The 70,010-nt window shown below is 47.2% G+C and overlaps 2 protein-coding genes across 9 annotated transcripts; one reads left to right on the forward strand and one right to left on the reverse strand.

The window, feature by feature from the left end:
• The first annotated feature begins 7,826 nt into the window (after positions 1 to 7,826).
• Positions 7,827 to 33,311, forward strand: DHX8 (DEAH-box helicase 8). Its single transcript, XM_006174233.3, has 23 exons — positions 7,827 to 8,060; positions 11,699 to 11,784; positions 12,258 to 12,330; positions 12,756 to 12,841; positions 13,800 to 13,909; positions 14,274 to 14,612; positions 15,022 to 15,166; positions 15,260 to 15,463; positions 16,149 to 16,236; positions 17,744 to 17,841; positions 18,800 to 18,947; positions 19,975 to 20,156; positions 21,320 to 21,514; positions 21,789 to 21,974; positions 22,102 to 22,312; positions 22,423 to 22,604; positions 25,051 to 25,191; positions 27,557 to 27,712; positions 30,125 to 30,262; positions 30,737 to 30,865; positions 31,032 to 31,228; positions 31,697 to 31,876; positions 32,603 to 33,311. Exons 1-23 carry the CDS (start codon positions 7,913 to 7,915, stop codon positions 32,820 to 32,822), a joined length of 3,642 nt encoding a protein of 1,213 aa, XP_006174295.2. The 5' UTR covers positions 7,827 to 7,912; the 3' UTR covers positions 32,823 to 33,311.
• A 3,191-nt stretch (positions 33,312 to 36,502) lies between these two features.
• Positions 36,503 to 51,193, reverse strand: ETV4 (ETS variant transcription factor 4). 8 transcript variants are annotated; one of them, XM_032457275.1, is made up of 14 exons: positions 50,962 to 51,091; positions 50,307 to 50,418; positions 50,036 to 50,129; positions 49,770 to 49,817; positions 43,064 to 43,117; positions 41,707 to 41,833; positions 41,061 to 41,222; positions 40,568 to 40,836; positions 38,859 to 39,005; positions 38,653 to 38,727; positions 38,429 to 38,497; positions 38,074 to 38,246; positions 37,702 to 37,803; positions 36,503 to 37,389 (listed from the first exon to the last, which is right to left on the reverse strand). In XM_032457275.1, the coding sequence occupies exons 2-14, from the start codon at positions 50,364 to 50,366 to the stop codon at positions 37,165 to 37,167; spliced, it is 1,605 nt and encodes a 534-aa protein (XP_032313166.1). In that variant the 5' UTR covers positions 50,367 to 50,418; positions 50,962 to 51,091; the 3' UTR covers positions 36,503 to 37,164. The 8 variants fall into 8 exon arrangements, with proteins under 8 accessions (XP_032313166.1, XP_032313172.1, XP_032313167.1 ...); XM_032457281.1 differs by having other exon boundaries at positions 37,165 to 37,389; positions 50,307 to 50,450; positions 50,962 to 51,193; XM_032457276.1 differs by having other exon boundaries at positions 37,165 to 37,389; positions 41,707 to 41,830.
• Positions 51,194 to 70,010: the final 18,817 nt, after the last annotated feature.

The raw sequence follows: 70,010 nt of genomic DNA on the forward strand, positions 1-70,010 counted from the left end.
CATGGTCTAAGATGACTCAACACTATTGCATGTGTACTTCCAGCAGGGAAGAGGGGAAAATGGGAAAAAGACATGACCTGAAACTACTATAGGACTAGAATCCCTGTCTTTGGCTAGACACGTGACTGCCCACAAGGAAGCTTACATTTCTCATCTGCCTTGTAGATAAGTAGCCAATAAGAGGTGAGCAAAAGACATGGAGCAACTTCTAGGTCCAGTGTACAAACATGTTTTGAATGTCACTATGTCCTTGCATAATGAATCAGAGAGTGCGTTGTCATGAAAGTCAAATTAAAGAGAGTCTTCTGAAGGAACGGTTTCACCATGCTACCAACATGTCAAGGAGGATGAGAACTGAAGCCATTAGGGCAGTGGCCTTCAAATGGGGCTGATTTTGCTCCTCAGAGGACATCTGGCAATCTCTGGAGACATTTTGGGCTGTCCTGACAGGGGGACGAGGATGCTATTGGCATCTAGTAGGTAGAGGCCACGGATGTTGCTAAAACAACTTGCCCTACATAGGAACCGCCCCTTCCTCCAGCAAAGAATGATCCCTGCCAAAAAGGTCAATAGTCCTGAGTTTGAGAAACCTTGCATTAGGGGATTAGAGAAGTGATTCTCAAAGTTTGCTACCCATTAGAGTCACCTGGGGAAGCGTCACAAAATCCTGATGCCCAGGTCACACCCAGGCCAGTTAACTCAGAATATGCGGACTGAGACCCAGAGATCAGTATTTTAAAAAGATCCCCTGAATAAAAAAAAAAAAAGAAAGAAAGATTAAAAGTTGGGATGAGTATAGCTTAGCAGTAGAGAGCATACTTGGCATGTACGAGGTCCTGGGTTCAATCCCCAGAACCTCCTCTAAAATTAAATAAATAAATAAACCTAATTACCTATCCCCCGCCCCAAAAAGAAAAAAAGATCCTAGATGATTCCAATGTGCAGCAAAATTGGATAATCACTGGATTAGCATGTAACTGGTAAACCTTGAGAGAGGATACTGGCACATAGTGCGTTCTCCATAAATATCTGTTGAAGGGATGAATACATAAATGAGTAACATCATGAGGGTAGAAGCAAATGGCCGGGGGTTGAGGGGATAAGTTGGAGAAGGAGACAGGCAGGAGGATGGGGTGGGTGGAGAGCTCTGAGTAGAGTTTACTTGCCGCAGAACTCTGGCTGCATCGCTGTATCAGGAGCCAAGGGAGAGGAAAAGCAGACAGAGAAAAGATTTCCTATTTTGCGGTTGGTGGGGACTTGAACATGTTTGTAGGAAGAGGATAAGAAGCAAGGAGAGAGAAAAGGGACGAGAATGCAAGAGATAAGAGGGGTTGTCAATGGAGAGAATGAGACGAAGAAATGGTGGAGCCATGAGCATTCAAGAGGAGAAGGGATATGTTCCTGGAGACAGAAAGAAACATCAGGTAAAGGTATGGAATAATTCTGAGATGGAGGTGAGGGTGGGGATGGGATGGAAGTCTTGAATGGTCTCCATCTTGTAAGTAGGAGATGAAGTCTTAATGTGAATGATTGTGGTAGGGGTACGGTTGGGACTCCAGGAGAGTTGAGACATCTTGAGTCACATTGTATGGAAAACTACCACCAAGAAGAGTCTAAGGGGCGCCCAGGTGAGGTTCAAGATTGTGAATTTATGCGGGGTTGAACCAATGTGACCTTGGAACTTTCTCCAGCAATACCCAGCAGTGTGGGAGGGGAGAAACGGGGCCACAGGAGCCACTCGGGGCTGGCAAAATAGGGACAATAAAAAACCAATGGAGCGATGGATTCCTTGACATTTGTAAGCCTGTTTCCAAATGGTTAAGGGATTCTGAGTGAAATTAAAAGAATGCTGACAGATTGGAAGAAAGGACAGGTGAAAGATTTATAGACACCATGAAAATTAAGAGGAGGTCCAGTGGTAGAAAGGATACACTGGGTTAGAGAGAGGAATTTCAGACATTGAGGTCGGGGGAGGAGAACCATTTCAAATAATATGAAATCTAAGGCATGGATTTGATTAAATTATCCCTTAAATCCCTTCCAACTCCCAAACTTCGTAAGTCCAAGAGGGTGAAGACTGCATTTATTTATTTATTCTTTCTAATTATTTTCAAACTTCTTAGTACCATTAGTTATAATGTGTCAATTTCTGGTGTACAGCACAAAGTCCCAGTCATGCATATACATACATATATTTGTTTTCATAAAAGGTTATTATAAGATATTGAACATAGTTCCCTGTGCTATACAGCAGAAACTTTTTTAAAATCGGTTTTTATGTATAGTGGCTAACATTTGTAAATCTCAAACTCCTAAATTTATCCCTTCCTACCCCTTTTCCTCGTAACCGTAAGATTGTTTACTATGTCTGCAAGTTTGTTTCTGTTTTGTATGTGTCCTTTTTCCTTTTTTTCTTTAGATTCCACATATGAATGATATTATATGGTATTTTTCTTTCTCTTTCTGGCTTACTTCACTTAGAATGATGATCTCTAGGTAAGACTGCATTTAAATCCAAACGTGCTTGTAGTTGACAGCGTGACCCCAATCAATCCTTGTCACACAGGAAGTCCCATTAGGTCTAAGTCCACAGGGGATAAAACAGGACCGGGATATCTGCATGTGCTCAGTAGTGAGGATGATCAATCAATGCTGGATCTCCAGTATATGTATAACTGAATCTCTTTGCTATACACATGAAACTAACACTATAAATCGATTACACTTTTGATAAAAAATAAGAATAAAAAAAGTACTGAATCTTGGTGCCTTTAAAAAATTTGGGGGTAAATTCCACTCATGCTGCCATTTGAGGGGGAGCTGTGAGAGGGAAGATCAGAGTCTTTCTGGGTCACGTAAAAGCAAATAGATGACAAAGAAGAAAAAAATATCTTTGCCACACGCATACTCGTGTGATAAAGGTTTATCCTCATTTCCCCCTGTCATCTCCCTCAGCCAATTTGCAATAAAAGAGGGTAAAGTGTCGCTGTGTGGAACAAACGACTTTGTCTGAAGGGTGAGACCACATGCTGGTGTCAGTGGGAGGACACAGACTATGGGGCCCTCTGGAGAGGCAAGCGGATGCTTGTTGGACTTGCCATCATTACTGAACCAGGCAGGGGAACCCGGGCCCCTGACCTCTGTCTCTTTCTGCTGGGCCTTGAAAGCAGGAGCGCAGCTCTTTAATTGCCCCATATGCTGGTTTTATTTGGTGGCTCAGCTGGGTGGAGTGAACTCTAGGAAGAGATGCATTCATTTATCGTTACCTCACCAGATTGCTAATTTTCACTATGGAGGCATAAATCACCATAATGACTATAATCCCTAGACGGACAGGCAGCTATTTCGGCACCAGGGCAGCAGCTATTGCTACCACCAAAGCTCTTTTGAGGCTCAGGGGCTGGAGAGCCCCGGAGAGGTCCCACGTGGCTCGCTCGGCCGGGTGCTCTCAGATTTGCAATGGAGGGCACGCTGGAAACTCATCCTTTTCTTGGGTAAAGAAATGGAACTTCTGGAGGAGCAGTTTCTTTGGAGTTAGTGGCAAGCGTGCAGATGAACACAGATCTTTGGCTCCAAGTTAACGGGACAGCTGTTTATGTGCTTGGTTTGCAAACAGAACACCAGCTCCTCCTTCTCTCCTCTTTTCCTATCAACACACTTTAGTTCGCCTTGTTTTTTTGCATCTGTTGACCTCAAACAGAAACCAGAGGCTACAAAAATACCCTGTTCCCAGAGGTCGGGGCTAAATATCACTAGAGAAAAAAAGCAGCTCCGTGTAGCTTGTTACTTTGTCACCTAGACTTGTAATATTGATTTACAAAAATGTCTTTTTAAGGAAAACCAGCCTAAACCAACTCTACAAAATATCAGCTGGATCCAGAAGCAGGGTCACTTAAAGGATGATTAACTCATAAATAAATATGTGAAAATTTCTTACCATTCCCACAGAGGGTGAGGAGGTAGTGATGGGGGAATAAATTTTCTTGGCAAGTTCTGATTTTTCCTCTTTTCACTGACATTTAAAAAAATTTTTTTTAATGGAGGTACTGGGGATTGAACCCAGGACCTCGCACAAGCTAAGCATGCACTCTACCACTGAGCTATACCCACGCTTCTCCCTGACATTTTTAAAGCCTTTAAAGTGAGAAAGAAAGGAGGAACCTTGACTGTGATGAAAAAGAAAAAGCCTGTTGAGAAGGAATGCTTTTTGCCTAATACTATAAAACTTTAGGGAATTTAGAGCTCAAGCATCCATTATTAATGATGGCAGGTTGATGGCCTAAGAAGAGAGGGAATTTTCGGTCAGGGACATTTGGGGCAAAATTGAGGTTGTGCTTGGGCACTGGAAGATAAGGCAGGTAAATAATGGATTGCAACAGGAGGAAATGCCCAGTGAGATGGCCCTGGCTCCGCTCTGCCCCCTCTCCTCCCCTCAGCCGCCCTCAGCTGACAGGGAGCAGACCTGCTTTGTTTTTTGTCTTTCAATCACCTGCCCTCCTGTTTAGGCAGCAGACAGACCAGAGTAATAAACACAGCTCTGCCACCAGCCATGAGGGCGTCATTAAGAGTATTCCAGTTCTCTCTTAGATGGTTTTCCACTACCTTTCTGACCCCCACTGATCCTTTCTGGAACCTACCACAGTGCCTGGGCCCAATGTAGATATTCAATACTTGTTTGATGAATTAACTCAAATCTGGAGAAAAATTTAGGGGGGAAAGTCAAAGAGTGAATGATAAGGGATGTTTCACTACTTCAGTCACTCTGAGGTCCTGTCCCTCTCAGCGAGGGCCTCAGGTGAATGGGCTCAGGCCATTGTCATCGATGTATTTAGGTTGGTTCCTAGGCTCTCTTGTTGGGTCAGGGCCCCAGGGGAACAGTGAAATAGCTGCCATTTTTGCCCCCTGAAGTCTCCCTGCATTGATAACAATAGCACTTGAGTGGCAGTTACATGCTTAGAAGCAAATCATTCCGATTTTGCTTTCTAGAACAGAGGTATTTCCCCTAAGGGCCCGGTTTTACCCAAAAAGAAAAAGCCAGGGCTGTCTTAGCTACAGGAACACCATTTTGTTCTGGTGACAAGCAGACCCAGTTTCCTGAGGATGCCACCTTTCAGCTACACACACTTAGATTATTTCTGCCCTCCTCCATCCAATCTGGGGTTGCCGAGACATTCAGTGCTTTCTTTTCTGCCTCCTACTTTCCCCCAACCCCCAGGTTCTTCCCCAAAGGCCAGCAGCTGAGACCAGTCTCTGGGACAGAGCAGAAATAATGTGGGAATTGTGGTTAGGGTTGAACATAAACATCAGTCTACAAATAAGCATAAAAGCAAAGACCTTCTTACTACAGGAGGGTGGTGGGAAATCATTTCTTTTCCATCATGGAAGGTGGTAGCAACTAAGCACAGGCTATTTGTTTTAATATTTTAAATATTGTTTTGTGACACTAGATTATTTACTGGAAACTATCAATAGCTGTGTTAAAGGGGTTATGTGGAGGTTGTCCAAGAATAGCAATAATAATGAGCAATTCATTATATATGCTATAATATTAAAAATATTTTTTAAAGGGCAATCAGAATGAATTCACTTAAAAATTTTATTTTAGTTTAGTTTTTATTGATAGACATTACTATATAAGTTTCAGGTGTACAACATAGGGGTTCACAATTTTTAAGGGTTATACTCCATTTATAGTTATTGTAAAATATTGGCTATAATCCCTGTGCTGTACAATAGATCCTTGTAAGAATAAATACTCTTTTGAACTGTATTTGGGTCAGTGTCTTTCATTGGGGGAGAGAAGGGAAGAATTCCGTGTGCATCTGTGTTTGGACTATCCATTTATCAGTAGCTACGGATTTATTTGTTTCCCTTTGTCTTCAAAAATATTCCTTGGAATTACAGGAAATATATGTATCACATAAAAAACTCTCACTTCTGAAAATGTGCACTCGGGGGAGGGTATAGCTCAAGTGGTAGAACACATGCTTAGCATGAACAGGGGCCTGGGTTCAATCCCCAGTACTTCCTCTAAATAGAAATAAATAAATAAACCTAATCACCTTCCCCTCATAAAACAAACAAAAAAGTAAAATGAGTGAAAATGTGCACTCCTGGCATATGTAAATAAAATTTAGTAAGTTTTGCTGTTAATATTTATTATTGAGATGTGTACTCAGTAATTCCCAAATAATTCAGAAAGTTCTTATAGTACTGCTACCACTACTACATGTTATGGTTCTATAGCCCTTTTTCCCAAAGAGCTTTTAAAACAAAACACACGCCATGCTTTTTCCCCCTTCCAGTTAAATATCGAAGGAGAGCGCTTTAGATATAAATATTTTAAAGACAAAGAAGCAAAATAAAGGAAGTCAAAGGGAATAAGCCCTTCTTATCCTAACTCCAAGCTGGCAAGTTGAGCTCCCTGAATCCAGTGCAGGATTTTCCATTCCGTTCACGGGGAGGGGAGAGTGGAAGGAGGAAGAGAAAGAGGAGGAGTGGAAAGAGCGCAGGAGGCGCGGTAGATTCCTTAGGAACCTGGAACCATAGAGAGCTCGGAAACAGTGAGGACTACTGCTCTGGGTTTTCTGCCATTTAGTCCATGGTGAGTTGTTGGAGGAACAGAGTCCAAAGGTGCAGCAGTGTAATGTAGGCTGAAGCTAAAAATAAAGGGATTGGATTTCCTCCCTTTTGATTGGAGGGCCACTCACTTTGGGGTGCCTCCTCCTTATGCATCACACAGAGTAGTGTGCTGTGGGAAAATCCTCACCTCAGCATAGGGTTGCCACAAAGGAAAAGGCAACCTGAAGCAGAAGCTGGGAGGCCTGAGCTATTGACTTTGTGTTCACAGCACAGCCAACCTTTGGGGGAACAAGTTCTTTTTTTTTTTTTTTTTTTAAACATTTTTTATTGATTTATAATCATTTTACAATGTTGTGTCAAATTCCAGTGTTCAGCACAATTTTTCAGTTATTCATGGACATATACACACTCATTGTCACATCAAGTTCTGAGGACTGAGGGTATTGGCATTGGGAAAATCGGGAGTTGGGGTGGAGGTGAGAAGTGGTTTTCACTAAAGAGGAGCCAGGTGGCTCTCTGGGGTCTCAGACTGTGAGGATCTATGCTTGACAGACGAACTTTACGGTGACTATTTTCTCGGCTTTGGGATTATGGTAACTGCCATTTGTAGTGTTTTTACTATGCGTCAGGCTCTTTGCATAGTTGTCTCATTTGGTCATCACCTAAACCCAGTTAGAGCAACATTACCCTAGTTTACAGATGAGAAAACTAAGGCCCAAGAGATTAATTTGCTCAAAGTCACTCAGCTAGATAGTGGAAGTATCACTTCCTTCATCTGAAAAATAAGTTAATGACAGAACTAGACTCCATTGCCGGCTGGTTTGTAACAGAGTCGCTTGAGACAGTCATGACCCAAGGAGAAGCAAAGCCCCAGGGATATAGGGATCTGCTGTAAAACAAATCTTGCCTTTTCCAGACTTGAATTCGGGTTCCTTTTTCAAGGCTTCTAAAGCGCAGGCGCAGCAAGAGGAGGGACTAGGGGGAGGTCGCGACCTCGCCCGGCGCCCCTTGCTCAAGCCACGGTCGCCCTCTGCCGACCTAGGGCGGGAGGGCGCGGAGAGTGAAAGTTTCTGGGCCTGAGAGCGGGCCAAGAAGCTCGCTGGCCTCTAGAGGGCGCCTGCCGGCGTGCAGAGTAACCCACTCAGCCGTCCCTTCCCTAAGCACTTCCTGTCTGATCTCTATGGTCCATCCGGTTACGACAAGAGAAGTTCCCGGAGGGTTCACTTTACCGTAAACAAAAGAGATGTGCGCCGACCCGGAAGTGGAAACTGGAGCGGGGAAGAACTAGCTCCGAAGGCCCGCCGTGAAGGGGCCGGGGGAAGCCGTAGCCATGGCGGTGGCTGTGGCCATGGCGGGAGCCGTAACCGGGGCAGAGCTGGGCCCCGCGGAAGAACTCGCCAAACTCGAGTATCTATCTTTAGTGTCGAAGGTTTGCACCGAGCTGGACAATCACTTGGGGATCAACGACAAGGATCTGGGTGAGCCGGGGGAGGTCCCTGCGGCCTCCGGTTTTGGGGTGGAGGGAAGTGGAAGGAGAAGGGGATTGATGGGCCGAATGTGCGGGTCGGTGTGAACCTGTCTCTCTGTCACAGCTACTTGGGCCAGGGAACCTGCGGCCGTGGCCTACTCTAGAGAACCCTCCAGGCCGACCTGTTGGGAACCATTTCCTAGAGCTGTCAGTGAGACCTCAAGCGGCCAGCACCGCCTGCTTCTTTTGTTTTCTTCCAGCCCCAGATAATTAAACAGCGTTAACAGCAACAGCAGCCACTTGAGGAGGAGGGTGGGGAGGAGGAGGAGGAGGAGGAGGAGGATGTTAATGTTAATGGCAGACACTGGGTTCTCACTACATGCCAGATATGCTCAGTGTTTTACTTACTTTGTCGTATTTGGTCTTCATCCTATCCTGTGAGATAGTGTTATCTGTTTCTAAATTAAGAAAACAAGGCTCAGGATCACATATCAGATGTCAGTGAGCCTGGTCTGGAATTCAAGTATTTTGTAGTCCATTCCTTTAACTGTGCTCTTAACCATTCATGTTTAATACTGTCTCTCAAACACCAGTTATTAGATGTTTTGGGACAAACTGTACACGAAGAGAACCCACACCTAGGAAATGGAAAAGACTAGGGTCCTACAGCTAAGGCCACAGGCAGGTGGGGTGGGTCCTTATGAAGGTAAAGGGATGGATGGGGTCGAGAGCGTGAGTGGAGGGATGCTTCGTTCATTTTAACAGGAAGGAGGCCAGAATGTGGTTGTAGATGCAGGTGGATTTCATGATTGGTGGTAGGAAGATGAGGGAGAGGGTTCCAATTTGACTTTTTTTTTTCCTAAATGAAGATCAAGTGAAGTCATCAATTGGAGAGATGGAACGGAAGGGACACATAACAAAGAGGAGTCAGGGAGGTTAGATGTGTGACCTTTGGTAGGATACTTAGTTTCTCTGAAGTTGTTTTTCTCATCTATGAAATGGGAACGACACTGTGTTCTTCACAGTGTGACCATATAGCCCCTGGGAAGATGCCCTGTGTATTTTAGCTCATTTTTCTGTTGCCTATCATCAAAGTGTGCCTCTCCTGTGTCATTTTCCTCAGTCTCTTTTACATGATAATGAGGTGATATTGTTGTCAACTTGCTATCTATGTGGGTAATATGTTCATTCAGCAAATGTTTATTGTGCTAGGGGATTAGGAGTACAGTAGAGAACAGGATAGATTCCTTTGGTCAGTGAGCTTACGTTGTTTCTCTCTTTTAAACTACGGTGTACTAATGCCTTGGCCCCTTTTAGGGGAAACAAAGTTGTGAAGACCAAAACTACCCCGCCCCCGACTTCACAGGCCAATTCCAAGTCCAGGTTGTCACCGGCTACAGATTGGACGTTCCAACCACCCACTCCTTGGGTTTGATTAATTTACTAGAGCAGCTCACAGAACTCAGAGAAACATTTTACTAACTGGTTTATTATACAAGGATAAAACTCAGGAACAGCTGAATGGAAGGTGTGTGGCAAGGAGAGAGGCGCTTCCATGCTTTCTTGAGGTCCCCACTCTCTCCAAATCTCCATGTGTTTACCAGCCAGAAAGCTCTCCAAACCCTGTCCTTTTGGGTGTTTATCGAGGCCTCATTAGGTAGGCCCAGTTGGTTAAATAATTGGCCATGAATGACTGAACTGTCTCCAACTCCTCTCCCCTCCCCCAGGTCAGAGTGGGGCTGAAAGTTCCCAGTGTTCTGGCTGGTTTCCCTGGCAACCAGCACTCATCCTCTAGTTACCTAGGGGCTTTCCTAAAGTTGTCTCAGGAACATAAAAAACTTACTCTCTGCTCTTAGGAAATTCCAAGGGTTTTAGGAGCTCCATGCTGGGGATGAAGACTAAATATATATTTCTTCTGATAAATCACAATATCACACTGTTAAACACAGAATTTCAAAACCAGTAACATTAAAAATACTAACATTTGAAAAGCATGATAGATAGACAGTATTGTTTTGTTGAAACTAAGTTGCCAGAGTTGGTTTTAATAACAAAAAGGTATATATTTACTTCTTTTGTGTTTTATTTGCTGACTTGATTCTTTTGATTTTGACCGATTTTTGATAGTTCGATGAATTTAATGATGCCCTCATATAATTCTGAAAATTTAAAAATCCTTGTTAATGACGGCTGCAGCGTGAACATGCTGCTGCCTGCTTTAGGATTGGCTCTTTTGAGCATTGTACGACTAGCACCATGTGACTAGTTCTCTCTGCATTCCTCTAAAGAATCTGGGCTCTGAAGTCAGATTTCTGGGTTCCAGTCCTGGTTCTACCTATTATTACTGGTTGGGTCAGCATCTCAAACCCTCAGCCTCCTCATCTGTAAAACAGGGACCATAATGGTACCTGCTTCTGAGAGTTGTTGTGAGCACTAGGAGGATAGCCCATGTGAAGCACTTAGCATAGTGCCTGGCATGTAGTAGATGTTCGAAAAGTCTTAACCATTGGCGTTTTTGTTATTAACTTGTTATTTTAAAAAGCTTGATGGCATCTGGCTTTCACTTAATGTCATAAAAAAGGTAAAGCCAAATTTCAGCATGGAAATGGTATATAAGTTTATAAGTTAGTTACCCAGATCCTCCATGTTGTTATTATTTGTTAGGATTAAAATCCAAATGAAATCATTAAAATTTTCTTATAGGACCTTACAGTGTGAGGCTTGTTGTCTCAGCCTATCATAAAATGCACTTTTCTCCTGAAAGTCTCTTAATAAATATTCCTAATATTAGAAATGTCAAGAACTAGGTAGGTTTGTAGAGAAAAATCTGGGGGTGACGGGGCGAGTGACTCACCAACTTGGAAATTGTACTATCCAGCAGCTGCCTGGCTGTCATGTATAGATCAGATGTGTCCTTTCAGAAACTTTTGTTTTGTTTTGTCTTAATATATTTTCATTAAAGTGTAGTCAGTTTACAATGTTGTGTCAATATCTGGTGTACAGCACGATAACTTTAGTCATATAGGAACATACATATATTTGTTTTCATATTCTTTTTAACTATAAGTGACTACAAGATATTGAATATAGTTCCCTGTGCTATACAGTATAATCTTGTTGTTTACCTATTTTATTTATAGTAGTTAGTATCTGCAGATCTCGAACTCCCAATTTATCCCTTCCCACCCACTTCCCCACCCCGTAACCATAAGTTTGTTTTCTATGTCTGTGTCAGAAACTGTTGAAAGCGTCCTGTTGCGTGTGTGTGTGTGCACATGCGCGTACTCGCATGGGCTCATGCTCTTGGACGTGGTTACCCGAGAATCTCTATGGCAGTGTGCACAGCTAGTAGTTCCATAAGAAGAGAGTATAGGGATCTAGGATAAGGAGGTCTTCCTCCCTTAGATGCGCTCAAGGGCCTGGTGAGCCATTTTGTGGTGATACCTTCTCTTCATTTATGAAAAATTAAGTAGAACATACATGGGTAAACTCGGTAGTCTGAATTCTTTCTTTACCCTTACTGGCTGGTGGTCTTCAGTTTTTATGACTGCTGAATAGCCTAGCCGATTTTCTTTTTAACATACTTGAAACTAATTTCTTGCTCAAGTCTCCCATTTTTCTTACTTTAATCCCGTTTCTCATTTGCAGCTGAATTTGTAATCAGTCTTGCTGAGAAGAATATCACCTTTGATACTTTCAAGGCTTCTCTGGTCAAAAATGGTGCAGAATTCACGGTATGTGTATCTGGAGACCGCTGTTTTATTTTAATGTCATTTTTGGATTTAAATGTTGATACCAATCAAATAAACCATTAAGTGTGTGATGTTTTCATGCCACTAAGCAGTGGCGGTGTAAGTGAATTTCCTGTGACACCTTTCTAGGAAAATGGGGCAGGATTTCTGTTATTAAGTCTTTATGGGTGTTTACATTCTTGTTCTGTGAATCAAAACAAGCGTCTAGGTTTAGGAGGTAGTTCCATGGGAAATAAAATAGTTAAAGGGAACTAAATTACTTTTCCCCACAAAAAGCTTTCTCTGCGGCTACTTTACTAGGTTCATGCCACATCGGATTGGCATTCTATGCTTTGTTTGTTCCAGTTAGCTCATTTCTGGTGCAGAACCACCCTTTTCTAAAGGACACCCCTTTTCTTAATGTTTTTAAGCTCTGATCCAGAAGTTAATGATTTTTGTTCTCCTTCTTTTCAAAGGATTCTCTCATTAGTAACTTGCTGCGTCTCATACAAACCATGCGGCCTCCAGCAAAGCCTTCCACTAGCAAAGGTAAGCAGAGCCTCTAACTGAGCTTCGTCTCCAGAATGGTTTAGATTATGAGCATCCTGTAAATTGCGTTTCTTTCCCTTGCAGCAGCTGCTGAGCAAGTAAATGTTCTAGTAAAATTTTTTCAAATTGACTTAAAACAAAATTAAAATTATAAAACATAACCAATCAAAAGACTACTGATGCACATCCCCCAACCACATGCCTTGATACTTTGATGAGCGTTTCATAATCAGGGTTTAGATTTTTTTTTTTTTTAGAAATTTGAATTACGTTTATAGTCATGTATATGAGTAATATGTAGAAAAACGTTCTGTTTTTAGTTTGATGTAAATCTAGTGTTGAAGGTCTTTTATTAACCATTAAGAATATTAAATCTCTTTCTCTCTTTTTTTTTTTTTATACCTCACGCTCTTTAATGAAACAAGATCCAGTTGTTAAACCCAAAACTGAAAAAGAAAAGCTGAAGGAACTCTTCCCAGTCCTTTGCCAACCAGACAACCCTTCCGTCCGGGTACTGATGCCGTCCTGAGAACATCTGCTGTAGCCGCGTGATCCCCCCTCCTCATTCTTTTTCTTTGTTTCGTTAGTTACCAATTTTAAGTTTGTCTTCACTGTAGCATATTTGTCAAAGTGAAAGTGTTTGGTCACTCCTTGAGCATATGCTATGTATGGAATAGTGTTAAAGGGTTCAGAGAATGATATTTGAGGGAAATAAGTTTGGAATTGTGGGAAGCAGTGATTAGGGGTATGAAATAGGTATGAAATAATTTAAGGATCTGGAACAGATGCCTGATGTGCAAAATTAGATTTTTCTCCCTCTATTGCATATCAGAAGTCTTATTTTTGAAGTGTTTTGATTTTTAAATTTCATTTTAGTGAGTATTTATGGAGTACCTACTATGTGCCACGTATTGTTCTAACTACCACGGTACAGTAGTGAACAAAACAGACTAGAGTGTCTGCCTTTTTGGAGATTACATCCTAGTATTTGGGCAGGGGCAGGAAGTAAACATGTAAACTCCTCTAGTGAGGAGGGGACAGGCAATACATGACTAAGTAAGTGTATGTTATAGCTGACAGTGATAAGAACTATAGATGAAATAAAGAAAAGAACTACGGATGAAAGAGGGAAGGGAGTGTAAAGGGAGAGTTGCTTTTTAAGATTTTTGACGTCTGTTTTCTGTTTATAATCATTACTTGCATGGTTTCATGGGAGGAGTGATGTCTAATTGACTTCCATGGGCTTGTATTAAGGACAGAGGAAATTTGTGAAGTGTAGAAATGAGTTCTAAGAGCCTTTGCTCATTCTTTCTTCCTCTATCTCAAATCTCTGTCCCCTTCTGCCTTCTTCATGTAAGTAGTCAGTAATGTAGGAGCTGTCAGATTTGTAGATGTACCTGAAGTACAGATTCTTGAGTGACTTTTGTTGTCTCCTCTCCTCCTAACTTTGCTGGCTTCTGCCCCTGTAGACCATGCTGGACGAGGATGATGTGAAAGTCGCCGTGGATGTCCTGAAAGAACTAGAGGCCTTAATGCCCAGCGCAGCAGGCCAGGAGAAGCACAGAGACGTTGAGCACCGGTTTGTCCTTAGTGTCCTGTCTTTTGGAAGTTTAGGATGTGGTGATAGTTGAATTCTGAGCAAGTTTACAGAATCTAGACTGGCCTTGTACCATATGGTTGAATCTGTTTTCATTAGATAAAGAATATTTATGCATCAAATGCTAAGATGTTCAAAAGATAGAAATCTGGGTTGAAAGAAGCTGAGTGTGTTTGTGGCCTCCTCCATTATTGGCCTGCAGGGATGTCATAGTTATTGAAACTCTAAATCAGTTTAGCATTTAGTGGGTACCGACCACATGCATGGCACTGTGCTGGGTGCTTGGGGAGGCAAAGATGAAACTGGGCTGGTTACTTTTTCAAACAGGCATTTGTTGATTTGTTAGGGACAAGACAAAGAAGAAGAAGCGGAGCCGGAGCCGAGAGCGTGAGCGAGAGCGCGAGCGCGCTAGAGATCACAAGCGTAGACACCGGTCCCGCTCTCGGTCACGTTCCCGGACCCGGGAGAGGAAGGGCAAGTCCAGGTACATGTCCAGGAGCAGAAGTCAGAGTCCCCCCAGAGACCGGAAGGACCGAGACAAGTATGGGGAGAGGAATCTGGACAGATGGCGGGATAAGCATGTGGACCGCCCTCCCCCGGAAGAGCCCGCCATCGGGGACATTTACAACGGGAAAGTTACCAGCATCATGCAGTTTGGATGCTTTGTGCAGCTGGAGGGACTCAGGTAATGGCTGGTGCTCTTCTTCCATACCAATGAAGAGCAGAATTTCTTTTATCACTGGGGATTTTTACTTTCTATAAAGTTATTGTAATTAATGACACTTAAGTCAAATCAGCCATATCAGGTTGTTGGAAATTGACTTTTTATTTGAAATGTCATAGAGCCATTTATTCCTCCTCTGCCTTTGGGAGATCTGCCCTTTTCCTTGTTGAGACAGATGAGAATTTGTTGTCCTCTACCCCAATGTCTTTTCTTTTAGAGGTGATAATACTATTTTATCGTTTGACCAGCTTCTTGAAACTTTCCTGTTGAGTTTAAGACCTTTTCCTTTTATTCAGTTCCAACAAGGGTGGAACATGTTTGAAGAAAAGGTATTTTAGGCACGTTCCAGATGTTTCTGACTCTCCCTTAGGAAGCGGTGGGAAGGCCTGGTGCACATCTCTGAGCTCCGACGGGAAGGCCGTGTGGCCAATGTGGCTGATGTGGTGAGCAAAGGCCAGAGGGTCAAGGTCAAAGTGCTGTCCTTCACCGGGACCAAGACCAGTCTGAGCATGAAGGTAGGTGAGATATCCAGCTGGTTTCCACATCGGATGGCCAAGGACACATGAGAGGGCAGCAAGTGGGCTGTCTCCCTTGTTTTTGTGCCTTAGGATGTGGACCAAGAGACTGGTGAAGATCTAAACCCAAATCGACGACGGAATCTTGTCGGGGAGACCAACGAGGAGACCTCTATGAGGAATCCGGACAGACCCACCCACCTCTCCCTCGTCAGTGCCCCGGAAGTAGAGGATGACTCACTGGAACGCAAGCGCCTTACCCGCATCTCTGACCCCGAGAAGTGGGAGATCAAGCAGGTTGGGCCAGTTGCTTTTATGGCCACATAGTCGTTCAGCATGTAGCATGGTGGTTAGGAGTGCAGGCCCTGGAGCACGATGGCCTGCGGTGACTTCTGGCCTCTTAGCAGCTGTGTGACCCTGAGCCAGCTTCTGCTACCTCTTTGTGCCTCAGCTGCCTCCTCTGTAAAACAGGCCAGTGGTGGCATTGTGGGGATTAAATGAGTTGATAGAAGTGAAGCTCTTAAGTTAGTGCCTCCGTGTGGTTAAGTGCTGTGTAAACGTTCGTTCTTGTTTTCATCATTTGTCAGTGAACAGCAAAACCCCAGTGTGCCAGGCCATTGTGCAGATGCTACAGAGATGAATCTGTCATGGTTCCTACACTTGAGGAACTCAAAGTCCAGTGGAGGGGACAGATTGAAACAAATATCTTTGACGGTTTACATTATTACATGATAAGGAATGTGCGGAGTGCTGTGGAATCAAGGGAAGAAGCAGATAACACTTCTGGGCATGAGACCCTTGAGCCATGCTTTTGGGCGCCATGTTGTCGTAAGGATGGGATATAATGATGTTTGAAGCCCTGCAGTCATGGGTCAGAGGAGGAAAAAGTGGTTTCCTACATGAAACCTCTGTCCTAACTCTCTTACAAAGGAAGAGTTTTGATCCCAGCAGGTGACAAAGCTTTCTTCTGTCCTTTGGCTAGATGATTGCTGCAAATGTCCTCTCCAAAGAAGAGTTTCCAGACTTCGATGAAGAGACTGGCATTCTTCCTAAAGTGGATGATGAAGAAGGTAACTAGCCATTTAGCTGGAGCAGGATAGTGGATCCAGATGACAGCTGGCAAGTTGAGCCATTGGATGGGGTTTGTTTGTAGTTTAACTCAGTGGTTAAACTCATTTGCTTCTTGGGTCTCTTTCATCTCTCAAAGAACAAGGGTCTATTTATGATGGAAGCGAAAACTCATTTTTCTGATAAATGTTTATGTGTTGTTACACTTACTGCTTATAATCAGTTTTTAGGATCTAAAAAGTTATCATTGTATTTTGGGGAGTGACTTTGGTCTCATAGTCTTAGTAATTGTTCTGTAAACTCTGAATCCACTTAGATTACTTCTGAGTTGCCCTGGAAACAATTTTTAACTCAGCCCAATGACAATTTTTAAAAATTGTGAAATAAATTCTCTAATAAAGTGCATATAGCTTATGTAACAATAACAAATGAACACCCACATAGCTACCACCCAGTTAAGTAGAACGTTACCAGCACCTCTGAAGCCCTTAGGTTCCATGCTCTGACTAGATCTTCCTCCATCCTCTTCTGGGTAACCACCATCCTAAAGTATGTGTTAATTATCTTCCTGTTTTTCTTAAGTGTTTTACCATCTACTGTGTATCTGTCCCTAAACATTGTATTATTTAGCTTGTCTGTTTTTGAACTTCTCTTTTTTTTGATTCACTACCATTCTTTTGATACTTATTTATGTTGATTTTTATAGTTACATTATGTTAGTTTTCACTGCTGGAGAGTGTTTCTGTATATAAATGTACCATAATTTATCGATTTTGCTTTTGATGGGCATATGGGCTGATTTCTGAGTTTTTGTTTACTTTTACATATAGTACTATAATGAAATTTCCCTATTTGTCCCTTAGTGCACATGTGCAAGACAATCTTTTTTTCCCTAAATATACAAGAGGAGAATTGCTGGGTAGTAGGAAATGTGCTTGTTCAACTTTGCCACATTGTTTTCTAAAGCTTTTGTACCAATTTACACATCTCTGGTAAGTGTAAGTGAGTTCCTCTTGCTCCACATCCTTGTCAACATTTGGTATTGTCTAGCTGTCCAACTTAATTTTTTTTTTCACAGCCTGTTGTGGGTCAAGAGTTATTCCATATGGGGAGGAGGGTATAGCTCAGTGGTAGAGCATGTGCCTAGCATGCACAAGGTCCTGGGTTCAATCCTCAGTACCTCCATTAAAAAACAAAATCAAAAACCTAACCAACCCCCCCCCCCAATGTTACTCCATATGAAATCGGATGGCAAATGCCTTAGTACCATTTAGAACATCAGACAGCATTTTTCCAGAGGCTTAACTTATTTTGAAAGAAGCTCAGCTCAGTTCTTGGGCTGGAGCACAATGCCCTAGAGATGGCTGAGGGGTGGGGGAAACAGTCACCTGTATTAGAGTTTTGACCTTGGGAGCTATATTTGACAAAGATCCTTGATGCCTGTGGAGAGTAAGTGTTTTGATAAAGCGATAGATCATTCCTCTCTTTTGTTTTTGGCTACTTGTTTAGATGAGGACCTTGAGATCGAGCTGGTTGAGGAAGAGCCTCCGTTCCTGAGAGGGCACACCAAGCAGAGCATGGACATGAGCCCTATCAAAATCGTTAAGGTGAGAAACGCTGGGACTCTAACCTGGACATGTCAAGTGAACTTCTTTTCCTAAAGTAACAGTTCAGTTTTTTGGAGCTGTTTACTCAACTCACCACAGGAGGGAGTATTGACTGTTGGTCAGGGTCTAGAATATTTTTGTTTTAGAGGGAGATTGACTTGGCTTTGTTGCTTTTGCCTTTTTAATTCTTTTGCTCTCATTTTAGTGTATTTTGGGAGGAAGCAGCGATGAATATGAGTGCTTGCTACCATCACGGCCCAGGCCTTACCACTTAAATCATTACCTTGCAGACTCAAAGGCAATTTTGAAGGGTTCACTTGACCACTGGGGCCCCGGATGGAAAGTGTAGCACTCGGTGTTGTGGAGAGCATAGCTGTGAGGAGAATTTATGGCAAAGTTATGATAAAATTTTAGTTTTGGAAAGGTTTGAAAATCTCCTAGCCCAGTTGATGCTTATAATCCACCCATGTGTCCTTCTATAGTGTTGCTCCCACATGGGCTTCTCATGTCTGCTTGACATTGTTGGTGACAGAATTCATCAGTTCTTAAAGAGACCCATTCCGTCTTCAGAGCGATCTCATCAGTAGTTCATTCTTCTTTAGGCAGAGCTGAATATGTCTTACTGAGGGATCTACATTGGTCTTAATTTTAGTTCTTGGGACTGTACAGAAGAATTCTTATCCTCATCTTTTTCTCATATGTCCTCTCTCTTGGAAGTGGTTCTCATCTTCAGGCCAAAGATCCCCGGTTCCTTCAGTGATTGATCATTGTCCTTGTTCATTTTCTCTGAACGTGCTACTGTTTATCCATTTCTTAGTCTGGTATGTTGATATGAACTTTCTTCCAGGAGGGTCTCATTTTTTAGATTCGAGTGGCTTAACATCTGCATTTTATTTCCCGGATATTTAATGCCTGCTGAGATCACATTCTGATGTTGCTTTGTCCTCTGTTGCACTAGAACCCAGATGGCTCCCTCTCTCAAGCAGCGATGATGCAGAGTGCCTTGGCTAAAGAAAGGAGGGAGCTCAAGCAGGCCCAGCGGGAAGCCGAGATGGATTCTATTCCCATGGGACTCAATAAACATTGGGTTGATCCTCTGCCTGATGGTAGGACTCTTGGAAGGGTTGTGGGGTGGACTCCCCCCCGACCAAAAAAAATCTGAACCTTCATATACACAGGGAGAGGGCAGTACCAGTACAGACCAAAGGTTTAGCCTTGGCTTTGGTGATTTGGTTTTTCCCTTCAGTTAGAGCATGTTTTTTGTTTGTTTTGTTTTTTAAATGTTTTGGTAACTGTGGTCACATCATTAGACTGGTTGAGTTTTCTTCTGGATAACTTTAAAATTTTCATTCTAAAGATAATACTTTGCAACTTCTCTTTTCATATAATTCTTTGTGTAGTAAATATTAACTGTTGGATACCTTTAGCACAAGTACTTATTACTTGTGTTGGGTAATTGGGGATTTAGATGTAAAGAAAACAGACATGATCCCTGCTCTTAGGAAGCTTATAGTTTAGTGGGGAAGATGGATATTAATCAAATAATTACCAAATAATGAATTAACTAAATCATGACCAGTGCTATATGAAGACGTACAGGAAGTGTAGTTGGCTATGGTGGCTCACTTCCCTGGGAAGGATGAGACCTGAAAGATAAAGAGGACTTAGTCTGTCAAAAGGAATGGCAACGGGAGTGGGGGACTATATTCCAGGCTGAGCTTGTGCTGAGGCTGTGAGATGGGAAAGAAGACTTGTGTGGCTGGAATAGAAAGAACTGAGTGACAGAGTGAGGTCTGGCTGCCAGGATTTTGTAGCTGGAATTAGGAATCGGGGCTCAGTTCTAAGGTTCACTGGAAAGTGCTGCAGAGTTCTGCTCAGGGGAGTGGCGAGATGAGAGTTGCATTTCTGAAGGATTATTTTTGGGTCTTGCAGAATGGATTGGATGGGGCAAGAGTAGACACGTGGGATGAATTAGGAGGCTTTTATAATAGTTCAGAGGAGAAAGATGGTGGCTTAAACAAGGAGGTAGCAGAGAGGAGTGATGTGCTGGAGAAATGTGATTTGTTGAGTGTTGGGGAGGGGGCAGTGAGGTGGTTTGAGGATGGTAATTAAGCCCCCTGTTTCCCTTTGCAGCGGAAGGCAGGCAGATTGCTGCCAACATGAGGGGTATTGGGATGATGCCCAATGACATTCCCGAGTGGAAGAAGCATGCCTTTGGGGGCAACAAAGCTTCTTATGGAAAAAAGACCCAGATGTCAATCATTGAGCAGAGAGAGAGCCTGCCCATCTACAAACTGAAGGAGCAGCTGGTCCAGGTGAGACGCCCTTCATGATGTACTGGTGGGGACTTGGGGTCTTTTCTAAAAGGAGGATGACATGTTGTAATTTAAATTAGCACATTTGAAGTGGCTTTTCCATAGGGGATAGGAAAAAAAACCAGGACATCTCTAAGTACTTAAAAATATATATATTAGTCTACTCATTTTTTTTCCTATGGGAAAATAAATCTGAACTGGGGATCCTTAGAGCAGGTACAAGTGGGCAGAGTATTGTGTTGCACAGACTAACAGCTCTGGTCAATTAAAAAAAGTAGAGGTGCTTGACTTCCCATTGAGGCAAGTCTGCTTCAGATTCCATTTTCTGGAGATCTGATTTAAGACCACTGAACCTTTCTGAGGTAACTGAGTTTACTAGTTTTCAGCAGATTCTTTCAATGATGTACATATACAAGCAAGTACAAGTATATATGTACACACAGTGACATTATGTGTTTCACATGTGCTGTGTGTGTTTCTAGATGGCAGCATATTATATACACCATTCTGCATCTTGCTTCAGTGATATAGCTCAGCATTGGTACCTATTTCTTTTTCTTTTTTCTAATGCTCTGTTATGTGGATGTGCTCTGTGTGTTAATAGACATGTATGTTGATGGTTGATGGCAGTCCTTTGCTGTTATAAACAGTGTAGAAATCAGATGACTCTGGAGGGTAAAGTACAGGAGATTTAGGAGTGGCAGTAGAAAAGAACACTGTATCTTTTTTATTTACTACTGAATTTTTTAATCACGTGCATGTCCTACTTGAAAAAACATATATATGCGTATATAAAATATCAGGGCTATCTGGGTGATAGTTGTGCTTTTAAAGTCATCTTGTGTTTTTATGAATTTAAGAAAACCAGTAAGTTAAAAATAAAAAACTTAATCTGAGTCAGTCAGAAAAAGAATACTCATGAATTCTAAAGTTTTTAATTTGTTATACATACAGTTAAAATCGAAAAAGCATTGCCCATAGAAAATCACCGTTAATATTTTTTCTATGCATGATTAAAAATAACTTGAACCCCGATTATCATCTTACATATGTGTACTGTTGTGTCCCCCTTCTCTTTTAGTGTTAGAACATAGTCAGTTATTTCACTCCCGAGTGATGCGTGGCAAATTTTAATGACCGTATTTCTCTTCGGTTGCTTTCAGGCTGTCCATGACAATCAGATCCTGATTGTCATTGGAGAGACAGGATCTGGGAAGACAACGCAGATCACTCAGTACCTGGCGGAGGCAGGCTACACTTCCAGGGGCAAGATTGGATGTACCCAGCCCAGGAGAGTAGCAGCCATGTCGGTGGCCAAGAGAGTGTCTGAAGAGTTTGGTTGTTGTTTAGGCCAAGAGGTAAGTGGGTGGTGAAGCTCTTCTGGAAATGTCTGAAGAAAGTGTAAAGGCCCAGATCTCTTCAGGTTTCCGCTGAGGGAGAGAAGGTTCTCATTGTCATTATTGGTCTGTTCAGGATCAAGTCCAAGGCAGATTTTACTGTGAGGAAATCCCTGTACATCTTTGTCAAATTTGATCTATTAAGATTATGGGTGATAGTCTGGGCCAAAATCTTGCCTGGAGATTGCAAGGAGAGGTTTGTGTCTTAAGGTTTTCGGCTTCTGTTCTGCTTTAGGTGGGGTACACCATTCGCTTTGAGGACTGCACTAGCCCCGAGACAGTCATCAAGTACATGACAGACGGGATGCTGCTCCGAGAGTGCCTGATTGATCCCGACCTCACTCAGTATGCGATCATCATGTTGGACGAGGCCCATGAAAGAACGATTCACACCGACGTGCTCTTTGGGTTGTTGAAAAAGGTAACCAGGTGCTTTTTGGCGACCCTTCTTTTACCTGTTGGGAACTGAGTTCTGAGAATTGGATTTGAGTTCCTGTGCCTTTTTGAGTGGTCCTTTTTTCAGTAAGGCACATTGCATTTCCCTTTAGACAGTTCAGAAACGGCAGGACATGAAGCTGATTGTCACCTCAGCCACCTTGGATGCAGTGAAGTTTTCTCAGTACTTCTATGAAGCTCCCATCTTCACCATCCCAGGTCGAACATACCCAGTGGAAATACTGTACACAAAGGAACCTGAAACAGATTATCTGGATGCCAGCTTGATCACTGTCATGCAGATCCATTTAACAGAACCACCAGGTAGGGGGAAAGAACATTTTTCCCTCTTAGATCTGTTGACGGTACTATGGCCTTTGCTTAGAACACATACACAGTTAGAAAGTCAATTCATACTCCTGTTCTCCTCTTAGGTGATATCCTGGTCTTCCTGACTGGTCAGGAAGAGATTGATACTGCTTGTGAGATCCTGTATGAAAGAATGAAGTCCCTGGGACCTGATGTTCCAGAGTTGATTATCCTCCCAGTGTACTCTGCTCTTCCCAGTGAGATGCAGACCCGAATCTTTGACCCAGCTCCACCTGGCAGCAGAAAGGTAACAGACCCTTGTTCTCTGAAACCATGTGGTGTCTGCAGCTGGCCCTAATGGAGATTGCTTAAGGTGTCTGTGAGTCTTGTTTAGTATGTTTTAGAAAGTAGTCCAACCAATTCAGTTTGTTAAGGACTGAGGGTCTTGCATGTGACTCCTATTCCTCTTTTTCTACTTGTGGCAAATATTTTTTGAGTATCTACCAGACTTCGGGGTGAACACCAGGGCTGCAGTCTGAGGACAGGCTTCTGTCTGCTGTGGGGCACCCAGCAGTAGACTGGCCTTTAATATGTAGTGTGAAAGTGCTGCTGGGTTCCCGGGTGGGGGAAGCATCCAACCCAGTGTGTAACCCAGCCCAAACTACTCACAGGAAGTATGGGTCTAAGCTCGTCCGGAAGAACACGTGGGTGTCATCTAGGCAAGAAGGGCGGGAGGACATGCACTCTGAGTAAGCAGAAGAGCCTGTGATAGCCTAGGAGTGAGAGAGTGTGGTCACTTCAGGGAGCTACGTAGTTCCAGTAGCTGGAATTGACTGTGTGATTGTATGTATGAGACAGTGGGAAAGGAGACAGATGGATTTAAAAATAATAGCTCTACTGGGATATAACTGACTTAAAAATTTTTTTAAAAAGGGGGTGGGTATAGCTCAGTGATAGAGAACATGCTTAGCATGCACGAGGTCCTGGGTTCAATCCCCAGTACTGCTATTAAAAAAATTTTTTTTAAATAATTTATATACCATACAATTGCCCCTTTAAAGCATACAATTCAGTACACTTTAGTATATTTACAGAATTCTGTAGCCATTAATTACCATTATCAGTCATTAATCATTAACCATTAACCACTACAGTTAGTTTTTAGAACAATTTTATCACCCCCAGAAGAAACCCTGTACCCTTTAGCAGTCATCCCCCCATTAACCCCTCTGCTCAGCCCCTCAGAACCACTAATGTACTTTTTCTTTCTTTTTTTTCTTTTAACAAAGGCACAGGATCTCGTGCACACTGAGCACATGCTCTACCACTGAGCTATAATCCCTCTGCCCCCCACGCCGCTTCCCCGCCACTAACCTACTTTCTGTCTCTACAGATCCAGCGATTCTGGACATTTCATATAAATGGAATCATAATATGTGATCCTTGTGGACTAGCTTCTTTCATTTAGCATGTTTTCAAGTTTCATCCATGTTGTAGCACATAGTACTTCATTTCTTTTTATTGTCGAATAATATTCTCTTGTAGAAAAGAATATACCACATTTTGTTTATCCATTTATCAGTTAATGGACATTTGGATTGTTTCCACATTTTAGCTAATATGAATAATGCTGCTATGAACATTTGTTTACAAGTCTTTGTGTGGACATATGTTTTCATTTCTCTTGAGTGTATACCTAGGAATGGAAGACAGATGGGGTTTTTTATTGAAATGTAGTTGACATATAATATTATGTTAGTTTTAGGGGGCACTACAAAGTGATTTGACATTTGCATGCATTCTGAAATGATCACCATGATAAGTCCGGTAACCATCTGGAAGACAGATGGATTTGAATAATATTAAAGAGTTAGAATGGTCAAGACATAGTGAGTGCCTGGAGGAGGAGGGAAGGGCAGGGGTGGGTGGTCAGGAGTAACTACCAGGTTTCTGGCTTATGCAGCTAGATGGAAGGTGGTGCTGAAGAGGGAAATGAGGAGGAGCAGGTTTCAGGGGAAGATGGTGATTCCTGTTCTGTTTTGTTCCTGATGGTTGCACTTTTCTCTAAGAGGGCTTCTGCAGCTCTGTGGCAGTAGAAGCCTTTCAGGGCCAGTATAATGCTGGCATGATGCTAGATGTTCTGGTGCCTCCTAGCAGTGATTTTTCTGAGCAGTTGTGTTTTATTGTTTGAACCTCTGGGTGGAAGAACAGTGTCAGTGCCAAGCTGAGACCAATAATCTTCTAGATCACACATCCTGCTGCATACACACAAACCGTGAAATTCCTCTGCCACCTCGTGGCTCATTTTATGATCAGAAAAAAAAAGTCTCCCTCATGTTCCACATACACAAACAGCCCATTTTGTAGTCCAGATGTCCCCGTGGGGGAAGGAAAATCTCATTTTGCACTGGCACATGTGATGCCAGGAACTCTGCTTTTCCAGGGTGCTAGACAATTAAAATTGTAGTAATCAACACTGGATCTAGAAAATGAGATATTAGCCATTTGCACCAAATGAAATTGGCTTTGATTGGCCGCTGCTTCTTCCTATTCCACTTCTCTCAGTTACCACCCACTCCCCAACCTAACCCATTAGATGAAGGCACCTCCCCTTCCGCCCATTGGAGGCCAAACTGAGATTAAGTGCTATCTAGTCATCTAGAGGGGGAGAGATCTGCCAATCCTTTGAACAGGTGTCTGAGTTCAGAAGTCTCATTTCACGCTCAATCCATTTGTGTCCCTCTTGCCTGTAGGTTGTGATTGCTACTAACATTGCGGAGACATCACTGACTATTGATGGTATTTACTATGTGGTGGACCCTGGATTTGTGAAGCAGAAAGTTTACAATTCCAAGACGGGGATCGACCAGCTTGTGGTGACTCCTATTTCTCAGGTTTGGCAGCTTCTACAGACAGCTTTTCTGAAAATCTTGGTTAGGGCCTTTCTGAAATTTATTATGGTTTTGTGTTTTGAACTTTACTGTTTTAAGACACTGAGTGCTTTCTTGAGATAAAGGAGATTTTTTGTTGTTTGCTTTTAATCTTTAGAATAGTGTTTCAACATTAAAATGCCCCATAAAACTGGAACTTAAGAAAAAAAGGAATTGAATCCTAGCACCTTAGATTATCTAATTTAGGTGGTAAGAACATATTTTTTTAAATTACTGCACTTAGCCACACATATCTGCGAGAGTAATAATTCATGAGGTGATAATGTGTTTCTTTGGTAATTATGGAATAATTTCCTGCCTAAGTCATATTTGAAAATGAAAACCTGATCATCCCTTTTGAGGGCAGTTTGGCCACAGTGTATCCAAAATTTAAAAGTTTATTTCTTTAACAGTTCTGCCTCTAGAAATATATCTGAAAGTTAGAAATGATTGAACACATATCTAAAGGTAATGGAAAAGGATGTTCACAGAAGCATAGTTTATGTTAGAGGGAACCTGGAAAAATTCTAAATGAGCTCCAAAAGGAAAGTAGTTTAATGAAATATAGTAAATTCATGCCATAGAGTGTCATATGACATTAACATGGTGGTGTGTATCTATATTTAATGACATAAGCATATAACTGTGCTATGTTATTTGAGAGATGTGGACTACAAAATAGCATGTGTAGTATAAGCCAATTTTTATTTAAAAATAGATGATGTGCACTTGTGCATAGTTACGTGAATGTGCCTGCGACTGAAAGCGTATAGTCAAAATGTTAGCCAAGGTTATTTCTCAGTGGTGCTGCTGATTACTGTGCTGATGGGTGAAGCGATTTTTTTCCTTATACTTTTATGTATTATCTTAATGTTCTATAAAAGGCGTGTATTACTTTCATAATCTATAAAACCAAAAGGCTGTTTTCATTTTGAAACTTAAGTAATAATAGGTAACACTTGCAGGGAACTTACTAGGTGCCAGGCACTGTCTCAGGTACTTTTACATACCTGAACTCATTACATTCTCACGTTGAACCTTTGTGGCATTTGTCATTATTATTCTCGTTTCACAAATGAGACTGAGAGTGAGAACGGTTAAGTGACTTACTCAAGGTTACATAGCTGGTGGAGCCAGGATTTAAACCTGGGTGGTCTGGCACCAGTGAGTGTGTGCTCTGTACCAGTTCTTCATGCAACTCACAGTGATGGAGAAAGTAGCTACATCTGCCCTCCTTGATTTGGTGAAACATCTGTAGAATGCTGTGAGATCTGCCACGGTGTGTGACTGCTGCCTGCCTTTAAGTGGGTAGTGACCTTTCAGACTCCATCCGTTGGTTTGGAGCCAGCATAGGAGTTTGTAAATCCTGATACTGTTTATAAGACAGATGGTTTTGTCAGAAAATGGGCCTCTTCAGTTTGCTGTTCACTGTTTCCTAGCAACCTAGGACTAAACTACATTTTTTTTTTAATTGCAAAAATTAACGCCCCTCTCCTTTAAGCACAGAAGTGACATTGCATTATTTTGGAAATTACTTACTCCTACTACCACGACTGTCATCATTTTGATGTTTTTCTTGCCCATTTGTTTCATGTTTGTTTCAGGTTGCGATTCTGGTAGTGTAGTAAGTATGCATTTTTGATTAACTATTTAATTTCATTCATTTTAAGGTAATATATGTTCAGTATTGGATATTTGAGAAAGAAAATAGAACTCATCTGTAAACCTACCATCACAGTTAGCCACAGTTAACATTTTTGATTATTTTTTTCTAGTTTTTTACTTCTGGCCGTTTGTATATATGCATTAAGATTTTAAAATTTTTCTTACAAAATTAATATTCCATTGTTTGGCAGATTGCCTTTTCACTTATGTGAGTGTACATTTCCTTCTATTCATTGAGTATCTCAAACCTGATTTTTAAAATAGCTGCAAAGTCATTCACTGGTATAATTAACATTATATTTATTTAGTTCGCTTACATTTTTGGTCATCACTGTGGGCTTGGGGCTTTGTCGTTTTGTTTTATGCTTTCTCATTTATGTTGTGCCTCACTATTTTGAAGGTTTATTTCTGTGGTCTATACAATGTTTCTTCTGTTCACTTGCTTGTATTTGCCTCACTTGAACAAACTTTCCTGACATGCTGAGTGTTGGAGGTGATAAGAGCATTAGTAGTCTTGGAAATGGTTCTAAAGTAAGTGAAGTAAACTCCATTTCAGATTTTACCTGTTGCTGAGTACCCCCACTTTTTAACAGATTTCCTGGGTAAAGCTGTTAAGCCATGTTTAATAGATGCGTACTTTTACGTTACTTGCCCATCCTTCTAGGCTCAGGCAAAGCAACGAGCTGGCAGAGCTGGGAGAACAGGCCCAGGAAAGTGTTATAGGTTGTACACAGAACGTGCCTACCGGGATGAAATGCTGACCACCAACGTGCCAGAAATCCAGAGGACCAACTTAGCAAGCACAGTGCTCTCGCTCAAGGTAGAAATCACTGTCTGTCTTGTTAGAATGGGTTAGTGGAACAGTCCAAGCCTGTGGCCTTAGCAAATGAACGTCAGTTTTATGAACCTTGTTAAATACTTTAGTAACTTCATGGAACCAGTCCCTTGAGTGGAACACGAATAGCTGTGATAACAGCTTCTCCACCAAGGGTCTGGGGCTAAATTGGCATGTGTGCTGTGACATGTTTTTCTTGCCGTCATAACCAGCAGGATATTTGGTTATAACAGATTTTAGTTAGGGGCATTTTCTAACAGGATATTAGAAAAATCCTATCAGTGCCAAACTGGACAAGCTCGTTTTCCTCAACCCTTTAACTTTCAGATCCAGTTCTGTTCTTTTAGAGCAGAAGCAAAACCCCCAGTCCAAAAACTTTGCAAGGGGACTGTCAGTACAGGTTTCATACTGGCCCCCTGGGGGCTTGGTTTTCATTCTGAATCAGCGCTCTTCCTCTCTCGGTCCCCAGTGAGGACCTTCATTCTCTTTTGGCGGAGGAGCCGCGTGAGTAATTTCCTACATGATGGCATCCCCACTCCCTGCCCCCCACACTGATGCTACCCTGGAGCCCTGGCACTTGACTAGTGCAGAGTGCTCTGCTATAATTTATTATTCATTCCCTGTGAGAGATGCTAAAACAGAGCTTCAGAAAAAACCTGCTCCAGTCTCTGGAGTGAGAACAGAGAGGCATCTGTGGCTCAAACTCCTGCTCTGAGCTGTGTGTCCTTGGCAAATTTATCTGCTCGGCCCTCTGCTCTGTATTCTCCTCTCAAAAAGGGGGGCTGTTAGTAGTCTGTTGTGAGGATAAATGAGATAATGCAGGTAGAGGCACTTGGCACAGTGCTTACTGATTGCTAACATAATTCCTTGTAGTTCTTACTCACACAGTAAGCATTTGTTGAACACCTGCTGTGTTTATGGTCACTATCACTTTATGGGAAAGAAACAGAAAGCTTAGGTCCTACCACATTACCCTTTATACACACTTGGATAGTGCATAGTTCATTTGTTTCTTTTGTTCATCAGATTAGCTAACAAATGTATCAGATGCCAGGCATGCAATTGCACTGTCCTGGTTTTGTATCCATGTGTGTCACCATTGTGTACTCTGAGAGCAAGGGCCATATCTTAGTCATCTTTATATCCCTGCCACCTAATGGTACAAGACACTTCCTGGATGCATGGTGGAAATTCTGTATGTGAGAGGCAGGACAAGCTGGTTATTTTCTTTCTTTCTTTTTTTTTTTTAATTATGATAAAATACACATGACCATTGTGACCTTTTAAAAACATACAGTGGCATTAAGTACATTCACAATGTTGTGCGGCCATCACCACCATCCATTTCCAGAACTTCTTCATCAACCCAAATAGAAACTCTGTACCCATTAAACTAAACTGTTCCTTCTCCCCCATCTCCTGCCCCTGGTGACCACTCTATGTTGTCTCTATGAAACTGCCTATTCTAGGTGCTTCATATAAATGGAATCATACAATATTTGTCCTTTTGATCTGGCTTATCTTATTTAGCATAATGTTTTCAAGGTTCATCATGTTGTGACATGTGTTCGAATTTCATTCCTTTTTAAGTGTGAATAATATTCCACTGTGTGTGTGTGTGTGTGTATATATATACATATGTTTATATATATATATATATATATGATTCGATGTATTTTTTGTTTATCCATACATCTGCTGATGGACATTTGGGTGGTTTTTACTTTTTAGCCATCGTGAATGATGCTGCTATGAACATTAATGTACAAGTGTCTGTTTGAGTCCCTGCTTTCAGTTCCTTTGGGTATATATCTAGAAGTAGAGTTGCTGGGTCATTTGATAATTCTATGTTTAATTTATTGGTGAATCACCAAATTGTTTTCCACAGTGGCTGCCTCATTTTACATTCCTACCAGCAGTGTATGAGGTTTCCTATTTCTCTGTATCTTGCCAGCACTTGTTATTTTCTGGTTTTTGTTTTTGTTTTTAATTATTGCCATCCTAGGGGGTATGGAATGATATCTCACTGTGGTTTTGATTTGCATTCCCATAATTACTAGTTATGTTGAACATCTTTTCATGTGTTTATTGGCCATTTTTATATCTTCTCTAGAGAAATGTCTGTTCTCTGCCATTTGTTAATTGTTGTCTTTTTGTTGTTGAGCTGTGTGTACTGTTATTCTGAGGGAGTGTTTTTTCAAGTTTCCTGAGAAAGTATATGCTTTCTAACAGTCTTGACTTTTGTGTGGCCAGCCCTGGAGGTTACTGCTAATCTTGCTGGTGGGTTCCTATTTGCAATTGAAGAAATAAGAGAGAACGTGACAGGTAGTCTTCCTCTGTGTTAACACCGGTGAGGCTGACCCTCCCAGCACACACTTTTCTTCCCTTGTGTTCTAGGCCATGGGCATCAATGATCTGCTGTCCTTTGACTTCATGGATGCTCCACCAATGGAAACCTTGATCACAGCCATGGAGCAGCTGTACACACTGGGGGCTCTGGATGACGAGGGCCTGCTTACTCGCCTGGGCCGCAGGGTAGGAAACAGACCTAACTTCGGTGCTTTGGGAAAGATTCCCTGGCTAGCCTTCCATACTCTTTGTTTTGTGTTAAAAAATCAAGTCCCTGGATGAGCTTTGAGTAGAATTCTAAATACTTGTTTTTAACCTGGATTTTCCACTATCACTTAAAACTATTTCTTCACAGGAAAAAGAATTCTATGTAGTCAGTTTTACTTCATGATACATGAGTGAGTCTAGCCTTAATTTGAAAAGATGTCTGCAAAATTCCTACCTACCCCAACAGTAGTTATATTCTTGGTCACATCCATTTTGTTGAGGTGTATTTGGGAAATAAAAGAAAACATTCTTCTGATAGAGCCAGACATCCCACATCACCGTGCCTGGGTAAACCTCCTGTGGTCTGTTACCCACTCTGACCAGTGTCTCAGGTGGTGACTCCAGATGGCTCTTCCACAGGGAGGCAATTGTTGTTTCTTCTTCTCCCTCTAGATGGCAGAGTTCCCTCTGGAGCCGATGCTGTGCAAAATGCTGATCATGTCTGTGCATCTGGGCTGCAGTGAGGAAATGCTGACCATTGTGTCCATGCTGTCAGTGCAGAACGTCTTCTACAGGCCCAAGGTAGGGGTTCCGATAGGGGTCAGGTGAAGTAGGGTGAAATCAGCCTATTGCCACTGCAGTGCTTAATGTGGACACTTGACGGGGCCATGTAGGGCTCCCTGGAACTGCTGGATGTTCAGTTAGTCGCTGAACTAGAGGAAAGTCATCCTCTCCCCACTGCTTGCAGGATAAACAAGCCCTTGCAGATCAGAAGAAGGCCAAGTTCCACCAGACTGAAGGGGACCACCTCACCCTGCTGGCCGTGTACAACTCCTGGAAGAACAATAAGTTCTCCAACCCGTGGTGCTATGAGAACTTTATTCAGGCTCGTTCTCTGCGCCGGGCCCAGGACATTCGCAAGCAGATGTTAGGCATAATGGACAGGTAACGTCTGGGGACTTCTCATGTTTGAGTTGTACCTCCTTGAATGCATGTCGGATGGTCTCTGTGTACCCGTGAAGCTGTCAGCACCTGTACTCCTACTCCTCACGTACCTCGTTTTCTCTGGCTTTTCCATCTTTGTTGTGTTCCTCCCCCAGTAAGGATGCGGCTGAGAATCATTTCAGAAAGTTCCTAAGCGGAGGATGATTTGTTAGTTGTTGAAAATGCTCTTTGTTTACAAGCATCTGCAGCATTATCAGTTGGGTTGAATTATAACTTAAGCAAAGCATCTGGCTCTTACGGCATCCGTCCATCTAGCCCACTGTGTAGAGCTGCCCTCGTAGTACACTTAGGGCTGGACGGAGGGCCCTGGTGCCTACTCTGGGGATCCCAGGAAGGGGGTGTTGATGGAACTTCTGAAAGCAGAGTAGTCTCACATCTTTGTCCTTTCATGATTTATTCTCCTGATAGACACAAGCTGGATGTGGTCTCTTGTGGTAAGTCCACAGTTCGAGTGCAGAAGGCCATCTGCAGTGGATTCTTCCGGAACGCTGCCAAGAAAGACCCGCAGGAGGGTTACCGGACGCTGATTGACCAGCAGGTGGTCTACATCCATCCTTCCAGTGCTCTCTTTAACAGACAGCCCGAATGGTAGGTGAGCAGGCCCAGGTCTGGAGGCCGTTTCGGGCAGAGAGAACTTGTTAATCTCCTGGTCCTTTGTGTCTTTGTCTTCACCCACCCCTCACCCCCAGCACTTCCTCTTCTAACATTGCTTATATTTCTAGAGCAGAAGAAGCATGAATTAGACAAAATATCAGGCCCTTTTGAGAGAAAGTCATAGGGATAAGAGCTGGAAAGGATCTTAGAGGTCATCTAGTGAGGCGGTTAAAAATTCTTTTTTCAAGCAGCATTAAAAAAAAAAAAAAGGAATCTTACCCACCCTAACATAAAACCGTTTCGAAACCACTGTGCCCCTGTGGCAGAAGAGGGTTGGAGATGTAGAGTCTTGGCAGCTTGGCTTCCCCCATCCCCTTGTGGCAGCCGCCAAGGTCCTCTTCAGGGCCCTAGAGGTCTGTGGAGACAGCCTGGAAAACCACCCTCTCATGTCACAGAGCAGGAAACCGAGGTCCAGAGAAGGGGTGTGATTGGCTCCACGTCAGTTAACTCGTTGGAACCGGCAGCTTTCTTGTGCTGAGAGGTGTGCGGGCTCCTCAGTATTGGGCTGTGGCTGTCATAAACAGAGCCTGCAGTCTCCATGGGTCAGGCAGGAGAGGTAAGAGGATAAAATGCAAGCTCCACTGAGGCCCCCAGGGACTAGGGTGACCGTGGAGCAGGGCCTGTAGCAGAGGCTTGAGCCCTGTCTCTGTCCCCGCTCAGGGTGGTGTACCACGAGCTGGTGCTGACCACGAAGGAGTACATGCGTGAGGTCACCACCATCGACCCCCGGTGGCTTGTGGAGTTTGCTCCAGCCTTCTTCAAGGTCTCTGACCCAACCAAGCTAAGCAAGCAGAAGAAGCAGCAGCGCCTTGAACCCTTGTACAACCGCTACGAGGAACCCAACGCCTGGAGAATATCCCGAGCTTTCCGGCGGCGCTGAGAGGCAGGAGTCTGTTTGCCTCTCCTGCAGCAGTGGGCCAGTGCTTGGCCTCGCTCTTATTGATAAAAAGCTGGTTCTGAGGATACAGCTGTCCAGTGACTGAGTATCTTAACTGGGCATTTCCTAAACTTGACTCTCTGTTTCTTCCCTGGTGGTGAAATAGAAACAGGAATTTATGCCTGATTTGACCAGAGCCTCCAGGCCCCACCACCCCAAGGCAGTGGGGCTGGCCAGGGCTCACAGCCAACATGGGGGTACATTGCGTCATCTCCAAGAAAGGGGCAACTCCTGCAGCCCTAGGATGGGGAAGAGGAGTCAAGAGCATCTGACATCTGGGCTTGATTAGGGCCTGGATGCCCTAGCTGGTACTCTCTGGAGGACGGAGCCATGAAGCTCGCTGAAAGTGTTGGCCCCACTTCCTGCCCCTGTCCAGCCCCTGTACTTTTGCATAATCTCTTGGAAATATTTATTTTCTTAAGGAAACAAAAATGGTTTTCTGTGGCTATTTCTTTTAGCTGAAAGCTTAGGATATTGGAATGGGCTCAGGGTGGGGAGATATAGTATCTGGCTTTGGTGAAGAGTCCCCTGAAACCAGAACCTGGGGCCTCTTTGGGCTGGGAGGTGACACACAGCCAGACCTCCAGTCTTACCGCTTAGCACCAGCGCTGGCCCAGCCCCGTCGTGGACTGCCCGTGATCACCCACACCCTCTGCCCAGGCGCTCTGGTCTGGGCACCTGAGTGGTTGCAGATGCTGCGTGTGGAATGCAGAAGGCTCTCCCTGGCTGCCTCTCTGGCCTGTCACACTAACAGCGTGGAGTGTGTCCTATTTCCTTTTGAAACATGCAAGGAACAACACAACTCTGTTTTGTTTTTGTTTTTATCCCCTTGAGGTCTTTAACAAAGGGCTTTTTGGTCAAAGCCTTCCCTCCTCAACCCCAAACTGAAAAGCAGCGTAACACCTCTCAGAGCCTCTGTGCTGCCCAGTGTCTGTGTCCTGCCCGTGTACTTGGGCGTTTTCTCCCAGCATTTGGTTCGGGAGTGGCCACCTCCAAGTGCCACTCTCACATTTCCTGAGGAGGCTCTGGACTGGGAAGAAGAAATGCTGCCAGGCCGGGCAGTGGAACTTCTGGAAAGTTAGTCTTATCAAGAACTCTGTACCCTACGTTATGGCCCGCACTGCCTCCCACCTCCCCACACCAGTAAGTTCTGAAATGAGGTAAGTACTAGAACTGCTGCCCCACAGCAGCACCCCAGGCGCTAAGAGACCACATGACGTACTAGGTTGTAAGGAGTGTAGGCTGTCTTTGGGCAGCAAACCAACCACCCTAAAGACATGATTCAGAAACAGTCCAGCAGTCTGCTAACCGTATGTCCCTACCCCTTTACAGAGCTGAGTTGAGCACCTGCGATTCTGAGTGTGCCTCTCAGGAAGCCCAGGTCAGCAGTTAAGGGCGGGGGATCTTTCCGTGCTAACCTTTAAGGCCTTATGGGGAGAGTGCAGGGGCCAACGGAGGAAACTGAAGGGGAAGCAGGGGCTGGGTACCCAGCTCCCCAGTCTTAATTCCAGTCCATGTCTCTCCAGTTTAGGAACAAATTCTGGGCTTGGCAGCCCATCTGTCCAAGCTGGGTGACCAGTACCGATGACCTAGGAACCTATGAGGTCATCACCCCCAAGGAAGAAGGTTTGGGTTTAAAGCTGAAGTTGAGAAGAGGATGTTTAACAGGCCAAGAGTGAGAGACAGTAGGCTGGTAATCTGGGCTAGGTGAGCAAAAAGGACCCCAGCTCTGTGGGTGTTCCTTGAACATCACCCCCAAGGGCTGGGGTCACTTCTCTGCCCTGACAGCAAGGCTGGAGTCCTGACCTTTTGACTGTCCATCAGGACATGGCACGTAGGCAGTATTGCTGAGCCTGAACGGAGGGAGAACGGGGCTCCTGGCCAAGATTGGGAAGGACTCGCCTGCTGCTCCTACACAATGGGGCCCTTGTTTCTCTTCCTTGAACCAGTATTTCCTGAGATTGAGTGACAGCCCAGGAGAGGATGTGGGTCTCATGCAGGGAGCTGGAGTCTTCTTGGCCACTAAAGTATGCTGTTGACTCCACCCCTGTGGGAGCCTAGCTTAGAAGTTTCCTGCCCCTGCACATGTGCTGAGGAGTCGTGCTTATCTGTGTCAAAGGATCGTCCCCACAGGGGATGTGTAAGCTCTACTGTGGGTCAGGCGCCTTGGTCCAGGCTTCACCTTCATCAGTCTGGAGCACAATTTGTTTTGGCTGTCTCTCCTTCAGCCCAGAGAATTTTCTCCAGGGATAGTGGTTGCGTTAGCTGTCTGTTAGCCATCTCCTCCCCAAGCAGTGCCTTCCAAGTGTAAGGATTTGAATAGAGCGCTGTGAGGAGTGGCTTGTTAATGAGCCTTTTGGAGGGCAGAGGTCACATGTCCCAGCCCTGGGAGACCTTTTCCAGGAGGCTGCCTCTCATCTAAGTCCCTGTCTGTCATGTGCGCATACTGGGGACCTCAGGGCTTCCACTTGACTTTTACACCTCTTCCTACCATGATAGCCTGGCTTTCATGCATAATTAAATCATGTATTTTTAAAAATCTTGTTCCTTAGACTTTTCTGTTCCTTGCTCTAAATTATAAGTCAGCATATTGTTTTGTTTCTAGGGAAAAAAATAACGTTGCTCTTTATTTGTGGGTAGGGGTCAAGAGACATCCCTTCCTGAGGTCTTGGCTTCAGTACTGGGAGGAGGCTGCGGGTGGTTCAGGCTTGAACAGGGTTGGGCCTGCCCAGCCTCAGCACAGCTGTGGTTCCGATTTAACGGAGAGCACCTGTTTTCACCTGAGCCTGGTTCCTGGGGAGCTGTTTACATAGGGGCTGTTCTAGAACCGCCCATCCTGCCCCTGCAGCTACCTCTCTGTCATATCTACTGTCACACTTCCTCTCTAGGTGTCACTTTTTCATCCTGGCCTCCCCAACCCTGGAAACGCAGCCCAGGGTTCTGGTCTTCACCAAATTTGGGCAAAGAGAACCCATGCTGTTTCCCCTCTCCTTTCCTGCGAGGATCTAACATGTTCTTCCTCCACCAGCCAGGACTCAGGGCTCAAGGGCTGCTTCAGCCTCCCCGCACTCCCCCTACTCCCCCAGGTGTCTTTCTTCTCGTTCTCCAGATGTCCTGTATATAAACTCTTGGCTCCAACTTCAGCAAAAACAGCAACATGGAGCTACGCCAGTAGGGGAGACACAGGGTGCATGTGGGTAGCATGGTCATGGGAGCAACTGTGATCACAAACCACAGGCCAAACCCTGCCTGAGGAAGCCCCAGGAGGGCCTCAAAGTTCAGGAGCCCTCCTTGTCCCCACAACCCCCAACCAGGGCAAGGAGATGGCTGCAGGAAGCACGCTGCAGGTGACCAACGGGCCCCAGACCAGATTACAAAGTACCCTTTGTCCATTACTTTGGAATCTTCACACAGTAATCCTGGGAAGGGAAAAGAGCAGGTGTCACTGAGCCCACTTTATAGGGATAAAGTCAGAGGTCAATTGTTTTTTTTTTCCTAAACCCAAATGGGAAGTTAAGTGTCAGGGCCAGACCCCAAACTCTGGTCATCTGCCCCTACAGCCAGAGTTCTTTCCAACCCCAGGTCCTTCTCCCATAGCAGCAAAGAGGATGAAGGAGAACTAATAGGAGAAGCAGGGGCCTTTATTAGGGTCCAGCAGATGTAGTGGCGGTGGAGGTGAAATTCCAGGCCTGGGCCTAGGAAAAGGCAGAGGAGAGACAGAGGGCCCCCAGAACAGAGCCCAGCTCTCCCTGCCTCCACCCAGCAACCCCTCCCCCACCCCAGGTTCCTCACTCCAGCCTCCTCCTGCCTCTGGGAACGCAGAGCACCAAGAACTGACAAGCAGAACCCTCCAGGGCCACAGCTTGGAGCAGAGTGCAGGATCCAGTCTGCTCTCTTCCCACCGCGGGAGATCTGGGGAGCTCAATTCCCGCCTCTCCACCAGGATGAAGTAGGGAAGCTCCTTCTCTGACCCCCAGAACAGAGTAAACTCTTGTTCTCTGTGATGGGGAATGGGATGAGCCTTTAAGCAGGACCTGGGAAGAGGCCAGAGGTGAAGCCCCTGGAGGAGTTTCTGAGACTCCACCTTTGTACTCAGTGTCTCCACTTTCCCTTCCCATCAACCCTAGGGAGCAGCTCAGAGTCTGGGCCAGGGTGACTGATGGGCTAGAGGGGACCTGCTCCAAAGACATCTGTGGGTTTCAGAGTGGGCGTTTCCCCAACACCAAATTCATCTCTATGTACACAGGGCAGCACCCGCCATTGGCAGGGGAGCAACTGCCAGGGGCTAGTAAGAGTAGCCACCCTTGGGGCCAAAGGGCTGGGTGGGGCCAGCCAGCTCTGGGAGGTAGGCAGGGCTCTCATCCAAGTGGGACAAAGGGACTGTGTCCTCCTCACTGACTGGCCGGTCAAACTCAGCCTTGAGAGCTGGACGCTGATTGTCCGGGAAGGCCAGAGAGAAGAGGGCCTCGGGCTCGCACACAAACTTGTACACGTAACGCTCGCCAGCCACCTGTTGGGAAAGAGGGCCTGAGTCAGTGTTGAGTTGGGAGTGCAGCCCCCTCCAGGCCCAGGCAGATGCATGGGGCCATTTCTCCTGCTGGTTCCTCTAAGAATTTTGTGTTCTCTCATCTCAACCTCTCCATGCTTCAGGCTTTTCCGTTACTGTTTATCATAAATCTTTGGTTGCCCATAATTTCTTTGACCTTTCTGACTGGGTAATTATTTGCTGCTACAAACTTGCTGAGAAATGTCCCCCAGCCCCCATCACCTTCCCATGGCCACCGCCCCCACCCCTCCTGCCCCTGGACCCTGAGCCCCCGACCTTCTGCATGATGCCTTTCTCGTAGTAGTACCGGAGTGAGCGGCTCAGTTTGTCGTAATTCATGGCTGGCCGGTTCTTCTGGATGCCCCAGAGCCTGGCGACCTGGGGATAGGAGATAGAATTTGGGGGTGGCGATATCTGCTCAGCAGAGGAAATATGGGGGGCAGGTCAGAAAGAGTACTTGAGATTCTTGGTGCAAATGTTCAGCTGGCCCTGCAGCTAAGCACTGGCCCACAGATCCATGTTTGGCAGGAATTCAGGTTAAATAAAGCAACAGTGATGGTAAAGGTATGTTCCACCTGTTCCTGGGTTCTCTCATCTCCAGGCCCTAAAGTTGTTGGGAGGAGAGGTGGGGACATTTGAGAGGCCCACCTCCTCAGGCTCAATTAGTTTGAACTCCATCCCCCGGCCAGTCCAGGCAATAAAGTGGGCATTCGTCGGGTCATCCAGCAGGGCTACCAGAAACTGCCACAGCTGCAAGGCACCCCGGCGCTGGTAGGGCGGTCCCTCTCGGAAGGCTCCCACCCCTTCCTGCTTGATGTCTCCTGGGGAATATGGGAAACAGGAGGTGTAGGGCTTGTGCCTTCAGGTTCCCCAAGCAACCCCGTCCCCTCTCCCCAGGCCCTTTCTCATTAAGTGTAATGTGATTCCTGGGGGTGGGGGGGGGGGCACGGTCAGAGGACATGGATAAGACCCTGACCCTTTCGCGAACAGTCGCATCTCTGACCTTCAAATTTCTCAGGGACGACGCAGACATCATCTGGGAATGGACGCAGAGGTTTCTCATAGCCATAGCCTTGAGGAGGAAGTTGGGGGCTACTCAGATCTAGGAGTTCACAGATATGAGGCCCCAGAGTCCAGAGGGACTCCTGGCCAGGAGCCCATCCCCCATGGCAGGACTTCCTCCTCCAACTTGGAGCATTTGGCAGGGGAAGGAAGGGGCTGCCTTACCCATGGTCCCGTCACCTGAAGAGGGCCCGGAGAAACCCTCTGTGTGAAGGTACATTGAGGCATACCCAGGGACATCTGGGATGGGAAGAAAAAAAAGGGTGATGTTATAGATGGCTAGGATAGGGGTAGGGGTGGCAGTCCTACACACATTCAAGAACTTCTTGCCAGCCTGCCTTCTGGTTCTTTCCCCTGCGCAGCCTGCCTACCACCAAATCCCAGGGGAGGTTCGCCCAGCGGGAGTATGAGACTCAAAGCCATCAGCTTGAGGGCTGGGTCAGAGGGCCTGGGAGGCAGCAGCTGGAGCTGGGCAGAGCTGTTCCATAAGGCCCAAGATGCCAGGGAGCAGCTGTTTCCTGTGAGTTTAGGGGGAGGAGGGGATAGAGCTGAACCTCCGGGGAAAGGGTTCAGTGTCCCAGCCTGAGATTCCCTTGGAATGGGCTGCCATCCGGTCAGCAGGTCAGGTTCCAGCCCAGTGTGGGTGTGAGGGAGGGAGAGTGAGGGAAGGAGGGAGAGAACACACACTGCATCTATCTTTGGAAGAGGCAGTGGGCACACTAGACCGTGTTTTTCAGGTCTGACGGCAGAGGCATTCCATCTATCTCATCCTACTTCACAGGACTGACACCTCCCCACCCCACCTGGAGGAGGGTGTGCTGAGAAGCCATCCGTTCAAGCCAGCCCCTTCCCGCCCTACCCCCTCTACGCCCACCTATGAATGAGTTGGTGAAACCTGACACCTCCGGGAGGAGGCGGGAGGGTGGGCTCATTCATGCCTCCATTTTGTGAATGGAATTCCTGACTCCATTCAGAGGAAGCCGAGGAGGGAGGGGCAGGAGTTCAAGGGCATGTAACACGATCTCCTCCGGTCTACATCCTTTGAAGGTCAGTGGCAAGAGCTTCTCCCTCCTTCCTCCATTTCACTGCCAGCACCGCTCAGGCTTATAGCCCGGTCTTAAGGAGAAGTGTTGCGTTCCCTTCTGGTTTTCACTTGGGCAGCTTGGGGGTTTGGGGCTCATCCCCCTGCACCAAAAAGACTGGGCACCAGGAAAAGGGAAATTCAAAAGCTCTAGCCAGCTCTGGGCCTACTCTAATCTCTGAATTTATTTTTTCTAATGCAAGTTTGCTGATAAACTCTAATTTGGAGCTGGTAATACTGTAATAGGAGCCAAAGTTTTCTGAGCCTTTCCCTGGGCACTTGGGGCTTTGAGCTATAGCTGTTTAGGAACACAGCTGACCGCATCTCACTTCTGAACACAGCTGACAGCATCTCAATCCTGTCAACAGCCAGGTGGAACCAGAATTTAACGGAGTCCCTACTTCCGGTACCCAGCTCTGGACAGGATGATGGGTCAACCAACCAGGAAGCTCAACAGGATGTGAAAACCACACGTGAATCCTGCATTCCATATGGGAACTGAGCTTGGCTAGTTTCAAGTTTATGTTTCTCCTTATTCAAATCTCTGTATTTTTGAGCTCCTGTGGGGACAGGGACTGATGACATCTTTGTGTCCCCCAGCTGCACCCACTCATACTCCTGGCACAGTACTTTTGTCTCAGTAGGTAATTAAGCCCCCAAATACACACTAAATAGAAATAGAAATGCCTTAACTTTCCTATCAAGTCACAGGCAAGTCACAGGCTACCTAAGGGCAAGGACCTACATCCCACTATCTCTTATCTGAATATAAATTTGCTAATTGAAAAGTGACAGTTCTTTTGAATCTATGAAAAGAAGTGGTAGGTGGGTGGGTTGAATGTATGAACTGGTAAACGGATGGGAAGATAAAAAATAACTTGTGGGGACACACGGTGGCTTTAATGGAACTGTCCATTTGATCACATGCCACCCTCCCTGCCCCCCCCGCCCCCGCAAGCCCACCAAAACTCCTCAACCCCTTCGCATTCCATCTCTTACCTGAGTCATAGGAGAAGTCCGTCTGCTCCTGTTTGATCACCACCCCCGCCCCTGGGTACCTGTGCCCATTGACTCCACCCTGGCCCAATGCCGGCTGGCTGGCCTGTTCGTACAGGGGGTCAAGGTATTCCTGCTTGAAGCTCTGTTGGGGGTAGGGTGGGCAGGGCTCCGACAGCTGGTGTTGGTAGGGGGCTGGGAGGGGTTCCCGGCCCCCTCCCTGAGAGGGTGTGAAGGAATGGCAGACCTCCAGGGGCTGCTGGAAGACGGAACTGGATGTGGTGGGATGGAGAAGGAAGAGAAGAGAATATTAAGGGAAGCCTTCCTGGAGCCTGCCACTCCCAGAGTGGGGTGGGGGTGGGGGAGATGTTAATATCCCTTCCTCCCCACCTCCTCCCACACCAGGTTTCTAAGGGCAATAGAGAACACTCAGGGATTGAGGGAAAACTGGTGAGGCCAGGACCCACAGGCTTGGTGGGTCTCTTTGTCTCCTTACCTATGCTCCCCGAGGTACGCATGGCCAGGGTGGGGCTGGGAGGTGCCAGAGGATCTCAGGAAACTCCGTTGTTCTGCCCGGGGAAAGGGCTGCAGGGGCGACTGTCCAGGGGCACCAGGGGCGGGGGACTTGATGGTGATTTGTCTAGGGGGGTCATAGGCACTGGAGGTGAGGGGAAGACAGGGGTGAGGGGGCAGAGAAGCTGGGGGAGCATCTCTGAACCCTTCATTCCCTGGGAAGTCAGGTCACAGGGATTATGGGAGAAGAGTAGAGGGTGCTGGAGAAGGAACGGCATGAGCCAGACTTGGCTCCAGATGAACTCTTTCTCCTTTCATAATCCTGAAGCTGGGGGGGGGGGTTGGGGGTAAACTTGAGAACACCTCTCCCCAGCCCAGAGCAACTGGGTTGGGTGGGAGAGTGGCTTCTCCAGTGGAAATACTCTGCCCCGGCCTTAACACACATCCCTTGAACCCCCTGCTGCATTTTTCATCCTAACTAACTCAGGAAATCCGGAACCATATTATTCCATTAAGGGAGCTCGGAAACCCTTTCTGTTGTCTAACTTGCATCTCAACTGCTGCTGCTGCTCACTGGTGCCTCCCCCCATTTCCACCCAACTCTTCACCAGGGCCGAGCTGGGGCTCACCTGGAATAAAGGCACTGCTCGCCATGGTGGTGGGGGAGGGGCGGCTTTCTGCTGCAGGACAGGGCCGGGTCTGCGTGGGGACTCTGAGGCTCCTTCTTGATCCTGGTGGTGGGGCTGTGGAAAGCTACTGTGGAGGTCGGGGGAGGCAGAGCAAGGCCAGAGAGTGTCACAGAAGAAGCAGGAAGAGCTTCCGACACCTTCTGCTTTTTGAGGACCAGCTGGGTGTCCGGTATAGCCTCATCCCCCTTCTCTGGGCCTCATCTTTCAGCGAAACATTGACACTTTTAAGAAGAGTTTGGCTATTTACTTTATATCTAGTTTTATACATCAGGCTAATGTCCAGTATTAACCAAAGAAACTGTCTAAAGTTCAACATTTAATGCAACCTCAACCCTCCAAAAACACCTCTGTAGCAGTGAGCACCTTCAACCAAGGGCCTGTGGTTTTCCTGAATGCTCTGGAAAATTCCAAGGGAGAGAAATGTTTTCGTATTTGGAGCTATAAAGAATCTTTCTTTTTCTGGTGAAGGTTGGACATTAGCCCACTTACATGTCAGCTGACTAGCATCATACACATGCTCCTAATTATCTGTGAAGAACACTGGCCTTTCCTGTGGCCCCTGCTGGGTCTGAAAACTCTAGCCACCAGGCTGAGCAGCAGAGTTGGTCCCAAGTCGGCAAGTCAAAAACCTACAACTGACTGTTCTCATGTGAATTATTTGTGCCCTATTTCATTTCACTGAAGGCAGTTGAGAGCAAAGTATCTGATATTAAAGCAGGGTTTCTCAACAGTAGCACTAGTGACATTTGGGACAGATAATCCTTTGTCATGGGAGCTGTCCAGAGCATCACAGGATGTTACCAGCATCCCTGGCCTATACCCACTAGACACCAACAGCACCCCACCCTCAGTTGTGACAATCTGAAATGTCAACAGACATTGCCACATGTTTCTGGGGGGTGGGACAAAATCGCCCCCAGTTGCACAAAATTAACTTAGAATGGTAGGAATGGACCCTGTTGCAGTGGTCCAAGCCCTTCATTTCAGAAATAAGGGGGAAAAAAATCAACTATACTTCAATTAAAAAAAAAAAAGAAGAAGGAAATGGAGGATCAGAGAGATGAAACTTCTGCTCCAAGGTCACACAGCTAGGATGGGGCAATCCCCGATTTGAACCGAGGTCTTCATCTCCCAGTTACTGTTTTGTCTTTGAGTCCAAACCCAAGAACGGGGAGCCCTGCCCTTCACCCTTTTCTAGAGGAGAGAACAAGTGGATCTTTTGTGATTCCCTATCCCCATGACTCATTTCCTGCCCTCCCCCACTCCCCATTCCCTCTATCCAGGGTCCACTACTCACAGTTTTCTGAATGGAAATCAGGAACAAACTGCTCATCACTGTCAGGTACCTGAGCTGCAGAGAGAGGTCAGAGGTGAGCCTGGGATGGGGGTCCTGGATAGCAGCCCCACTGGCTCCCCGACAGACATCATTAATGCAGCCCTGCAGATTAGCACCAGCCTGAAGGGAAAACAGCTTTCCTAGGACTGAAGGCAACTCCACCCCAGGTCCTAGCGCCCGCCATCTCTGGGTCCCATTAATACCCTGGAGGATAGGCTGCAAGCTCTCAGAACCTGTCTGAGCAGATTCCAGAGTTTCTTTCTTGATACTTTGTCTTTTTTCCCTCCATTTTCCTGAAGTGAAAACAGCCCTGCCCCTGAGAGTTTACAAAGCTCCCTCAAAGCTCACAGCAGAGTTGCATCTGGGATGGGCAGGCTCCGTAAGGAGTGAGGTCCTGTGAAATAAACTCATATGGGAAGATTCTGACTCTGTGCTGCCTAGGAATCTGCCTTTTATATAACCTCCTGGGTGAAACCTAGAAATCTAGAGCCTGGGAAAGGAGATGGAATGGAGGAAAGAGAATGGTTCATGAGAGGTGATTAGAGGATGACAATGGGAGAGGAGCCTGGGGACACTGGTAGGTCATGGTGCCTCATTCCCTTGATGTGCGGCTAAGGGGAGAGAGGAGAGCTTCCCAAAACTGGAGGTCTGAGATGCACTCCCAGGGTGCCAGTGTGGGTGGAGCTGGGTTTGGGGATTAGGCAGAAAAACTAAAATAGAACAGCAGCTCATCCACAGCCTCCAAACTGGATATCCGGGCTTTGATTTCTAGCTTTTACACTGATCTCACCAACTCCTTCAGGTGGGATACGGCTGAGTACCTCTCCTGATCCCACTTTTGCCCCTCTCTCAAGAATAAGTAGATCACAGCAGGAAGGGGAAGGGTAGACACCAAGAAGGACTTCCTGAGAGTTTGGGAAGAGTGGTTTGAAGGTGAGGCAATGGGACCCAAAGAGACGGGTCTCTCGGTCCCTGGAGACTGCTCTCAGACTGGACAATGGGGAAACTCATGGATGAAATGACCAGGGAGTTGAGAATGGATGGTAAGGGTGAGGGACAGTGAGGGACACGAGGAGATGGCTGGAGAACACCTCCACTCCTCCTGGCCTATACATGTTCACACCCCAGTCGCTATAGCCTTTCTCCTGGGCCAAGGTTCTATCATTTCTTCCTTGGATTTCAGCCACAACCTCTTATCAGAACTCCCTAATTCCACTCTCCACATAGCTGTAAGAGTGATCTTTTTACAACAGAAATCCAATCACTTCTCTTCCTTGCTTAAAGCACAAACCCCAAACTCCTCCTTTCGGCCTCCAAGGCTCCAAGTATTCTGGTTCTCGCGTACCTCTCTGACATGCTTCTCCTTGCCTGTTACTCTCCAGAGCTCTGGTCTCCTTTTGGGTCCTCAGACCTATTCAGCTGATTCCTCTTCTCCACATCTTTGCCTATTTTTTCTGGCCTTTGCAGTCTTACCTCACTTTGTCACCTCACAGGCCTTCTCTGATCACCCCAACCAAAGTGGTCCCTCCGGTCTCTGTTTACTTTTCCCTAGCATGTATGGCTACCTGTACTTATTAATTTATGCTCATGTGTTTATTTTCCATCTCCTCTACCAGAAAGTTAAACTCACCGAGAGCAGGGTCTTTATCTATCTTGTTCATCTGACTCTCCAGCACCCCTGGGACAGGGTCCAGTTCAGCATAGACACTCAATGCATTCTTTGTCCACCAAGTGAATAAACATACAATGACCCCCATCCTCAGGCTGGTGGGAGCCAGAAGTAAAGAGATCCTAACCAAGCAGCCCTTCCCTGCCCTGGAGGAACCCCTCTTTCCACCACCCGGTAACATTAGTGGCAGGACCTCTGGGGAAAGCACATCTCACAAGGGATGCTTTAGGCTGTGATCAATTGCTTGGCAGGTGAATTCTTTACCAACCTCTTTTAAATATCAGAGGTGCCAAGTGCTTTAAAATCAACGTTTATAGATAGGCGACTTCTTGACAGAGGGACTGGGATGAGAGGTTTAAGAATCCGGAACCACCAGCAGCTAAAGAACTTATGAAAAAAAGACAATGTAAAATAATTCTAAAGTGATGAAATAGATCAGTAGGGCATGAAATCCCTTGGCAAAAACAAAAAAACCCACAAGCACATCTTCGCAGGAGCACAACTAGGGCACAAGAGGCAACCATTCCCAGACTGGCCGCAATCAAGAATCCTGGGGCATTGTTAAAACAAAAATGCAGATTCCTGGTCCCCTCCCCAGGAGAGTCCCATTCCATAGGCTTGGGGCAAGGGCCAGGTGTCTGTATTTTTAACACACACTGCTGGTAGCCCTCAAGAATAGGTAGATTTGGAAAACCGGATAAAGGGAAGGATGTAATAAACCTGATCAGTTGCCCAGGGGTGAAAGGCCCAAGTTCATCCCTGCTGTGTCCTCTGGCCCAACCACAGGTGATGCCCCCAAAGTGGCAGATGGGGGTGATAGTAGCAGGATGAGCAATATTTCCCTCCTTGCTACCCAGGCAAGGAGGGTCCCAAGGGCGGGGGAGGTGCAGAGCAAGGGGAGGCTGATGCAATCTCAGCCCCCTCTGGGGCTTCATTAAGTGCCACTTTCCATTGAGGTAAGGGTTGAGGTAATGGGCCAAGGGCATCTCCTGCTGGCATCACAGGCCAGTTCACCTGACGCTAGAGAGCCCTGGGGTCATCTTGCTTTCCTCTCATCTCAAGCCCGGAAGGTTTGACCAGAAACACCCTCACCCAGAAGTCCCAGAGGAGGCCACCCCCAGCACGCTGATCACACCTCAAGAGAGGTGGCACCATCTTCTTCCCTGGGCCAGGAGAAAGAATGGTTTGTGGTACGATCCCCAGTCTCTGCTTGGCCCCTGCCCAGAACACCGGCTTCTCCCAAAGGGGCAGGACAGGGCCTCAGTTGCTCAGAGACTGTCAAGGATGGAAATGGGAACAGTAACACAGAGCATCGAGTTCCTGGAGAGCAGGAGAATTTCTAATTACCATGTTTGGTCTTAAGTGTAAGCCACACTCTATTTATTTGTTGGCTTGGCTGAGTTTTGGCTGCCAAGCCAGTGTGCCAGGGTCTGCCCCCAACTCCACCCTGGCACTGAGGAGGAGTTTATCTGCCTGGGGACATGGCAGATGATTACGGAGGGGATGGGAAAACTGCCAAGCCAGCATAATGCCCCTGGAAAGAAAGAATTTTAGAGAACATTCCTTCCAGTGGTGGGGGAGCGGAGGGAGTGGTCACTAGCAAAGAAGGGGTTTAGGGGGCCTCCCAAGCTGGGCTCCAAGAGAACTGGGAGGCGAAAAAAGCTAAGCCCACCTCAGGTTAACCACCCACCTAAACCTTATATGCCCCATCACCGTCTCCCCTTCGTATCCAATCACAGGGTGAAGTGAAGGGACCTCTTAAGGAGTCCCAGGGGAGACATGGCTCGGGGGTGGAATTCTCTGGAGCTTCTGCTCCATTGTGTCACCACTAGCCTCATCTCTCACACTTACCCCGCCCCCATCCTGGCAGTATACTGGAAGGAACCAGTTCTCTATCTATGGAGGAGACATTTGTCCCCAAGAGCCTTCTGGAAGGGGAGAGACAGAAAGATATAGAAGGAGGCACTGCAGCTAGGAAAGACTAGGGGAGGGGATTAACCCCATCTCTCCCCACAGACACGCTGAGGCACCAGCGCACGCACACACGGACTCACACACACCCTAACGCCTTTTAACTTCACGGCAGCACATGGGTGAAACACATCCTCCATGCATACCCTTCCCACACAGGTTGTCTTCTTGGGCTTTCAAATACGATGGAGGAAGGGGCAAGAGGACTGCAGATCTTGGAGGAAAATGGGGGAGTTCTCATTCTTATAAAAAGGGGTGCAGACCCACCTCTTTGAGAATCTCGTAAAAGCTATGGGTCATTCTCTTCCTAGAAAAATTCACATTCCTTTGTGTATGGTACAACCCCAACATTTTATACACATATCGGAGGGCTCAAGGACCCCTGCAATCAATTCACAGGCTTTTGGGAATCCATAGACCCCATTATGAACCTCCACTTTATACAAAGGACACACATGGCCCAGAGTCAATGTTCCTTACCACCGAAGAGACCAAAGTCATTGTCTCTGAGGGTTCCTGGGGGCTCCCGACAAGCCCGAAAAGGAACCCTTGACCAGAAACAGCACATTTTTTACCACAATCAGACACAGCCTGGGCTCAGCCTGCCTGAGCCTGGGTTTCTCTGCAGTAGCCTGATTCTTTCTCCAGCAATTCAGCAGATTTCAGGCACCTCAAAATCAGACACACCCTCTTAGCTTTCACTTCATCCCCTCTTCCCCACCCTCTCCATCTAGAAAAACCCCAGACCCAAAGATGTTTGAGCCGTCTCTACAAAGCTCCACTCACACTCACTCCCAATGATGCCCGGACACCAGACTCTGAACCCACAACCACCTCCACCAGGATCCAACCTGGTATCCCCCGAATTCTTCACAGCCCCACCCTCACTTCAAGGACCCACTGCTTCTCTCCAGATCGGGGCTTTTCCCTTTCAAGCTGATGTAGGGAGGTTGGGTTCCGGCCCCCAGTCCTACACGCCCCACACTGGCAAGGTTCCAAATGAGCCAGTCCCTCCCTGCCACCCCAAAGCTCCCTCTGGGGTCACTGACCTGGTGGGAAGAGGCAGGAGCGGAGGCTGGGGTGATGCTGGGATGGTGCAGGGGGACAGGGCCCCGGCAGCTGCATCTGTCTCCGCAGAGAGAGTGAGAAGGAGCGAGCGGCCTCAGCATCCCCCCCTCAGGCCTGGCCATCCATCGCCAGCTGGGAACCTGAGCTGCTCCCTCAGAAGGAAGGAGAGGGAACCAAGGAGATCCCAGCGCCAGCCCCCCTCCGTCTTGCGATCCCCACCTCCACCTCCCCACCCACTGGATTTAAATGTACAGGGACTTCCAGGGCAGCAGCAGGAAACACACACACTGGCTGTCACACTGACACATGCAGATAGACACAAGTACAATTTCTAGACCCCCACCGCCAAGGGGAGGGGCTTCCAAGGTTGAGAGAAGATGAGAACATTTTCCTCTCCTTCCCATTTCAAACCCAGGCACAAATGGACCAGGTGCTTCCAAAATGTCAACCTCTGAGCCTACCCCTATATCACAGCCCCAGGAGCAGCCCACTTGGGGAGTGCATGGACCCTCAGCTGCTGACAGACAAGGAGCCTGGAGAGCCAGACAGAAATGAGGCATTGAGAAAGGAAGTGTTTAAGAGATGGTGGAAACTGACACCTCTCCTGCAGCCCAGCTCCGGAACCTCAGGAGGAGGATGGGAGGACAGGGAACAGCTCTGGTGGCAACTCAGAGCTGGGCACGCAGGGCTTGCAGAGTCCGGAAAGACATGCACAATCCTCCCAGAGCCCCCAGATGCCTCCAACACCCACGTGGCCATTCAGCTATGAATTCCACAAAATGTCCTGGTTATTTGCTCTATGCTAAGTAGCCATTCTGTTAACATACATATTTTGGGGATACCACAGTTGTCAAGACAGATCTAGTCTTACTCCAAGCATCTAGTCAGGAGTCTTCCCTTCTACCCCAAGCTTTTAGAGATGGTTCCAGAGGAGCTGGGTTTGAGTTTTAAAAATCATCAAAGATGATTCACCTCCCCTCAGGTAAAGGGATGGGGAAATCCCAAGAAGAGACAAGCCCTCGAGAAGGGGTTCTTAGTGCTGTGGTTTCTTGGTTTTCCGTGTTATAATGAAGGAATCCTAAGATGGGAGTGTTATCTCTTCCCTCTCAGAGACTGTCTGAATACCATAAACCTCCTAACTGCAGCCCACCGACGACACCCTCAGGCCCCACCCAAACACACACCAATGAATCAGAGACCCCCAGATCACATCTCCCTACCCAGAGGAGGCCCAGCTACTGACCCCACCCCAATCGGCTCACAGCTACATTCCCCTCCACCCCAGCAAACTGGCGGGGCAATTGCCTGGGGCGGAAGGTATTCAGGAGGGAAGGAGGAGGGAGGATCAGTTGCCATCAGAATTACAATCAAGGCTATTTGTGGGGAGAAGCCCTGGGCTCACTTTGCCAAAGTGCTGCAAAAAAGAATTATTTAAACTTTTGTTGCTCTTTTGGCTCAGACAGTAAATTGTTTGGCGCTGGGGGTTGGGAGGAAGAGAAACCGGGGTTGGGGGAGGTAAAAAGCAATGTTTTGGCAACTCCTGAAGACAGGTAACAAATTAATCACTCCTTCTCCTCATTCTCCTGTCCCTTACACCTCCCTCCCAACACCCCAACACACACCTCGGCCTGGCAGCTGGTGCCAAACAAACTTTGCAAATGAAAATTTCAACCAGGAAAACGGGCCCAGAGCCAAGTTCCATTCAAATAAGCAAATACCCCACACAATGGTCTGATTCATCCCCAGGCCTAGTTACACAAGCCTGGCTGAGGGCAGAGAAAATAAATATCTATGTAAGTATCCACACTGGGCCCTGGAAAGAGTGGAGAGGCAGGGGACGTGGGGAGGGGACCTTGGAGAGGCCCTTGAGGCCAGGAGAAAAGAAGTGGGCTAGGCTGGAATACTCGGGGGAGAGAGCATCCCCACCGCAGTAATAGAACAAGTCAGAAAACTACTCACCTTCAGCGAGCCATGTCTCCTGGAAGTGACTTAGATCCTGGAAGAGATCTGAGGGGTGAATAATGGAATTGGAGAAGGTGAGATGGAGGTGCTGGTGAGAGAGCGGGAGCCCTAGCAATCCCAGTGACTTGCCCTTGCGGGTCGGGGCCGAGAATGACCAGTCTTAAGGAGGGCGAGTCTTTTTGGGAAAAGGGCGGGGGCTCCAGGGTCCGCCCTCGGGGTTTGTGAGGTGGGGAGGGTGGCAGTTTGTCTCTCACTCTCTTTACCTTCGGAGTCGGAGGGCGGCAGGGAGCCCGGGTCCATGAGCTTCCCCTGCGGGACCATCAGGGCTTCGCGCAAGCTCCCATTTCCGGGCGATTTCTGCGGGGAAGGGGAAGAATACCCTCGAGTCACCCTGAGGCCGCCTGGTCTGGGGGGCGGGGCTGGGGTCCCGGGGTGACTCAGGGGCGGGCAGCCCTGGACCCCGTTGGGGCTACGGGGTGGGTATGGGCGGAGTGCAGGGAGGGGGACGGGCGTGGAGGCTGGCGCGGCGCTCACGCTGCAGAAGGTGTAGGGCACTTGCTGGTCCAAGTATCCGCCTTTCATCCTCCGCTCCATCCGGCCGCTCCCTCCGGGCCGTTCGGCCCCGGCCCCGTGCGGGGGCAGAGACCTGGGGGCGGGGGAGCTGCGTTCGCACACCGTCTGGGAAAGGCACCGAGGTGGGGGCGGGTAAGGGCGACGGGGAGGGGCAGTCCCAAGGCTCTGGGTCCGACGGCAAAACTTCTCCGACTCACTCAGGCGATGGATAGGTTTCCGCCTGCAGAGCTGAGCGCCGCCACCACTCCCCTCCCGCCAAAGGAGGTCCCACCTGCTCCTGGGAGCCTGGCTCGCCGTTTTGGCTGCTTTCTGCAGCCCTGCTTTGCCCAGGCTCTGTTACATAAGATTGTGTGTGTGTGTGTGTGTGTGTGTGTGTGTGTGTGTGTGTGTGTGTATGTGTGTGTGTGTGCGCGCGCGCGTGCGCTCGCGCGCAGAGCAGCAGGCGAGGCGCGCACCATTGGCACGCGCACAACTCCAGCGCCACCTCCAACCCTGAATCCCAGCGCCTCCCACCCTCTGCCCTGGAATCTGCGGAGGAGACGGTAAGAGTGTGGTGCGTGTTGGAGGCGAGACGGGGAATCACAGACCCCCCTCCCACTCCCTCCCGCAGCCTCACCTGAGGCCCGGGCGTCTGTGCTGGAGCCTCGGGGGGTCCCGAGCATGCCCCAGGGCCGCACTGAGAGCCCGCGGGGCTAGGCCGGAGCGAGGCGGCCCTGGCCCCAGGTACCCCGCGCACCGGCTTGTTTTCCGGGCGCCGCCGACAGTTGTGAGCTCCGGGGAGCGGCTGATTGGTGCATTTCCTTCGCCTCGGCCTCGGCTCTCTCACCCCCCACCCCGTTCTCTTTGTTTCATTGACTTTTGTGAATGAAACCCCAGGGCCGGGCACGCCCGCCAATCCGGAGACTCGTCCGGCCGAGCCGTGGGGGCGGAGTTTCCCATCCGCGGGGGCCAATCAGGACGCAGGGGCTGGCTCCCGGCTTCATTCACGGCTTGGGCTCCCATTCATAAAAAAATAAACTCTCCGCGGCCGGAGTTCATTCATAAAGAGCTGAGAGAAAAGGAGGGAAGCCGAGGGCCGACGGCTTCTCTGCGGGACGCGGCGTTGGTCCTGGGGCTGAGGCTCGGCTACCCCTCCGGTTGGCGTCTGCACACGTCTCTGTGCATCTGCATGTACGTGGGAGTGTGAACATGTCTGCGTGTGCGCCCTGGGGGGAGGCGAGCCGACTTGTGTGCCCAGAGGAGCAATAATAACGAGCATTTATGAAGCGCTCTGCTTCCACGTGCTCATTTCATTTCCATAAGCTGGCCAAGGGGTTCTATTGTTTCCATTTTACGGCGACCGAAAATGAAAACTCAGAGAGGGGCGGTGGCTTGGCTGAGGTCACTCACGGCTGAGGTTTACATCCCCCAATCACTTACGTTCTCCTTTGCAGCCCTTTGAGGCCACAGTCCAATGAATTAAAGCTATGTGACAACAACTGATACACAGTAGGCGCTCAATAAATGGAAGTTGGCACAGAATCCAGGCTTTTCCTCAAGGGTCTGTTCTTTGCAGAGCTGTTCTGTGACCCACTTTCTATTGATTGCAATAGAAACCAGAGGCCCAGTATGGACCTCTGAAAATGCAGTTCCCTCTCCGCCATCTTTCCTCTGAGAGCAAACATAGGGTATTAGGTAGCAAAAGCCCCAAGGAATCTGATGATCCCGGGGCAGGAATGCTTTCAGTTCTAGTCAAAAACTGCTCGTAGTCTGTCACCTCATTTATATACCAGTTCAGTCAATAAACATTTATTGTGCCAGACACAGTGCTTGCTGGGTGCCAGGGAGGCAGCTGTGACCAAGATAGACATTTGATGGGAACCTGGAGCCTTGGGGGCACACAGGACATGAAGTCCCCCAGGTCTTTTTTTTTTTTTTTTTTTTTTTTTTTCTGGATCTAGTCTACAAACTCCTTTGTGGAGATCCTGATATTGCTTCCTGCCTGTTTGTGACAAACAGGAGAGACTGATCAAACCTCACGCCTACTCTCAAAATTCATCCAATCTAACAACCCGTACTTTACAGATGAGGCAGTGGAGCTTCAGAGAAGGAAATGATACATACAAGCTCTTTCAGCTGGTCAGAGTTGGCACTGGGACTAGAACACCAAACCTCTAGCACCTGGTTAGGGCTCATTCCAGGTCATCTCGGGCAAATGAAAATAAACTTCCCTTTCTTCTTTGCCAAAATATTTAAAGCTCATGTCAATTGCCCCTCTCCTGCAGGAAGCCTTCCAGATAGCCTGAGTCTATTCCTTAAAGATCCTACAACATTCTTGCCTATATTTCTGTTGCAGTTGTCTTTTTCTGCCCTCCATCATCTGTTTGTATGGAGAGTACTCCAGGGCCTGGAGAAGATCCCATCTGCCTCTTTAAGTCTTCCCCTAGACTGCTTCAAGCTTATGAGGGTCCCAGGAAATACTTGTTCTGTGAATAGATACAATAAAGACAAAACTAATCGAGCTTAGCAGGAACCCTGCCCAAGGAAGGAGAGACAAGCCCAAGCAAATCCCAGCTTTAAACTGGATGGAACCAGTTTAGGGAGGAGCTTGTGTCTCTGAGCCAAGAGAAGTGGGGGAGGAGGACTGAGGGTTCTTCCAGGAAGGCAGCTCTGATGTAGTTTCCATGACAATGAAGAAGATTCTGGCTGGTCCTGAAGAGGGCACTCCAGGCAGGGGCTCTCTTAAGGGTACACTTCTGGTTCCCAGTGCTTACATTTATCTGGAGGGCTCCTGGGTCCCTAGAGACTAACTGTTTCCTCGCCATTCTTCATCCAGGGTTGTGGTTGAGGGGTCCCCTCCTCTGGCTCTGGCTCTGGCTCAGCATGCTGGCTGAGTGAGACAAGATACTGCTGCTGTCACCACTGCTGTCACCTGGCCTCTGATTCAACACCCAGGCTCAGAGCAGGGACATCTCTAGAGGGAACATCTGAGCCTCTTCCAGGGCTTGAGGTAGTTGGGGAGAGGAAGGACTAGAGGGACTGGAAGTTTCTGTTGGAAATCACATCACAATAACCAACACTTACTGACAGTGTCCACATGCCATGCCCTGCTGCGAAGACTTGACCTGTATTTGCTCATGCAACCCTCACAGCAGTCCTGGGAGAAGTCATCTTCATTTAACAAACGAGGAAATTGAGGCCTGGGAAACACACATTTATCCCAAGGGTCTGCTCAACAGACTAAGGACACCCCAAACAGACCTATGTGCCCAAAGACTGCACTTTAAGTGAAAATAGAACGAGATGGGGGGGAAGACACGCCTGAGCCAGAGCGTACAGATGGACACACCCTGATTAAGGAAGCTTACAGTCCCCTCTGGGACATACAGTTTCATGGAGGACACAAAAAACATTTCCTGACACTCCTGCCCCAAGGCACCTTTGGTGGGGGCTACACAGGTATTCCTTCTTTCTAGAATATTGGGGCTGGACTCTGACTTGTTTCCCAGGAGTCTAAGTTACCAAGTGTAAATGTGGGTTCTCAATATGCAAATGTCCAATCAAGGCAGCCTGGGACTTGCTTGAGAGCCAGAGGGTTGGAGCACTGGGATGAGGAGGGGGAGGCACCTGGGTTAGACAAGGAGGCCCAGGAGCCATCAGAGAAGCAGTCTCCCCCAGATGGCCTTCAGAGTGTAGTGGTGGGTGCTGAGTAGCCTGCCCAGCCAGACTGTGAGGGGAAATGTCTTCAATGGCCTGGCTTCCTCAGTGGCTGGAAGAGCTGAGGGGAACTGAGAGAGCAAACCCAGGTTGACAGTAAGGCCAGATGGATGAGATTAAACAGGGTCAAGTGGTAACCTGTGTCCCTTTAGTGTCTCCCAAACTGGAGATGTCACCAGGGGGAATGAACCTGAGACTGGGTCAGGCCCTGGGGGTCAGAGAACATGGGGTCTTCCCCAGGGGCTGATGGGTCAGGGCCACCAAAGAAAAAAAAAATGCTGCTCTTGGACTTCCTTTTGTCCTCTCGAAGTCCCACTCTTTCATGCTGCTACCTCTAAACTGCAGGGTTTCTGAGCCTGGGTCCACAGGTGTACTACGTCTTTGAAATCAATTGCATTGGTGCGTGCTGCATTGATATGTGCATTTTGCTGAGGAGAGGGTTCATAGCTTTTATCAGAGCCATTAAGATAGGTCTGTGACCCATGCCTCCCATCCTGGCCCCAAAAGCCACTGCCCTAATCTTTTATCATAGATGTCCTCACAAACGTCTTGTCAATATATATTACCTTAAAGGTGGATGGAAAGGCAGCACTTTTGGAGACTGTGCTTGAAAGGAGGGTGGAGCAATTGCTTCCCTTGTTCCTCTCCGCCTTCCACTTAGCCTGAGACCAATCTTGAGACCCTACAGAAAAATGGTGGGGGTAGGGGGGGTCCTCCCTCCAGCCAACTGGCTGGGAGCACATTGGGCTAGAGGAAAGGTACAGGTAAAGGGGCTGTCTTGCGCTACTCCGGAGGGCACCCTGGTATAAAAGGAGCTCTCCCAGGAGAAAAGTCCTAAAGATGAGGCCTCAAGTGGAAACTGGGCCTCTCTTTCCCTTCGATGTTCTAGGGTTGGGATGTACTCAGGAACCTTGGGAGAAACAGGAGGGGGTGATCACTACAGCTCAACTCTCGCGGGATCTCCTCCAGCAGAGAGCACCCACAGTCCGGAATCTGAGATGAGAGGTTCTGATTGCCTGGAAAGACCCTGATCTGAGTGTGAGATTCTCAGGAGTAGAGGGATGGATACAGCGACCTCCGTGCGGCCAAGCCAATCCCTGAGAGGGGCTGATTTTAGAATTCCTCCTGGGGTCACCTTTTGGGGTGACACCCAGTTAGGAACATTTCAGTATTTTTAAACAAGGCTAAATAAGTGTGCCTTCCTTTCATCTGGGATCTTGTCCCAGGAGGAAAGTTTGAGCCTAATGCTGGGTAGAGTCTGGAGGCCAAAGGGTGCCCCTGAGGAAAGTCATTTTTATTTTTAGAAGGTGCTGGTGACTTCAGCTTTTCCTATTTGCTGTTGCAGCCACTCAGGACTCTTGCAAATGCCAGGTCTTGCTTGTCTTGCTCTGTTTCTTCCCCATTCGTTTATATTTCAACCCTCTGCCTTTAGAGGAAGCAGCCCAGCTGAAGAACAGGCCCTCTCTGAAAATGGCAGGATCTAAGATTCTTTTTTTTCCTTTTGAGTTTTTTCCCTTTCTGTCAAAGAGAGACAAACGGACAAATGTCAGCAGCCCGAAGAATGAGAGTGGAGTCGGTGCCAGTTGGGCAGAATCCAGGATGATCCCCTTTTTAATTAAGTGCGGACTTGAATTATGAGGGGCCACAGCTCCCGCTGGGCGGGGCTCTGCCAAGAGGAGGCAATTTCTCTCTTTAAAGATTAAATGCCGCTTATTCCACTTAGTCTCTCCTCAATTCTCTGAGAGTGTCTATATTTACTCTTGTCATCACGAATAATGGGCCACCGAGTGGACGCCCCAGCTCCCTAAGGCAGAAAACCCACAGCTGGCAGAAGCCTGGGGACTTGACTTATCCTGGGCTTTTTTTTTTTTTTTTTTTTTCCTTCAACAGGATATTCTGGACTCTTTTTAGGGGAAATAGTAGTGGTGGTGGTGGGGATTTCTGGTTTTATTCCTCGGTGGGTTTTTTTTTTTCTTTCCCAAACAGCAACTCGTCTGTTACCCCAGCCCCTGACTGCCCCTGACTGCCCCTGGGGCATTGTCCTGGGGCATCCCCACAACTCGGGGAGCTGCTGCTTTAGATTTATTTCTCCTGTTGATTCTCAGCTATCCTGCAGGCAACCCCAGCCCAGATTCATCTGGTAGTTTACAACCACAGTTATTAATTTATGATCTGGGGCCGTGGAGCCCAGAACCCAGGAAATGATGCTCATCCTGGGTGAAGGGGCTTGTTTCTTTTCACTCCGTGGGGACCAAGCACCTGGGTGGAGAAGAGGATGGCAGAAAGGAAGGATGTCAGGGGGACTGCATGCTGAGAGGACACAATACCTCACCAGATGGGGCCCAGGCATTCTGGATCCCAATTTGAGTTTCCAAAATATGATGTTTTCAAGTGTGCTTTACATTTGATTGTTTTTCTAAGCCTGTTCAGATAGGTTATCTTATTATCTTTCCCCAGCATTCTTCAGAACAGGTATTTTCAGCTCCATTTTATGGTTGAGCACTCCAAAGTTCAGAGTTCTGTCACCCGAGGAAGGGGGTGGGGTGATGGGAGAGCGGACCAGACTCCCCCTCCTGATTCCCTGGCCACTCCACCCAGCTCCTGGGGCGCAGCAGAGACAAAAGCAAGTTGTTCTTACCAGCCTGCTTCCCAGTTCTCTGATATCCTGACCCACCTGACCTTTCCCTCCCTGACATTTCCTTTCTATGTTCTTTTTTCCCCCCTCCAAGTCCCACTTTCCTGTTAAGAAATACCTGTTACCGTCTTGTTAATTGTGTATCTTCTTAGGGGGTGGTTTGGTATTTTCTTAAATTGCACATCAGACACAAACTGACTCCCACAAAGGGAAAACTAATGGGGGGGGGGAAGCATTTTGCTCCCTAGAAATTGAGAATGTAAAGTATATTTAATTAAAATGATAAATCTGATTTTCAGTTTTGTTTTTACTACTGCTAAAACTAATCTATTTTATGCACGTTTGCAGAAGGCTGCAGCCATCAGCTCAGAGAATATTAGAGCTGTGAGGCACCTGGAGATCTTTCTGGGCCAAACCCTTCATTTTATAGACAAAGACATTGAGTCTTGATTGTGAGGAGGGACCCCTGAAGTTCCAGTGATGTGTGAGGGACTGATTCTTCATGGCCCCACCTTCTTCCCTGACTTAACTTACTGGTGTATCTCTGGGGCAGGAACCAACTGGCCGTGCTCCTCTCTTTTTAAATGTCTCCCTCCCCGGACATGCTGGGTGGGGCTTGGCCTCCGGAGCCCCTTCCCCCACCTCCCTAGTGGGGATCCATCCCTCCTGTACCCAGTTCTCTCCCTCCAGACGTCCTGGCTTCCCAGGTTGGATCCTTATTCTGCAGGATCGTTTGGTATGGTTTTTAATTATTTGTGGTTCTCTGTAATTTTCTCTCTGCTCTCTCTCAAGGTGGTAACCAGACATTTGTTGTCCCAGCTAGGTCTGCAGAGTTGAATACAGAAGCTATTGAATTCAGATCTTATGTTGTTTTTCCTTAAAACAAGGTTGGAAACCATTATTTCTTTGAATAGGTAAGACATCCACTTGGTACAAAATTCAAAAGTCATATAATGCTCTCTGGTGAAATTTTATCATCTTTCCCTTGGCAACCCGTTTTGCCTTACTAGAGGCAGCACAGTTGTTTAATTTCTTGTGCATTCTTGGTGAGACAGACAATACACATACACGCAACGATTGCAGACCTCACAAACACCCACTAATCTCTCCTTTGTTTATACAAATGGTGTAGATCCTGTGAGCACAGGGGCATGAACAAAAGTATCAATAGCCAAAGAAGCTTCCTCCTGACAGAGCCTGGCATAACCAGAGAACAAGTAGTTCAATAAGCTGGACTAGAACTTCCAGAGTTTGTTACATGTACTGCCCATACCCCTCACCTCCCATGCAGTTAAAAACAACACAAACCAAAGCATAAATTAGAGGAAATCAAGACAGGGATTTACTTCACATCATGATTACCAATACCAAAGTATTTCAAAGAAAAACAAAATTGGGGGGTGGGCTCTGTTTTGCTGGAGCCCTAAGCACAATCTGAGTCTGATTACCTGGCATGGGTGAGGAGAAGATCAAATTCTGATTGTACCTCTGACTGGCTCAGTAATTTGAGTCAATTAATCTCTCTGAGCCACAGTTTTCTCATCTGTACAATGGGGATAATAATGACTACATTGGCTCTTGATTTCAATTACTGTGTAGGAGCAGCGGTACGAGAAAGTGGGCAGACAATGCTGAGTTAACAGGAACAAACCCCTTTTCAGTCTCTCTGTATATGCATATGCAAGGTCTCTCTGGCTGCCCCCTTCCCCAGGCACATCCTCATTTCACTGTGTATGGGCTGATGTTTGGACGGGGTGTCAGATCTTCTGGGCAGTGCTGGGCTAGCTATGGGGTCAAAGGCACCCAGGGCGGGAAGGGGGCTGAGTCCCAGTAACCTGAGAACTCACTCCTCTCAGGGAGATTGGGCAGCGGTGGCCGGCAGGTGCCACTGCCAGGGTGAGAAAGAGAAAGCAGGTGGGGTTGGGGTGGGGTTCTTTTCAGCCTTCCTAACTATTCCCCTACTTCTCCATCTCACTGCTGCTGTCCCAGAGAAGCATCCTCAACTGCTTGGCTATGGTTCTGGGTGTGCCAGCTTACAGGCAGTGACCTGTCATTTATTGGGTATTGGTGGCCAGGTTTATTTGGATTCTAGGGGCAGTGGGTTTGAGGTTCCCTGGGTATAGTCTGCAGTGGCAGTGGGGATGCTTTTAGGGAAAAGGGGCTCCACCTTCTTTGGCAGATAAGTAGGGAATCTAGTTAAGAGCCAGGAAGTCAGAGGAGGGAGGATTGTGGGTCCCTGTGTGGGCACGTGTGTGCAAGTGTGCGTGTGTGTACATACGCAGGTTGTAACAGTCACTTTCACTTCTCATTTCCAAGAAGTCAGAAGGCTGCAGTAATTTCTTCAGAATGGGAGTCCCCCCACCTCCACCCCACTCTGTGACTCCCCACTGTCTGTAGGATACAATCCAAGCTCCTAAATCTGGTCTCCAAAATGTTCACACTCTCCAGCCCCATGCTTAATACCCAAGTTTGTCGTCACCCTGGGACACCTATTTCCTTTTGGGCTTCTGCACCTTTGCAAATACTTATTCAACCTGAACCCCTTTTCTCTCCCCTGTAGATAAAATCCCACAAGGTCCAGGTCATATGCTTGCTCCTCACTTCCGGAGCAGAGTGCCCTCTCTCAAATATCCCAGGACACTCGGAGCGCACCTCTCTGGGAGGGAGACCTGGTCTGCTGTATTGTTGGCATGAGCTTCCTTAGCTGTCTCCTCATCTGCTTACTAGCTCTGTGACTTTGGAAAAGTTATTTAACTTCTCTGAGCCCCACATGTATGTGATATGAATAAGTGAGTAACACATGTAAAACGATTGGCCTGGCACATGGTGAGGGCTGAAGGAAATATGTGCTGTTAGTTTTGGCTGTCATGTACTATCTATTCCCATCTGCTAGCACGGTGCCTGGCAGGTAGCAGTTGCTCAATAAATGAATAAAATAGATTAATTAATTAATCAGTTATAGTCCATTACCTCCCCCTGCCTCAGCCCCATAGATGCTGCTGTTTATCCAAGTTTGGGACCCCAGATGTAGTATCTGTTTGCTATTTCCATTAGCCTGATATTTCCTCTGGAAGGCAGGGCCCCAAGAGTTCCACATAAATTGACACCTGTCCCCATCCCCACTCTAGAGAGTGGGCAGCAGAGGGCATCCTGAACCAGCAGTCACCAAAGGCATGGACCTCTGTCCAGGATGTCCTGCCCCTAAATGTGGAGAACCCAGAGCTTTGCCACCAGCAGTTCCTCACCTTTTCACTTTCCTTTCTTGGACTCTAGTTACAATCTCTATTATCTGGAACCAGAAGTCCTCATTTGGGACTGTCTGCCTCCTTGCCCTGCTCCTCAGGATGGGGGCGTCTGGATCAAGCCTCACATCTCCTTTTCTCGGTCTACTGAGGCCACTGACACAATGAAATAGCATTAGACAGAAAATCAGAGGGGTTTAGGCTCCAACTGCCATTCCTGGCTATGTGACCTTAGGCAAGTCACTTAACTTCTCTGAATCCCCAGGCTGGGATATGAAAATGTAGAGATGGGTGAGATTTAGCAATGGAAAGCTGCACAGAGATTATTCTGATGGTCCCCCTTCCCTGCCACAGCTGCCTGCCCTGGGAGACTGATAGGGCAGGGTCAGAGCCTGGGTTTCCAGAGTTTAAGATCCTGAGGGGAACAGAGAAGACGGGTGGAATACAGAGCCACCACCATTACCCTGGCTACAGTAAAGTGGGTGACTTGGAGAGCATGGGCAAAATACCCTCCTACCAAGGGGACCCATGCGACAAGGCACCAAGACTGTGGCTCTGGGCAGCCGTGTTTCCCCTTCCACATGCAGTTGCTGAAATCTGGTTTGAGGACAAAAAAAAAAAAAAAAAAAAAAAAAAAAGCACAACTGCCTCCCCAGCACTGTCTGAACAAAGTAAGTGCCACAGTTCCTGGAGAGGGATGGGATGGTGGCAGGTTCACCAAGTCCCCCTCTGCGCCCCAGAGAAGACGTATACATCAGGGTAGTTCTAGAGTCTCTGTCCTCGGCAGAGAGCAGCAGAGACCAAAGGACAACCCTAACTGTGGGTGAGAGGGGCCCAGCTCGGAAGGACCTCCAGGAAAAGCCAGTGCTGAGCTGAGAGGGAGCTCAGAGCCTCTTCAGACTAGAATTGGGAAAGCCTCCTCTGGGAGAGGCTCCCCCACCCTCGTGTTGACAAATATCTCACCCGGATTGCCTTTGGTGCTTCAAACTTGAGTTATGAAAAATGTTATTATCATAACATTACACTGCCACCCCCCACCCACCACCCCGACTAGACAGGAAGCATCTGGCAGGTAGAGGCCTGTTCTCCACCTCTGCGGACAAACCCCTTCCCCCAACACCCACTCACCTTCTTCCTTCATTCACAGGTAGTTATTGAGCACTGATGTAGGTGCCAGGGACCTAGCTTGGATGCCTGAGGCTCATTGTTTTGGGGTGTCAGTGGCTAAATCTCCAAAGTTTCATCTCCCTGGTTTCCAAAGGTAAAATTTCTGCTGCTCCATCCAAGAAGGGGGCAGTGGGTCCAGCCTAGTTAGGAGAAGCCACAAGCTGCATGCTTGCAAAGGAAACCAGTTTCCTCTTTCTCCTTTCCCACAGTTCCAGGGGTGATGGTCCCATGGAAAATTCATAGGCAGGATCTGGAATCTCAGCGGGCGAGCAAGCCCAGCCTCCATTCAGGGGAATCCCTGCCGCCCAGACCAGGCCTGGTCCAAGCGTCCAAGGCCACTGGTGTGTGTGCAGGCCTGGGCAGGGGCAGGGCCAACTGGAGCCTCTCTTTCTCTTACGCTGGCTTGGAATTTGTCACTCAGCTCTGTGGACAGCCAGCATAGACATCAGGCCTGGGACCGAGAGGCAAGATTCCAAAGAGAAAATTCCAAGGCGAATAGCTCAGGGCTTTTAGTCTCCCCATTTTCTGTAATTCCTTCCACATCACGCTGGAGTCTTCTCCTAAATTAGCCTTGTGCTTCCCAGGCTCCTGCCACTAGGTGGTGGGCTCCTCAGGGCCGGGGTAGAGGCCTGACTCATTTCTGAACCTCTGGACCCCCAAGAACAGTTTTTGGCACAAAATTAATTTAGGTAAATGCTTACTGAGATTGAATTGAAGTTGGGGTTAGGGGAGAGGATAACAAAGTTTTCTGAAGGAAATTGGACCAAATACATTGGATCATTCCCTCTATTTTATCCAGCTCCCCAGGCCCCAGAAAGACATTTCCCAAGGAATGGGCCAGATGTCTTGGGCACAACCTTAGAGTTTCTTAGAGGGGGCTCTTGGGCAGGGGTGATGGGGAAGTTGTTAAAGCAGCTCTGACTGGTCAGAGCTTGGACAGAGGGAAGGACCTTGAAGAGCAGCTCATCCCTGATCCTGTCCCGCAGCCTGTACCGCCCCCTTCTTGCCACAGGAGATGTGATGCCATCCAACCTAGACAGATGGCAGAGGCCTTACTGCGTGGCAGATGAAGGCACAGGCTCGGGAGGCTGACTCATCGTGTTCTGCTGTGAATAAGCTCTAAGGACTCGAGCAAGTTCACCTCTCTTTCCCTCAGTTGCCGCATCTGTAAATTAGCAGCAGTAAGCGTACCTACCTCAGAGAGTTGAGTGTGATGATGAAATGAGCTGACACAGGGGAGCACGGTGTCAAGCTGTCAGGAAGGATTCAATAAATGCTAGCTTTATTATCTGGTCTTATTTTTTTGCGGGGTGGCTGGGTGGGGAGGTAATTAGATTTGTTTATTTATTTAAAGGAGGTGCTGGGGATTGAGCCCAGGACCTCATGCATGCTAAGCATACGCTCTACCACTTTAAGCTATGTCCTTCCCCCCTAGATCTTTCTTGTTATCTGATGTCACCTTGGCACCCTGCCCTGGGTCCAGCCAGCATCTCAAGAGTCCTAACTGACTGTCTGGACATGAGTCTGATCTAAATCCCTCCTGCTGCAGATGGATCCCAGCTTCCCTGACAGCCTTCCAGGATGGCATGCACTCTGTGTTCAATGCTCCCTTACCTCATCCCGTCCCTCTAATCTCAACTCCCTCTCCTCCCCTCCCCTGTGATTATCATAAACTCCCTGTACTGGCTAGCAGGCAGGCTTGGCAGGGCCCCATGCCCCTTTGAAGTCCGAAGCCAGGTTCCCAATCCCACACACTGACTTCTGAGAAAGCTGCTTCCCATCAAATCCTGCCGCCAAAAAGACTCCCCTCTTAGGTATTCCTGCCAACTCCCGTTTTATAATCTCCGAGCCGGGGAGGGAGGACGGTATAGGCACTTTGTGCGCAGGAAGGAAGCAATTAAATTATTAGCACTTTGAGAAATTAAACGACATAACTTATGGCAGAATAAGTTTAGCAAAAAAAAAAAAAACCTTGTAATGTGAGAAAACAATTAAAAAGAATTATATAAGGTTGAGTTCGCTCCTTTATTGCAATAGAGTTAGCAGTTCATTGATTATCGTCTTGTTATAATGCAGCAGGATGGTGCGGGCTGCCACAGAGTTAGCGATACTCAGGAAGCAAGATGCTTAGCTGGGTCCTGCACGAAGACACAGGAGGGGCTGAAAGGTTTTCCTGGAGAGGGGAGGGAGAGGGGAGAATGGGGTCAGGGGAGGATCAACCAGAGCAGCTCTTCTGTCTCAGGGCTCCTTCTGCTTTGGTAGAACTTGTCAGTTTCAACCTGCCAGCTCCTGTGCCAGCAATTCTGCTCCTGGTTATTCATTCCAGGAAAATATTCACCCAGCTCCATAAGGGCATGTGGATAAGGGTGACCACCAAGGCACCACGAGTATCCCTCGCTGGGAGAGTGGAAAGGTACAATGGGGTGGATGTGCCAAGGAGCAGCACTGAGAAGCAACAGACTGGCTGCACACAGAGCCACGTGGTTAAATCTCAAAAACTTTGTGCTGCACAGCAGTAAAAAAGAGCAGACGACTGTTACACACACCCCATGGAGGAATCTCCCAGACAAGCTGAGCAAAAGAAGTAAGACATGAAAGACAGCCCACTGTATGATTCCATTTAAATGAAGTTCAAGAACAAACTGAACTAATGGGTGATGACAGAAGCTGGAACAGAGGTTCCCTCTGGCAGCAGAAGGGGGAAAGGAAGAGTTTATTGACTGGGAAGGGGCACAAGGGAACTTTTCTAGGTGCTGGACATGTGTTATATTTTGATCGAGGTGGTGATTACACAGGTGTACATATAGATTAAAAAATTGAGTTTTATGCTTATGACCAGCACACATTACATACTTTGCTGTATGCATGTTATCACTCAATAGGAGCGTACAGAGCAAAAGATGTTCCCCGGGGGAAAAAGTAGAAAACATGCAGATATGACATAATACTACTTATGTAAACAAAACCCCACATACATATGAAATAACACTGCCCATCCTGCAAGAACTAAGCCAAAAGAGATAGCCACTACCATTTGGACATAGGCTATGGGGATTAAAGCGAATACATGAATGAATGCATGAATGAATGAAAGCAAGAGCAGGGTTCTGCAAAGGCTAATTATGATAATAGGTCATGAATGGAGAGTATGGTTAAGTCAACTGCTTCTGAAGTAGAAGTCTGTAGAAAATCACTAGTTAGTTAATAAAGAGGTCTTTGGGCTGGATGTGGTATGTGTAGGGTCTTGGGGCATTTTGATCCGAAGGGTGAGGGTAGAATCAGTCACTGATTCCTACCAGGGGGGGTCAGGGATGCACCTGTCTCACGTTCCTAGCCTTCTCTGCAGTTTGCCAAGTGACACCATCACGCCCACTGCCTTAGAGGGCCTCACATATGGTGGGCAGCTGCCCAGGGTGGATGGACTGGGGCCAGCCCGTCTGCACTTAGCACAGACCTCCCACTCCCAGCTGAGCCCCCCAGGGGGCTCTTAACCTCTCTAGATCTCAGCTTCCTTATCTGTTACAAGGGTGATAAAAAGAGTGCACAAGGTGAGGGGGTGGAGCAGGACTCAGCAAACTTTTTCTGTAAAACACCAGACAGTGAATACTTTCAGCTTTCTGTCCCCTAAGGTCTTTGTTACAACTACTCTGAAAGCGGTCATAGATGGAAATGAATGTGCAGGGCTGTGTTCCAATAAAACTTTATTTGTGGACATTGAACTTTAAATATCATATAATTTTCATGTGTCACAAAATATCATTATTTTGCTTTTTTTCAAACTACTTAAAAATGTGAGAATGATTCTTAGCTTGCAGGCTGTACACAGACAGGTGGGGGGTGGGGGCTGGAGTTGGACCACGGGCTGTAGTTTGCTGACCCTGGTCTAAAGGAGTGAGTTGGAGCAGGGCTTGGCACATAGCAAATGCTCAAGAAAGTTTAGCTATTACTGCTCTTACCTCCAATGTAGGGTGAGAAAGCAGAGAGGTGAAGTGGCTTCCCAGGGTCACCAGGGAGTTAGTGGCAGAGCTGGGACTTAGGGTTAGGTTAGGGTTAGGGTTAGCAAGAAGTCCAGCTTCCCTCTGGAAGGCTAGCTTCGCCTGATGGATCAGAGAACCATAGTATCCACAGAGTGTATTTTTACGCTTCAAAGCCCTTCATCATCCTGTGTCTAAACAGAGGGGCAAACGTTACTCTGTACTCCTGTTTCCTAGTCTTTTGTCCTATGGGGTCAACGTGATGAATTTGTTGATGGGGAGGCCATTATGGGGCATTGAAGTGAACTTCTGATTCCATTTACATACAGTTCAAAAGCAGACAAAGCTCATCTGTGCTGTTAGAAACCAGGAGAGTGGTTACCCTGGAAGGAGGTACGTGGGGGGGCCTCTGGGGTCCAGGAAATGTTCGGCCTCTTGATCTGAGAATGAGCTTTGTGAAAAGGCATCGAACCTACACATATGACCTGGGCGTGTTTCTGTGCCGATGTTCTACTCCAATAAACTGCGTAAAATAGTTCCAAAAGCATCTTGGGAAAAGCAGTGAACTTTTGGTGAGTCGAGTTGCAGGAACAGGAAGGCATTGGGTTTTTTTGTTTTGTTTTTTAAAAAATTTTTTTGGGGGGAGGTAGTTAGGTTTACTTATTTTATTTATTTTTAGAGGAGGTACTGGGAATTGAACCCAGGACCTTGTGTATGCTAAGCATGCGCTCTACCACTTGAGCTATACCGCACCCCCAAGGAAGGCATTGTTGATGTCACCCAAGCCCTGTCGCTCTGCTAGGCAGCGAAGGACACTCATGATGAGACGGGAAGTTCACCAACCCGTACAACACCTTTCACCTTAACATATAAGGTGCTGGCCTCGCTTCCCTGGAGCACAGAAAATGTGTGAGTGTATGTGAGACAGTGTGTAGTGTGTGTGCCATTGTGGGTGGGTATGATTGTGCTTGTGAGTGTGTGTATGTATATCTGTGTTGGTGTGAGACGTGTGTATGTATAAATGGTGGTGGTTGTGTTTGAGTGGGAGGTGTAGGAATGAGTGTGTATATGTGAGTCTATGTATTTTGTGTATGTGCGAGTGGGTGTGTGAGTGTGTGTCCCTGTGCATGAGTGTCCTTGTGAGTGTGCATGTGTGTAGAATAATATTTGTGATGTGTGAAATGTGTATGTGCAAGTATGATTGTGCTTGTGAGAGAGAGAGAGAGAGAGAGTGTGTGTGTGTGTGTGTGTTTGTGAGCACCACCTTAAAACAGGGTCCAGAAGCTTTCCTCTCCCTTTGGAGTTTGGATATGGGACCTAGTGGGGGCCTGTGTGTACACACATGTGTAGCGTGTGCCACACTTGGAGGTGCTGGGACTCATTTCCCTTGTGTGAGTGCCTGGCACACACCCACCGCTGTTCCTCCGGTGAACAGGCTTTCTGTGTTTTCGTAATGCACAGACTTTGTAATACTGCGGATTTATGCAGAGAAAATGGCTTCTGGGAACTGAAGCTGACCCTTTGAGCCGTTGCTCATTTGGGTGGATCTCAGGCACTCTATTTGTTTCTGGAGGGTTTGCTGGAATTCTCTCTGATGTGCCAAGCTTCCTGCCTAGGAGAAGAAATGTATCTAATTCAGATGATTTAATGCTCTCATTCACAGGGAGCAAAACACAGATTTTGCATTACAGGGGCCTGAAGGAGGGGGTGGGTGGGGGATGAAGACCCTGCCCACTGAGATCCACCCCGGCTTCTTCGCTCCCTCTCCCTCCCTTGAACTTGACTGTTCTAGTTCTGAGAGCACGCCATGCCCCTGCATGATTCTCTCTTTTGCCTGAAACATCCTCCTTTACCCTCAGCCCACTTGGTGAACCCTTATTTGTCCTTAACCCAGCTCAGATGTGGCTTTTTATGAGATGCTTTTCTGTCTCCTCTCCCTTGCAAATATCTTGACTCTGGTGCTCACCACATGCAGCTGTAATTCTTGGCACATATGTTTTTCTCCCACATTTGGCCACGAGCTTCTCCTGGGTAGAGACCGTGTCTTGTTCATCTCTGAATCACCGGATCCCAGGGCAGTGCTTGCCACAGAGGAGATACTGGGAGAATAGAAGCATCCTGAATGAATGAACACAAGCTGGGGGTGGGGGAGGGGCAGAAGCGATGAACTCCACAGGCCTCCAGTGCAGACACACAAACAGGTACCTGACCCCTCACCAGGACCCCCTCCTGTGCTAAAGTCATCAGGTGAATGTTCACCCAGGCCAAACGCGTGCTCCCTGCCACTAACTTGCTGAGCTGAATTCTGTAAGTTTCTTGTTCTGCACATTTTGGCACTTGGCTTTCAGAAGGGCTCTGGGTAGCAGTGGCTGTCCATTCAGACAAGGTCTACCTGAGTCTTAAACAGCACAAGATGAGGGTGAAAGGTGGGACTGGAGGGGTTCTGATGTGGGACCAAGATCAAATTGGGGGACTTGGTGGTTTGGGGTCCTGCTCGGAATTAGGCTGCTGTGCATGTGGTCACGGGCTGCGGTGGGAAGACTTATGGGGAACAGGGTTAGATCAGTGACTCAGAATAGAGAAGAATCAAAGGCTTCCAGACAGACGCTATCTCTACATGGATGAGTGTCCCCATGGGCACCGGCTACTCTTCTGTGCTCAAGTGCTTGCTCCCCACATAAGCTCTAGTGAGAACACAGGCAAGCACCTGACATGGAAAAACGAATGCATGAAAGAATGAAAGAAATCATTGTCTGAATTGGGCACATTCTTTTACATCTTTGGAACTCATTTTTTTCTCACCTGTAAATTGAGGGGGCAGAACTGCCAGAACCTTTCCTGTTCTGCTCTACCCACCTCCCTTCTGTGTCTATTAGTGGTACACGCACTGCACACACATAAAAACTCCTATACTCACATTAAAGATGAATTTTGCCTAGTACCTCTTGGCATCCCCTTGGCTCTTCACATAGGAGGCTGGAGACCCTGGAGTCAGACCACGGAAGGTTGCAGTTTTTGAGCTCGCCACGAGCTAATTGTGCGATTTTGGGCGGCTTCTTTCAGAATCCGGTCACTCCTCCCTGAACTAGGGATACTGCGCTATCTTCCTCATCCCTCAGAGATGCGAGCATCCGGTGAGACAATACATTCAAAAGGGGTTTGCAACCTGGCAACGTCACTAAGGCGGAAAAAATGCAACCATTTGTGCATACGTAGGACTAGATCACTTTGCTGTGCACCTGAAAGTAACACTGTAAATCAACTACGCTTCAATAAAAAATTTTAAAAATAAATAAATAAAATGCAACCATTTAAAAATGTCCAGCAATGCCACAACATTGTAAAATGACTATTACTCAATAAAAAAATGTTAAAAAAAAGTCACTAAGGCGGTGTTCTTTCTGTTGATCGCACACAGTGGGGGCTCAGTAAATGCTCAGGAAATGAATGAGTGAATTTCTGGATTTGCCTGGATCTCTACTCAAGCTTGGCTAATGTGAATCCCCCTGGGTGTGGGTGTATGTTTAATAACCTTCACCCCAATGCTGCAGGGAGCTTGAGGCAGTGTAGCCAGAAGTTCTCCATCACTCCAGAAAGCCCACCACCAAAGTGCTCCAACTTTGTTCCTCCTGTAGGTCAACAGACCTGGTGCGGGTAGGGGTGGGAGTGGGGGAAACAAAGGAGCCCTTAGCAGGTAGGAGCAAGTCGGCTCAGTCTCCGTGCAAGTCACCACCAATAAAACCTAATCAATGCAACCCCTTTTAAGTTGGTTGGATCAGTGACCCAGAAAATAGCTCCCCTGCAGAAAAGGAAATGATAGTCAATAAACTGAGACGTCAATGGGAAAAATCTATTAAAGTGAGTGAGATATCAGGAGACCTCGGGTGTTAACGGAGACCCTTTGGAACAGAGCCATGGACAGAGAATGGGCCTTTAACTCTCTCGAGGCCAGAGTCGCCTCTGCTGCAACTCGGCAGCTTCTGCAGCTTGGCTCGGCCCTGAGTCTCCCCAAAAGTTACCGAGGAGCCCCTAGTGTGCTGAGTGCTTTGCGCCCCTTGCCTGTTCAGTGCTCCCTGCTAGACGATAGGTTGGGCTGGCCTGAGGCGCTGTCTAGGGGGGCTGCCCTGAGAGGTGACACCTCTCTGGCCCACAGCCAAAGAAGCTGGGGGTCTCTGCTCCCTCAGTTATAACCGCTGCTCTGACCTCATGTGGGGAGCCAGGTGCCTCACCCTGGGCTAGACCTGCTGCCACCACCCTGCCAACTGGCAAAGCTTTTCTCCTCTGGAGTTTATAAGGAAATGAAAGTTGTCCCCAAGAAACTGTTCGTGAGAAGGTCAGGTGTCCCCCTACCCAGTACACGGTGTCAGTGACTCTTCGAGCTCCATGCAATCAAGTAGGGTGGGGGATGAGGGATGTTGTGGTGGCTTGGTGGGTTTCTGGGTAAAGCTGTGTTGAACCTAGCAAAATGTGGGAGCACAGGGGCAAGAGGGTAGCTCTCAGACTGGTGTGTGCTGGTTCTGGGACAGCTGGGCAGCTCACCCCAGGCCCTTGTCCCATGCGCATCAGGACCACCAGCGCTAAGCTGCATGGATTGTGTCTGTGTGTGCAGCTGCCAGCATGTCTCTCAGAATGAGGGCTGCTGTTAAGAAAAACCACCATCATACCATGCTCAGTAGACAGTGACAATGTCTTAGATAAAGGACATTTGGATGTGCTGCTCTACTGTGAATAAATGTGAACATGTTAGAGTAAGTTTAAAGGGGGGCTTGTTTGTGTGGAATTGAGGGGAGCTAGACGGGGTGGGGGCAGCTTGCGGGGCAGAGAGTTGCAGGGAGTAAGACCTTGGCTGTGTTCTTCCTCCTCTCATTTACCTTTAGACAGAGAATTCGCTGGTTAACTGCGTCCAGTCGTGACACACATCCTGTCTATTATTATTGTTATTGTTATTTCT

This window comes from Camelus ferus, chromosome 16 (genome assembly GCF_009834535.1).
Source record: "Camelus ferus isolate YT-003-E chromosome 16, BCGSAC_Cfer_1.0, whole genome shotgun sequence".
Classification (NCBI taxonomy): domain Eukaryota; kingdom Metazoa; phylum Chordata; class Mammalia; order Artiodactyla; family Camelidae; genus Camelus; species Camelus ferus.

What these genes read in the sequence shown, in the direction of transcription:
- DHX8 (XM_006174233.3), top strand. Translation starts at nt 7,913, where the DNA reads ATGGCGGTGGCTGTGGCCATGGCGGGAGCCGTAACCGGGGCAGAGCTG. An exon ending in CAGACAACCCTTCCGTCCGG is followed by an intron (nt 12,842 to 13,799) that starts GTACTGATGCCG and finishes CTGCCCCTGTAG; the next exon opens with ACCATGCTGGACGAGGATGA. An exon ending in GTTGTTGTTTAGGCCAAGAG is followed by an intron (nt 21,515 to 21,788) that starts GTAAGTGGGTGG and finishes GTTCTGCTTTAG; the next exon opens with GTGGGGTACACCATTCGCTT.
- ETV4 (XM_032457275.1), bottom strand. Translation starts at nt 50,366, where the DNA reads ATGGAGCGGAGGATGAAAGGCGGATACTTGGACCAGCAAGTGCCCTAC. An exon ending in GCCGCCCTCCGACTCCGAAG is followed by an intron (nt 49,818 to 50,035) that starts GTAAAGAGAGTG and finishes TTCACCCCTCAG; the next exon opens with ATCTCTTCCAGGATCTAAGT. An exon ending in TTCAGGTGACGGGACCATGG is followed by an intron (nt 38,498 to 38,652) that starts GTAAGGCAGCCC and finishes TTCCTCCTCAAG; the next exon opens with GCTATGGCTATGAGAAACCT.